Source organism: Durio zibethinus, chromosome 7, assembly GCF_047325235.1.
Source record: "Durio zibethinus cultivar Kanyao isolate XHJ-2024 chromosome 7, ASM4732523v1, whole genome shotgun sequence".
Taxonomy (NCBI): domain Eukaryota; kingdom Viridiplantae; phylum Streptophyta; class Magnoliopsida; order Malvales; family Malvaceae; genus Durio; species Durio zibethinus.
In genome coordinates this window covers 15,382,460-15,454,548 of record NC_143168.1, presented here as the reverse complement: position 1 = coordinate 15,454,548, position 72,089 = coordinate 15,382,460, and the positions used below count along the sequence as shown (strand labels likewise).

At 31.4% G+C, this 72,089-nt stretch overlaps 1 protein-coding gene across 1 annotated transcript; it reads right to left on the bottom strand.

Annotated features, from left to right (window-relative positions):
* Positions 1-22,068: 22,068 nt before the first annotated feature.
* LOC111276820 (beta-glucosidase 42-like) lies at positions 22,069-47,152 on the bottom strand. The gene is made up of 13 exons (XM_022862703.2): positions 47,004-47,152; positions 45,938-46,004; positions 45,728-45,786; positions 44,876-44,951; positions 39,080-39,154; positions 38,918-39,005; positions 25,501-25,726; positions 24,535-24,650; positions 23,474-23,685; positions 23,366-23,400; positions 23,164-23,266; positions 22,709-22,817; positions 22,069-22,476 (listed from the first exon to the last, which is right to left on the bottom strand). The coding sequence occupies exons 1-13, from the start codon at positions 47,109-47,111 to the stop codon at positions 22,281-22,283; spliced, it is 1,470 nt and encodes a 489-aa protein (XP_022718438.1). The 5' UTR covers positions 47,112-47,152; the 3' UTR covers positions 22,069-22,280.
* Between the last annotated feature and the right edge of the window lie 24,937 nt (positions 47,153-72,089).

Here is a 72,089-nt window from a genome sequence, read left to right as displayed (position 1 = left end):
CATCAAATATCATGTCCTAGAATATTGGAACAAAATGGGTTAGCAGAAGGCAAGTATCAGAGTATTATAGAACTTGGTTTAACTATGTTATTTCATGGAGGGTTACCTAAAAGATTTTGGCTTGAAGCTTTTGGCAATGTTGTTTGGCTAATCAGTCGTTCACTGTTACATTATGAAATCTTCTTATGAAAATTTGTTTGGTAAAAACACCAAATTTTGCGTCCTGACTAGTTTTTGGTTGCAGGTGCTTTCCATATCTCCATGCAAAGTCTAAGCTTGATCCTCAATCCATTCCATGTGTCTTTCTTGGATATAGCCATCAATTAATAGGATATTGATGCCTGTATCCTCCTACTGATCGTATAAATATCTCACTGTCATAATGTTTCTTTATGAAGGTGTATTTCCATTTCAAAATCTTGGGATTGTGTTTTATATCTCTAACTTAATCTTAATGTCTCTGTAAGACAATGACAACCTCGACTCAAATAACATTTTTTATGGAGAAAAGGCTAGATAGCAATTTTTCGATGCTTACTGAAGCACCAATATCACAACTTGTTTTTGAATATCCTTCATCTACCACTTATCAAAATACTTGTACTACAAGCCCTTGACTCAAGATCAAATCTTACCTTTAGGCGACACCTTATCACCTCAAAACAAATTACTCCACACTAGCACTACAAGAAAGACCCATAGAATCCACTTCCTTAGTTAATTGCACTCATCTCATTAATGCACATGAATCTCACAACTTTATCTTAAAGCCACTTTAATTGAGGCACCACATCAATCCTAGGAGTTGTCATTCCATGATTACTTGATCTAAGGTTGGGATTGTTAAACCAAATCCAAAATTTTTCATGACAACTGTTAATGTTCCTATTGAGCCCAAAACTATTTGTATGACTACAAAACATCCAAGTTGGTATGCAGCTCTGCAAGAAGAAATTGATGCTCTACATCACACAATGATACCTGGCAGCTAGTTCCTCGAACATCGAGTATGAATGTTGCTGGGTGTAAATGGGTGTTTAAGACTAAATTTCATGCAGATGGAACATTTGAACGTCTAAAAGCTCGTCTAGTTGCAAAAGATTAACTCAAATTCGAGGTACTGATTTTTCAAAAACATTTTCCCCGATGATCAAGCCAGCAACAATCAAGTGGTTTTAACTATTGCGTTAGCCAATAAATGGGATATATACGTCAATTAGATGTGAAGAATGCAGTCCTTCATGGTCATCTCAATGAACTAGTATTCAATGAACAATCATCGAATTTCATAAACCAAGATAATCCAAATCATGTGTGCAAACTCAGGTGAGCCTTATATGGACTTTGTCAAGCTCCTAGAACATGTTTTAATCGATTTACCTCTTATATTTTATCTATGGGATTTATTTGTAATTTTTTAGATTTCTCATTATTTATTCATCGTAGTAATCATGGAATAATTTTATTATTACTCTGTGGATGATAAAACTCTTACTAGTGATCTTTCAAAAAGAAAAAAATCTAAACGGAGATAGCTTGAATTTCTAACATGGTTTATTGGTTGTCTTGGCAAGGAATTTGCAATGAAAGATTTAAGACCACTTCATTATTTTGTTGGTGCCAAAGTTTAAAACAAAATATACCACAATCGCTAGATCGTACTCAAATAACAGGTTGCAAGGCAATCTCAACTCTTATGTTACAAAGTTAACACCACCAACTAATGATAAGCCATTTAAGGATCCATAACTTTATGGTGGTATTGTAGGAGGATTGCAATACTTTTCTTTCACACGCCCAGACATATCCTATAGTATGAATTATGCTTGTCAAGATATGCATCGTCCTACCAATTTCCATTACCTGCTTGTTAAATGAACACTTCTATGTCGCTGGAACAATCACTCTTAATATTAAGTTACTAACAATCAATCGGTGCTATATGCATTTTCTGAAGTAGATTAGGCAGGTTGTCAGCAGCGATCTACCACAGGAATTTGTTCCATTTTAGGAAGAAATTGTATTTCTTGGAGTGCCAAGAAACAATCTACTGTAGCGTTTTCTATTGCTAAAGCAGAATACCGTAACTTAGCTTCCACTGTAGCAAAATTGACTTGGCTGTCTAACTCAATTTTGTGATAATATTTCAGCCTTCCACATGCCCACCAATCCAGTCTTTCATGCTCGCACTAAGTGGAGATGGACTATTATTTTGTTGGAGAAAAAGTTCCTACTAGCTCACTTGTAACACGCTCCATTCCATCCTCCCAGCAAGTAGTAGACATATTCATTAAACTATTATAGTAAGGCCCACCGTTGATGCTATACAAAACAAACTCGGCCTTAAAGAGTTTCACTTAGGCCTCAAGAGGAATGTTGGAGAAAATCAAATAATGAAGAGCCAAGAATAAAGCAATCCAATTGTTGGAATTCAAACCATCCAACGACAGTCCAAATCACTAGAATTATACACAAGAATCAAGTAAAGTTAGCTTAGCGTAGAATATTAACATGTGTTAAATCCATTTGATACAGCCGCCTTTTATATTTGTTAGCCTATACATCTGCAATGTACATTTTTTGCTATATATAGAAACAAGAACAACTCAGGCTTCAGTGAATCTTTTACCAAAATTTTAAATTTCTTCACTTAACCCCTATAGACATAATAAAAGTTTTGGCTAATCAGGTGGATAATGAGTGGTTAGTCCATATTAGATTAATTTCTATTCCAGGAAAGTTGTAAAAGGATGCTGCTTGGATTTGTTTGGTTTCCCTTCGCATTCTGAAAGAAAGAAGAAAGCCTAGAAAGAAGAAAGCCTAGCTTCCAGAGTTAGTGCAAGACTCTACTCCCTTTCATTTTTCATTTTAAATTCCCAATTTAAAAATATAAAATTGTAATGACATGGCAAAAAATACTATAGATTGGGAAATAAGATTAAAAGCATCATATATAGGAAATAAGTTTTTAAATCATAATAAATTGGTAAAAAACTCTATTTATTGGCAATATTTGTAGTATTCATCAAAAGATTCTTACCAAATTATGATAATTCCAAATTTCAAAAAGTTATTCTTACTGAACAAATTAATCCGATAATTCCGATAATTACTTAAATAATTAGAATAAATTTTAAATTAAAGGTATCAGGTTAAAATATTAAAAAAGGAAAGTGGTGTTTTCTTTTATTGAATTCAAGTAACATGTACAATGGAGAAAATCATTAATATCTTGAATGAGCTTGAATGGATGCAATGTAGTTTTTCTACATATATCAAAATGATAACTCTTTAATAAAATGATATCATTATATGTCATAATCTCAGCATACAAAATGGGGAGGTTCTTTTTTTTTTAATAATTAAAATTTTCAGAAATTGGATCATGTTGAAATTAAGAATTTAATACTTTATCAATAAATGATTGGATTTTTTATTAAAATGGTGATATTTACTAGCTATAATAATAATAATAATAATAATAATAATAATAATAATAATAAATTTCATTTGGAAGCGTTAGGGCAGGTGGGCATTTTTTTGCGTACTTGCACCATAAGATGTTGTCAGGGTAGTATATTGTAATGTAGTTAACTACATCATTCCTCCGATCGGAGATTAGGGATCTAATGATCTATTGCGCAATGCCTCAAACAATATCTTTCTTTTTTGGTAAGGATCTATTTACATTGGCCTTTGCCTAGCTCAAGTTCCAATTCAGTTTTGTGATAATATTTCAACCCTCCAAATGCCCATCAATCTAGTCTTTCATGCTCGCACTAAACATGTGAAGATAGACTATCATTTGGTTCGAGAAAAGGTTGCTATTGGCTCACTTGTAACACGCTTTATTCCATCCTCCAAGCAAGTAGCAAACAAGTTCATTAAACTATTGGCAAGGCCCACTTTGACGCTCTACGAATCAAGCTTGGCCTTAGAGTTTCACCTAGGCCTTAATGTGAGTGAAGGAGAAAATCAAATAATGAAGAACTAAGAATCAAGCAATACAACTGTTGGAATTCAAACCATCCAATGACAATCCAAATCAATAGAATTACAAACAAGAAACAAGCAAAGTCAGCTTAGTGTAGAATATTAACATGTGTTAAATCAATTTGATACACCTATTTTTATATCAATCAACCTATACATGCATCTACAATATACATTTTTTGTTATAAATAGAAACAAGAACAAGAACAATTCACGGCTTCATTGAATCTTTTATCAAAATTTTAATTTTTTTTTTCACATAACCTCTATAGACATTGTTATAACGTATGGATTCGTAGACCTATAGCTAGACTTGACTTTAGGAGTTACCACTAATCATTTTTGTTAAGGTGTGATTGGCCATCTAAGTGAATCTATTCCTTTTTAATAGAAATCTCAAGTTTAACTTATGTATTTTTCAAAGGTAGAGTCTATGTCTAAAAAATCAAAACAAGATATGAGAGTACGGTTATGTGTGAGAAAAGTTATAGCACCTTCACAACGCCCATCAAATGATGGTAACAGTTTGATTTTATGTTATCCAATCCTTAAAATATTTTTGAGCTTTTACCAAGTAAATTTAATTATTGAAAATTGATCATAAAATTACTCCAATCGTTGGTAATGATTTAAGATAATTTCTCACTTCAAAAGTATTCATGGAGACTCGTGTCCCACTATGAAGAGGCTCCATCGTCGGATTCATTAACATATTTTCTAAGAAATTACTTTTTGAAAGCAAATAATAAAATCTTTCAATCGTTTAGTAAGATTTTAGATCAATGCATATCTCCCAATTGTTTGGTAGAATTTTTATTTGAAAATCCTAAAAATTTCTTTTGAAAAAAAAAAAAGGTCATTAATTCCTCAAATAGTTTGGTAAGATTTAATAAAAATTTGAATCTTCTAGCTGTTTGGTAGGACTAAAAAATTATTTTTGGAAATTTAATTATGAAATTCTCCAATCATTTGGTAGAATTCATAATTCAATATTTAAATCTTCCAATCATTTGGTAGAAATCATGAATTTATTATAAAAATTTATTTTAAATAGGCATAAAAGAAAAAAGAGAAACAACTAAGTAACATAAATAAATATACAAATAAAGAAGAAAAAAATATAAATTACCTTGTTTTCTTTCTTATTTCTCTTCAAAACAGCTTATGGCTTCGCTAAAGCCCCTCGCTTATGCTAATTGCCTTTCTTTCCAGTTTAAACAAAAATTAAGCAAAAACTTAAAACATATATACCCGAAACTCTAAAAATTTTACTGCAAAAACTTTTTGTTAAATGTCACCCTTTTGTGTTTCATCTCAACTTCTTTCCTCAATACAAAACTTCCAAGAAAAAATCTTAATTATCTAAACCCAAAACATCAGAGAAGAGTATAATAAAACTCTTAATTTTTTTTGCTGTTTTTTTTACTCTTGTTCTCTTGATTTTTTTCTGATTAATTCTTCATTGTATCTAATTGATTCTAATGAGGTCTTTTTATAGGCCTCTAATCCAAATTACAATAGGAAAAGGTTTTTTTTTTTTTTTTGTTTCAATATCCTAATCAAAGTTAATTTTAGATTTTTAACCCAAGTCTACCTCTTAAATCAATGCATTCCCCTTTTCAATTAAAACACTAGACTTCAAATTGAATCAAACTTTTCCTTTTTTCTTTTCTTTTTAAAAATCATAAATCAATTAATTAACAAAATAAATAATCCTAAACTAAACAAAATACAAAAATCCTAAAATACCTCAAACTAAATGGGGTGTCTAGAGGTGCCCCTCTTTGCGTATTTTCTATAAAATAAAAATTGTACAAAGATAAAAAACATCAATTTTGTTCGGGCTTTGAAAAATCAAAAAATAAAATTACAAAAGTTCCTTTTCAATATAGGCTTAACAACTTTGAAATATAAAATGCTTCTCTTATTAAAGGCTTAACAATTTTGAAAAATATAAAAATTTAAACATTATACTCAAAGGACTTACGAATCTTGCTCAAAAGACTTGGGATTATGCTTGGAAGTTTTACAAATCTCAATATGAAAATAGATTCAGCTTATAAGACTTACGAATTTTGCCCAAAGGATTTAAAGACTATTCTTGAAAGTCTTACAAATCTCAACATTTAAATGCTTCTCTAAATAAAGGTTCCACAACTTTGAAAATATAAAAGAGATTTTTATCTAAAGGAGATCATGGGTTCATTCAAATATTCAAATCAAAGATTCAGGATTTTCACCAAAAGATTCTTGAGATTTGCATAAGTCTTCAAGATTCTCATCAATGATTCAAAGATTCACATTTGAAAATCTTAGAGATTTGCATCCAAGATTCAAAGATTCTTATTTGAAAAGTTCAAATCTAAAATTTAATGTCTCAAGGATTCGCATATAAGATTCTTATATTGTGGTAAAAAAAAACACTCCCCTAAATGGAGGCTAAGAAACCTTAAAACTGGAAGAGTTTCTTAACCAAGATTTACCAACTCTTCTTGAAATCATTCTCCTCATCCAAAGGTTTTAAACTTCATCTTGACAATATTTTCCTCATACAAGGATCAAAATCTTATCAAAAGGTCTTATTTTTTCAAATTTAGTTTTAATGAGATTATGCTAGGAGGTTTGCATATAATTATAATATTTTTTTGTTTTAAATTTTTTTGTATTTATATTTAATCTTCATTATATATCTTATATTCACATGTTTAATATTATTATATTAATTCAAATTTATAATATTTATAAGTATTATTTTTTAAATATTAAATATTTTGAATACTTAAAATCCTAATTATTATTTTAATAAGAAATCATTTTCAATATTTTAATTGAAGAAAATCTTCAAAATTTTAAATGTTATATAACATTAAATTTTAAAATAGAGGAAATAAAATAATTGGTACAAAGCCAAATTATAATCATTTTCAAGTATTAAATAACATTAAATTTTAAAATAAAGGAAATAAAATAACATTAAATTATAAAATTTCAAATGTAATTTGGCTTTGCCAGTGATGACAAATTTTGATGGCCAATCACTTTTTCATGCAGCCAATATGGATTGGTGTCTGTTTTGGGTGCAAATTCATGGCCATTCTTTAGGGATGATGAATAAGAAGATTGGATACTTATTTTAGGTGAATCTATATTTTGCCTGTTTTAGGATAGGATTGAGAGATAGGATTAGGTTTAGAATTTAAGATTAAGATTATTTTAGTTAATTATCTTTAAATTATTTTAATTTAAAATTATCATTGGTTTAAGAGTTTATTATTATATTAACTTATGGCTCTTTATATATTGAAAACAAACATCTATTGTAAGGTAGTCAAAAATTAACAAAAGTTTTATTTATTAGTTCCATGTAAAACTCTTTTATCACCAATCTTTGATTTGTATTAACATTAACTCTTTCAACCAAATCTTGAAGCAGAGGTTGAAGCTCATCACATAACAAAGTGGTATTAAAGCTACCTTAAGGTCGAAGCATATCACATAACAAAATAGTATCAAAGCCATGAGCAAGATTATGGTGATGTTTGAAACTATGAACTTAAGGCTAGATCAATTTTTTGTAGTTAATAGTAGGTGCCTAAGGAAAAATCGATTGTCAATGATGAAATGTCTTCAAAACAAGTTTTAATAGGGATGATCATTCTGAAAGTCACAAACCTCAATTTCCCTCGATTTGATGGAAAGTAAGATCTAACTAATTGGATTTGTCAAGTTAAGCAAAATTTTGAATATCAACAAATTGCAAATAAAGATAAGTTGCCTCTTGTAATCTATCACCTTGAAGACAATATTTAACTTTAGTATTAGATCCTTAAGAAAAAGTAAGTTGTCAATTGGGAAGGATTGATAGAAGGTTTGCATGGTCGTTATGGATCTATCTAATTTGAAAACTTTTTTGGTGATATTACGAAATTGAAGCAAACCGCTACACTTCATAATTATACTTAGTTTGAAAAGTTACTAATTAAATCAAGAAAAATGACAATGCATCAACAATTGGTTGTTTTCTACGCAATCTTAAAAATCCCTTTTTATCATATGTGCAAGTAGCACTACCAACTTCTCTCTCCAATACTATGGTTTTGGTGTGATTGTTTGTGTCACAATGTGTAGGTTCATGAACCCAACCGTAAGAATTAAAATTTGTAAATAAATAAAAAAAATGGAGTCACCACCAATATTTTTTTTTAGGTATGATTAGCCATCTAAAGACTTTATCTTTTTTAATAAAGCCAAAATAATGATTTTAAGGTTTATGAAAAAGATATTTTAGGTCTTTAAAAATAAAGCTGAGTTCGAAAGTACGGTTACACATAAAAAAGGATTAGCATCTCTACAACTCCCCATTTAAAAACGATACCAATTAATCATGAGTTATTTTTTTGGTGTTGGATAAAAATGGTTTCAATTTGAGATTTGATGATAATTCCCTTCACTTTTTTGAAAAACAATCAATTTTATTTGATAATAAAACCTTATTTAGAAATATTGTGGAAATCTTTAGGTTAAATAATTACCTTAAAATTTTTCAATATTTAAATAGAATTTAAAGATAACTCATTCCAACTAAGATCCACCATGACAGTCTTTTAAAATGAAAATAACATTTTTCGGAGATGATAATAGCTGACGACTCTCCAACTTCTAAGCAAAGTATCAATAATATTTTTCTCATAATATTATTTTAGTTTTATTTCAAAATCTATATTTTTTATGCAAAAAATTAATGATGCTACAATTAATAAAATAAATAAAAGTAACTAAAAGACATGCATGTGAAATGAAGGCAAACAATAATCTAAAAATAAATATATGCAAAAGAATGTCATGCATAATGATTAAATGAAATTTAAAATCGAGACTTAAATATATAGAGATCACCTAGACTTTCCAACATTTAGGTAGAATTTAGGCACAACTATTTATATTTAAAATTCTACTTTTCTTTTCTTTGTCTAGTTTTATTATCATTTTTGGTTAAGGAATCATACAAAAAACTTAATGAAATAAAATTTCCTAAGTAACCCATCCTCTAGGCGACATTCAGAAACAATTATTTTACTTGAGATTTTCATAAAAATCCCTTGAATTTTGGATTGGTGTTTTGTTTTATTTCAAGGTTTTTGGATTTGATTGGTTTTAGGGTCTGGATAATTTAAAGTTTTGGGTTGGATTTAAGGTTTGAGTTAGACTTGGGATTAGGGGGTAGAGTTTAAGGTTTAGAGTTTGGATTCAGGTTTAAGGCTTAGAGCAAAGTTTAAGGTTTTAACTAAGGTTAAAGCTTTGGTGAGTTTTAGGATTTAAGGTAAGCTTAAGGTTTTGACTAGGGTTAGGGATAAGTTTTAGGTTTCTTTGTTTTAAGGTTTCAATTTTAGGGTTTAGGTTAGGTTTAGGGTTTAGAGTAAGACAATAAGTTTAGGGTTTTTGTTAGGTTTAAGGTTTAGGGTAAGTTTAGAATTTTAGCTAAGTTTAGAGTTTATAGTTTGACCTTAGGTCTATGGTTGACTTTTGGGTTTTAGTTTGACTTTTTAAGTTTTGACTTTGATTTAGGGGTTTGACTTTAGGGTTTAAGATTTGACCTTAAGATTTGGCGTTTTACTTTTAGGTTTTAGGGTTTAAGCTTTGGTTTAGGTTTGGTTATGTTCGACCAAGGTTTAGGGTTTAGGTTAGGATTTGAATTTAAGGCTTGGATTAGGATTAGGTTCAGCCAAGGTCTAGGGTTTAGGTTAAGGTTTGGTTTTAGGGTTAGGTTTTAAAGATTGGTTTTAGAGTTTAGGTTTAGTTTTAGAGTTTACCATGATTTTGTGAACCTCTCCAAAACTTTTCAACATCTAGGTGAATTTTTGAAGTAAGCCAAACAAACATGATTATGAAATTTATTTAGGGTTTTAATGTTTAAGCAAATGATACATGATTAATGCACATGCCAATTAATAAACATGTCATTATGCTAAAATGTATATGATGCATGGAATTAAGCTACTATGCAATTTCAATGATTATTGCAATTCCACAAACACTTGATAAACATGATAAAAAAATCACATTTTTATTTCATGAAACACTTAGAAAATTCCTACAATACTTTTTTTTTTTAAATTTTCATCAAACACTTAGAAAGCATATTTTTAAAAACCATTTTTATTAACAAGAACATTTATCAAACACATAGCAAATTACCAATATAACTAGTTGAAGAAAAATATTTTTTAAAATCACAAAACATGTAGCAAATAAATAATGATAAAGCAAGAAAACATATAATCATAAAATCGTATCACCAAAAACTTATTAACACACATACTAGTAGCCAACAAACTATCATAGGAATGAAAAGAACTACATGGATCAAGATGAAAAATGCAAGAAAAGTAAGAAACCTACATAAAAGAAAGCTTTCTTCCACAAGAGATATTTTCTTTTCAAGAGCATTTTTAATGGTGAAATTTTGGTTTATAAACAAAGAGTATCTGTAGCCCCCATATATGTCAATTTAAAAAGCCAAAGCACCATTCTCAACCACTGAATCAAAATGCATCCAAGGGTAGTAATTCTTTTTTCTTTTTCTTTAAACTTGGTGCCCAAGGCTTGCAATATAGGCCACAAGATCATTATACCTTTAAATCTAATGGCTCAAAAAGGTTATAGCACATAACTTGATGCTAGTGCAATTATCCTTGTGAGAAAAGACAAATTTTCCCTTATTAGTGTTTTTAAGCTTTTTTCATGATTTTCCTAAAATCCCATGATCCAATATTTATTTTCATGATTTTAATGCATCAAAATTTATAAAATAATATTTAATTATGATCTAGAGCTTTTCGTCAAAGATTGATCCCAAAAAGCCATATTTTGAAATTACCCCCAAAGGATATTTTAGTAAGCGAAACCCTTTTGAAGTTCAATTAGGATTTTTAATATATCAAAATTCATAAAATAATATTTAAACATGATTTGAAGTTTTTCACAAAAAACTCACCTAATAAGGGCCAAATCAGAAAAATGCCACCAAAAAATATTTTTATAATTTCAACCTTTTTGAGGTCCAAAAGGATTTTTAAGAGTCCAAATCATAATTTTATTCCTATTGAGCCTCTATAGTCCTAGTTAATTACAAATTCTAAACGTTGGCCTGAGTTTGATCAAGTTTGATCAAATTTAATCGAGGGGCATTTTAGTCATTTCATTCAAATTTTATTTTTTCGAAGGATTTTCTTTCTAAACATTATGCTTTTGCAAAACTTGTCCGATTCCAAGTAATCTTGACCGATCTTAACCAATTTTGACTTGAAACCTTATCAAAGGCATTTTAGTCATTTTGGCCATTTTTGCTCAAAACTAAATATTAGTTTTAAACTCTTTATGAACCTAATGCCTTGGTTTGATTCTACAAAAATGTTCCAAATTTGACTTTTTTTCAATCAAAATCAACTAACCTTGAACAAGTTTGACTAAGTTGACTTTAGATCGACCTTTGACTTTTTCTTGATTTTTGCTATTTTCTTTACATCATCCTAAAAGTTAACTTATTCAAAATTTTTTGTCATAATGAATCGGTCCGAAAATTTGAACATTGAGCATAAAAATTTAAAATCATGAAAAACATAAAGAGTTGCCACCAATCTTTTTTAGGGTGTGATTGGTCACCCAAAAATTTGATTTTTTTAAATAAAATAATGAGTTTATTAAAAATATAATTTTGGTATGTGAAAACAGAATCAAGTTTGGAAGTCAATTATACATGGGGAAGGATTAGCACCCCTACAATGCCTATAGAATTGGTACCAATTAATCATGCACTATTTGTAATTTTGGACAAAAATAGTTTTTATGTGAAATTTAATTACAATTCCCTTTGTTTTTAAAAAATAAAATTATTTTTAAAAATAATTATTTAAGAATATTATAAAAGTCTTCAAATTAAAGAAATAACTTCTAAGTTTTCAACATAAAGGTAGAATTTAAATATAATTTTTTCATTTAAGATTTTTCAGAACATTTCTTTTAAAATAATAAATAACATTCTTTGTAAATAATAATCATTAATGGCTCTCCAACATCTAAGTAAGGTACCAACAATTATATTTAACATAATGCTATTTTAATTTTGCTTGTTCAAAACTAAAAATTTTTTAGAAAACATGAAAATCTAAGCTCAGTAAGGTTAAATTACAAAAATACCCCTAATGGTATTTTGATAATTTCACACCTTTTAGGGTATTGCTATGATTTCAAATGCACCAAAAATCATGAAATGTTATGAAATTAAGATTTGAAAAGTTTCATAAAAATTCGAGCTTAGGAAGGCCAAATTACAAAAATACCTTTAAAGGTATTTTAGTAATTTTGTAATTCCCTAAGTGCCATAAAAATTTTTAGTGTTTTAAAAATCATCAAATTTAACTTTAAACCATATTGATTCCAATTAGGTTATAAATTTTGAGAATAAATCTAGATTCTATTCATTTTGACTAAGTTTTGTGTAATTTTGACTTTGTTTGATTATTTTTAACTTTATTGATAAAGTTTGATTAGATTTGACCTAAATTGATTTTGAGCCTCCAAATGGGCTAATTCATGGGTTCTTTATAGGTTATAAATGGTCCTCCTAAATGGTTTATATAATAATCCTATATTAATGATTTCGGTTTATCTTCGCAAACAAACCCAAGTCAATTATGTTAAAAATATTTCAAACAAAATTCAATATCTACAGCTATCTATCTTTGCATATTTCTAAGAATCATAAATAATACAAAAATATATATGACAATTTTGTCTGGATGATACTTCTAAGTGAGTGAGTGAACATTTTTTCCCCTCTTTCCCTTTTTGTTTTTTTTGTTTGTTTGTTTATTTTATTTTATTTTTTTGGAAAATAAAGAACAAGCAGGACATCACTACAAGTTAAAAAAATAAAGATGACCAGGATAACACCGTAAGTATGAAAAACAAATATGATCGAAATAACACCGCGAATCAAAAATAAAAATGATCCGGGACAATCTGTAAGTCAAAAAAATAAAGATGACTAGGACAACACCAATGATAGGGAAAACAAATATGATTGAGACAACACCACAAGTCAAAAAAATAAAAATAACCAAGATAACATTATAGGTCAAAAAAATAAAGATTATCGAGATAACATCAACGATCAAAAAAATAAATATAATCAAAATAACATGAATAGTTGGGAAGTAAAGATGACTAAAACAACACCAACGGTCGAGAAAGTAAGATGACCAAGCAATACCACAAGTCAAAAAATAAAGATGACCAAAACAATATCGTAAGTCCCAAAAATAAAGATGACTGAGATACCACCAACGGTTAAGAAAACGAATATGATTAGAATAATACTACAAGTCAAAAAATAAAAATAATCAGGATAACATCGTAGGTCAAAAAAATAAAGATGATCAGGTCAGCACCAATGGTTGAAAAAACAAATATGACTGAGACAACATCGTAGGTCAAAAAATAAATGTGACCATGACATCACCATAAGTTAAAAAGTAAAAATGACTACGATAACATCGAAGGTCAAAAAATAAATATGACTGAGACAACCTCGCATGTCAAAAAAATAATGATGATCGGGACAACACTAATAGTCGAAAAAATAATTATGATCGAGATAACATTGCATGTCCAAAAATAAAGATGATCAAGAAAACACCATAGGTCAAAAAAATAAAGATGATCAAGACAACACCAATGGTTGGGAGATAAAGATGATTGGGACAACACCAATGATTGAGAAAATAAAAGTGACTAGGATAATACTAATAGTCGAAAAGATAAGATGATCAAGACAACACCAACGATCAAGAAGATAAGAATAAAGTTTCTTCTCGATGCAAGGAAAACCTGAGAAACAACACTCTAATATCACTTAATATCTTCTTATGAAAAGCTATAACATCATTTATCCGGAGTAATGTATGCAAAATATGTGATTACTAAAATGAGCTTGAATGGTAGAGATGCAATCAATAGTTTATACCATGCATTTCTTGATTATATCAATTTTAAGTACAAGATTAGCTCGGCCCTTTCAAATCTTAGAAGTTGCCTCAATACCTTTCTATCTTGTTTCCTTCTCTTCTTTTTGATGGATTAAATTTTACAACTGCCTTTTATGACCATTATTTATTTAGAAGTTTTTCCTAGAATCTTTCTTTGGCCATCCTTCCTCCAACCAATTAATTCTTTGCCTTTTTGTGCTATTGTCTTGCATTTATGTTTTCTTGAACCATACATAAGTCTAGTATGAGTATTATCAACAATTATCCCACCTTAATGACAAATGCAATGATTTCAAAGCTCGAAATGGATTATGGGTTTGAACCAATAATGAGAAATTTATTTCAATTTGGAAAGAGAAAAAGATAAGATTGTCAAAATACATAGAATTAAAAATTTTTTAAAAAAAGTACTCAAGGAAATTAAATGTCATTTCTTTAAATAATGAACATGTGGCAAGCTAAATTAACTCAAACCAGATCACTTCTTGAAAATTCATTACATAAATGATCTTATTAGATTTGAACTCTTATAACTAATCCTTTGCCCCACCTTCATAACCAATGAAAATTTTCCCAAAAATCATCTCCCTTGACTATGATGCTGATTCGTCTAATTATGTGCCATCTTTTCACTTATTGAAGGGTTTTCTTCTAGCTATGCTTTCATTTAAGTCATCTTTTTATGTTTTCAGCTTAAACAATCCCCATTTTGATTTAAGCTGTCCTTTTTGGGTTTTTAGTATAAATCAACCCTTTTTTTTAGATCTTCTTTTTTTTTTAGTTTTTAGTTTGAATATTTTTTAGACCACCCATTCTGGTTTTCAGTTTGAATCATTTGTTTTCTTTTTTATTTCCTTTTTATAATTGATTTTTTTAGATTGCCCTTTCTAGGTTTTCAATCTAAATCATTTTTTTCTTTTTTTTAGACCACCCTTTTTGGATTATTAGTCTAAATCATTTTGTTTCTTTTTTATTTCTTTTGATTGATTTTTGGATTTGATTTTTTTTTATTTTTTTTAGACCACTTTTTTTGGGTTTTCAGTTTAAATTGTTTCTTTTTCCTTTTTATTTTTTTTTATTTTTGATTTTTTAACTAAGAAAAAATTTTTTTTACAACATTAGAATTTATTGAAGCTGGCATTTATCTCCATCCATTTCTGCAAAGATCAAGGCCCACCCGAAAATGCCTTTTTCACCATCTATGGGACTTCCCAATTAGGTGCCTACTTTCCCTTACTATCTTGTTAATTTGGCAAGATCTTTTTTAGGACCATTTATCCTTCATGAAAGCATTGAAGTTGTAACCTCTTGTCATTCAAAACGTTCCAGTCTACTTCATCCATTTTTACTTCCATCAGTACTATCAGAGAAGAGATTTTTACCTCAATCAACAACACTACTTCTATATTGTAAACTAAAAAAAATAGGGTAGTTCTGGTTAAAGTTTAGATTGATGTCTTATAAGTGAGTAAGGTGAAGGATAATTTCTCATGCCAATCTCTATATGTATCAGTCATCTTTCCTAGTATATTCTTTATGTTTTTATTTGTAACCTCTATCGCATCATTTCTCTTTGAACGATATGGTGCTGAATGATGATATTTTATCTTAAACTGCACACATATTTCTTTCATCATTTTGTTATTCAACTTGGTAATGTTATCAGAGATAATCATTTTGGGAGCCTATATCAATATATTATCTCTTTTTCTAAAAATTTACACACCACTGTCTAGGAAACACTAGCATAAGAAGCTCTTTCTACCTATTTGGTGAAGTAATCAATCACCATGAAGATAAATTGATGCCCATTTAAAGCTTTTAGAGTTATATGCCTAATCGCATCCATTCCCTACATCGAGAATGGCCATGAAGGTGTTAACACATGCAACAAGATTGGAGAAGAATGAATTTTGTCTATATAAATTCGACATTTATGGCACTTCCTAGCATAATTGATGCAATCATTTTCCAATGTTGGCCAGTAATATCTTGCCATTATCTATCTAGCCATTATGTGTCCATTAGCTTACGTCCCATAAATCCCTTTATGGATTTACTTTAGAATCTTTTTAGCTTTCATAACATCTATGCATCTCAATAGTACTTGATCTCGACCCTTTTTGTACAAGATTTTCCTATTAAGCACAAACTTTATTGCTAATCTTTGAATAATCCTTTTATTATTCTCCAAAACATGCTCGGGATATTCACAACACTTAATATAATGTACAATGTCATGATACCAGGGCTAACGATCCATTTCTTCCTCTATATTTGAACAATTGGATGGTGAATCCCACATTTATACTAAAATAGGTTGAGTTCCCATATTGGCATTTATCTTGAACATTGCAGTCAAAGTAGCCAATGCATAAACAATTTGATTCTATTCTCGAAGAACATGTTGAAACAAAATCTCTTTGAACTGTTTAATCAAATAAGCTATGTGCTTTTGGTATAACATCAATTTTGGGTCCCTAGTCTCCCATTCACCTTTCAATTGGTAAATCATCAGGGCTGAGTCCCCATGCAAAAACCAGAGAACACATAAAACTTCAAACTTTCATCAACATACATACCAAAGTCAAAACATGCAAGGAATGAGCATGAACAAACTTTATAGAAAATAAAGTAGTAGGTGCCAAAATAATATAGCAAGAACTAGTAACCATGTGAAGTTTGGAGCTTTAAGCTACCGTATACAAGCCACATGCAATGAAAAGAGACTGCGGACATGATGGAACTTTCATGGTGGTAAAAGAAAGAAACTTTCATGGATAATGTGGTAAGATATAACCAAACATCTTAAAAAAAAAAAAAACTTTTTAAAACCCTAGTTCTTTTCTTGTATCTTGGAAAGTTTTGGTTCTTTTAAGTAACATGATAATGTTTCCATTTTTATAAGAAATCATATGAGCAAAAAAAAAATGTAAAATTTTTTATAGTATTCACATGTATGAGATCAAGCTAGAAAAGAAAAAGGGTCACCTTCTTTTACTAACTTCTCCTAATAAACATGACTTTCCTTCTTACTTGCCTTTTTTTCTACTAGTCCTTCACCTTTTCTTTTCTTTTTTTTTTAAAAAAAAGCTTATTTCCTTTTCTTTTTCTCCATTTTTTCTTCTTTTTTTCAACTCCTTTCCCTTCCTTCTCTTTTTTTGAGCAAACCTCTTTCCTTTGTAAAGAAGAAGACCCTTAAAAAATCTCTCTTTTTTGGTGAATATGAGTCCTTGAATCAAATCTCATCCAAAAGGCCAAAGTTTCTTCTTTTTTTTTTTTTTTCAAAGAGCAATATTTAGCCATTGGGTCAATATTCAATAAGAGATCTAATGGCTCACATTATTCACTACAAAGATTAGATTTTTATAGTCCTTAAACCAAATCAAAAGATCATTTTACCCTTAGTACAAAGTTTTCAGTATTTAAGCCACTTTCTTGGATTTCAATATTCTCATGCTCATTTTTCAGATTTTAAAGCATCGAAAATCATGAAATATTATAAAATTGAGATCTTGAAAGTTTCATGAAAATCTAAGCTCGGGAAGGCCAAATTATGAAAATACCTCTTAGGGGTATTTTGGTAATTTAACATCTCTCAGGGTACTGCTGTGATTTTAAATGCATCAAAAATCATAAAATATTATGAAATTAAGATTTGAAAATTTTCGTAAAAATCAAAGTTCAAGAATGTCAAATTACAATACCCTTAAGGGATATTTTGGTAATTTCACACCTATCGTGGTACTGTTATGATTTGAAATCCACAAAAAATCATGAACTAAGATCTGAAGAGTTTCATGAAAATCCAAGCTCAAAAAAATTGAATTACAAAAATACCCTTAAAAGGTATTTTAGTAATGTTGTAATTCCCTAAGTGTTATAAAATTTTTTATTGTTTTAAAAATTATCAATTTTAACTTTAAACCACATTGAATCCAATTAGGTTAGGAATTTTGAGAATTAATTCAGGTTCTATCCATTTTCACTAAGTTTTGTGTAATTTTGACTTTATTTAACTAATTTAACTTTATTGATAAAGCTTGATCAAATTTGACTCGAGTTTGGGTCTCTAAATGGGCTAATTTGTGGGCTTTATAGGTTATAAATAGTCCTCCTAAATGATTTACGTAATAGATCTATATTAATGGTTTCATTCCATGTTCGTAAATGAGTCTAAGTCAATCATGTTAAAAATATTTCGGATAAAATTCAGTGTCTACAATTTTGAAATATTCAAAAACTCTTTAAAACTTTGTCAAGATCTATGTCTCGACTTTAAAATATCATGATTGACTAGAATGTACCTGAATAATTTATGTCTATAGTATGAACCTAAGTCTTTGACTTAATTTATCGCTCTTACTAAGAAAAAAAAGATTTGATACCTGCAATTAAAAAGTTATCTTTTTTTAAGATGCAATAAATGAGGAAGAAAGGTTTATGTTTTAACTGTGATGAAAAGTTTAAACCTAGGCATAAGTGTAAAAAGCCATCTTTAATTGAAATTGAAAATGATAAGGCTGATGATGAAGGCATTGTAAGAGATGGTGGAACATAAATTAATATTTGCAAAATTTGATCCTTGAGGACAAAAATGTTCTTAGAAGGGAAGAAATGTTACGTACTCTAAGATAGGATTGAAAGATAGGATTCAGACTAGAATTAGAATTGAAGATTATTTCACTTGATTATCTTCAACTTATTTTAACTATAAGAATGTCATGCTTTGTTGTGGGTCAAAATTTTTTTTGTTTTGTCATCTCTATTTACTAAATTTTTTTGTAAAATTTATCTAATTAAAAAAAAAAAGATGAAAGGTAAAAAAAAAATGAGAATGACACATGGATACTTCAATTGGTCTCTTTTTCTCATCAAATTTAGCCAGTAAAAAAAATCAAAAACAAAAAAAAAAATTGACAAAATTGAAAAAACAAAAAATGAAAAAAAAGGCTAATAAAGGTTGTTACATTGACACTCCATATTTAGTTTAAAATATTAATTTTTTAAATTAAGTTAAACAATAACTTTATTAATATAATACATATATGTATAAATTAAATAAATAATAAAATAGATACTTATATATATATATATATATTTCTAAATGAATCAGAACAAAACACCTAAACACAATTCCTACATGATCTTGTTTCTTTTTAAAAAATTTAACTCATTTCAACTTAATCTGAATTTAAAAAAATCTCTCTTTACCAATTCAAGATATATAAAAATCTATCGAATACATATTGTTTTGGCATTTCAATTAATTGGCCATTTTCATAGTAAAATTTATCTAATTAAAAATTAAAAAAAGTGACATGGAACAAAAAAACCAAACAATTTGCCATATAGGCACCTTCAATGGGTTTTTTTCTTCACAAAATTACTCTAGTTTAAAAAAGGAAAAAGAGAAAAATGAAAAATAAAAGAAAAATAAAAATAAAATTTTAAAAAAAGGAAAAGAAAACTCATGGCATGGACATTCCAATTGAGTAAAGACCTTTGAATACGAATTGTTTTGTCATTCTTATCTATTAGTTCTTTCTATTATAAAATTTTTCTGATTAAAAAATTTTTAATTCAAAAGAAAAAAAAATAGTTGCCGCGTGGATGCTTACGTTAGTTTTTTACAAATTGTTACATTAGTTTTTATAACTTAAAAAAATAAAAAAGAATGTTGAAAAAACAAAACAGGAAAGAAAAAAAAAACCAAAAAAGGAAAGAAACATAAGGTAGCTTGTTGAGACTTGAATGATGGTTAAACAAAATAGTCAAATTTATATAATGGATGGATGGACGAATTACATTTTAATTATGTATAAATATAGTATTTTTATTAAATAAATTTGCTTAATAATAACATTATTAAGATAATCATATATATAAATATTAAATTAAATAACTAATTAAGAATATAATTTAATATATAATTAAGGTAAAACAAAACATCATAAACCAATCTTCGACTTGACCTTGATTTTTGTAAAAAACCTCAATTCAATTTTGAATAAAAAAACATAACTAACGAATCTGGATGAATCAAATTTTATCGGATACAGGTTGTTTTGTTATTCATACCTTTATTGAAATTTTTCTTAAAAAATTATTTACCAGTTTCTTGTGTTGTAAATTATTTGATTAAAAAAATAAATTAATAATCGAAAAGCAAAAAGAATAAATAAATAAGGTGTCACATGTACACATCCATTGTTTTGGTTAAAATTATCTAATAAAAAAATTAAAGGAAGGAAACAATAAAGAAAGTAAAAAAGAAAAGATAAAAAAAGCAAAAGAAAAAAAAAAAGAAGATAGTTGTATTGCCATGTGACATTTTGCAATAATGAGCTTTTTTTGCAATTTTTTTCTTTTTATTTTAATTTACTTTTTTTTTCTTTTTTATACTTAATAAATTTTTTTTTTTTAGGGTCAATTTGATATTATTGATTAAAAACTCATGATATAAATTTGTTGTAAAACATATACAATTATAATTTTTTTTTAAAAAAAATTATATCATGAGTTTTTTTAAATAAAAAACTAAAAAATAAAACACAATGTGATGTCAAAAGCTTTATTAATATCCATTTTAAAAAATTATCAATTTAAAGAAGGAAAAAATAACAAAATTTATATTTTTAATAATAATAATAATAATAATAATAATAATAATAATATCAAATAGGTCAAAATTTTAAACAATATTTAAAATGTTTACATAAAAAATAAGGGAAAAATTAAAATAGAAAACAATTTAAAAAAAAAAAGAATCAAATGGCTTGGCACATGATATATCTTTGATACAGAAAGTCTTAAAAAATAAAATTAAAAAATATTTATTAAATAAATTAAAAAATAGTAAAAACTGAAAAAAAAAAGTTTAAAATAATAAAAAAAATATGGCACTCAATAAAAAAGGAAAAAGATAAAAAAAAGGTGATACGTGGCATATCAATAGTGACTGTATACATGTAGGATTTATATATATAAGACTTTTATAGTGCATTTATATATAGGATTTTTTTAGTTTTTCTTTAGGACGGGTCTTAAAAATTAAAATCTAAAAAAAATTTATTAAACGTATAAAAAATAAAAGAAAGGAAAAAGGAAAAAAATACGTGGCATGCTTTTTGTATCAAATAACTCCCACATAAAAAAATAAATCTAAAAGATATTTATAAAATATCTTTTTTTAAGAAAAAAGATTAAATAAAAAAATTTAATATAAGGGGATTTCACGTTAAACAAAAAGTAAAATCTTTAAAAATTATAGTTTTATAATTTTAAAAAATATTTATTAAATATTAAAAGAAAAATTAAAAATAATTAAAAAATTATCATTGGTTTAGAAATTTTTTATGATCTTAAAGTATGATCGCTCTCTATATATTGTGTATTAACATCTATTATAAGACAGAAATTAACAAAAGTTTTGTTTCGCAACTTGGCATAAAACTCCCTTATTACCAATTTTGAGTTTGATTCAACGTAACTCTTTCAATCAGATCTTGGAGGCATAGGCCGAGGCCCATAAGCAACACCATAGGAGATGTAGAGGAAGTGGAATCTACCGAGGATCATGCAACTTGGGAGCGGTATATAGGAGGGTGAGCATCAACGTTACTAAACCTGTAAAAAGCAGTAGTAGAGTTGATGTCAGTGGTGGGAATATACTGTGGTTTTATTTCGCTATGGAAATCTACCAAACTATTGTTTTGTACGTGGGAGACTTCAACAAGAGAAAATAAATGTGATACTGCTATCAAGATGAAACAGTAACGAGGTTGCTTTCGTTGAAAGAGTGGTACTTGGCTGAAAGCAGAAATCCAAAGCAGAGGGCGGAGCATTAGTGTTTAGGGTTCCAAATATGGCTCCCAGATTCTCTAACGCGAGACCTGTGCGGTACCCACCGGCAGGAAAGGGCAGGGAACATGCACGAAGAATGAAATGAAATTACATTGTTTATTTTAAAATACACTAATTATTTTTAATTACATATAATTTCAAATATGTCAATATAAAAGCAAGGTTTATTATGAATGCGTGGTCTATTGAAGTAGCCCATTTATTTGTTTTGTTTGTCACCAACTACAAACGAAAAACAAGCAAAAGAGTCAGGACCTTAACAGAATCTTACGGTTTGAATTTGAAGTCACAAATCAAGTAAGAAAGAAATGCAAGGTAGGCCATGTATGTTGAGTTCTACCCTAATTTAACAATACATGCATAGTTTTAGGCAATTTAGTCGTCTTTGCCACTTTTCTTTTCACCACCTTTCAAGAACCGTGCGAACCAATAAGCAGAAGATTTGGGATGCCTGATCAGACCATTCTTGTAATCTACATAAACCAAACCAAAGCGTTTGGTATATCCTTGACCCCACTCAAAATTGTCAATTAGTGACCATGCAAAATATCCCCTCACATCTGCTCCATCTCTGCAATTGCAAATATAATCAACTTATTAATGCATTTTCTTCCATTCTGTATTAACCACAAGTAATGGTCAACACTGAATACACTTTAATTTACTGTTAGATTACATACTACAATAAATATTTGATGCTTTCTCTTACATTGACCCCATGAAAAGAGATTGAATTTCTAAAAAAGAAGATGCTCAATTAGAAAATTCCATGTGATATGAAGATTAAAAGCGGACCAACTCACTTGATTGCCTGAGCAACTGCGGCAAGGTATCCCTTAAAGTAGCGAACTCTTAATTTGTCATCAAGAATATCCTGAAGTGGCAAACTGTTGTCCTCTTCATCATCCATCCCTGTCAAAATTTTGACAGAAAAAATTTAAGGAATAATGAAGTCAACCGACCTTGCTTAATCCTTGATTGTACAATTGTATGCTGACTACAGAAGGTTCTACAGTAGCCTGTCAACTAGCTGAACCTTAAATATATCTCGCCTATGAGGTAGCCAGACTAGCCCATAAGGAATATCCCTAAGTTGTTAAAATTAAAATGTCTTCCAGAAGTAAAAAATTATTTTTATATGGGTTGTCACCAAAAAACTGACCGTGGACAGCATCTGCATGTATGAAAAATAGATGCAAAAGCAAAACAGAGACCATAAATCGATTATTATCTCGATTCTCAAAGTCAAACCGCATACCATTCTCGGTGATATATATTGGGGGATTGTTGTATGTTTGTGCTATGTAATTGAGAACCTTCCGGATGCCCCAAGGGACAATGTAGAGCCATTCTGATGCTGCCTGCCATGCTTTAAAACTTTTAGCATATCAAAATATAAACCTAAAGAAAAATGTGTTTTTGCATAAAATATACATGCACAACAAAAAGAGAGTCTGCACCTTTTCACCAATCTTCTCGCCTCCTTCCCATTCAACTGGCAAGTACTAAGAACATTAGTGCACAAAACAGAGACAGATGAACACATGTAGAGAAAGAGAGATTATTACCGATTCTCTCCATCTCTTGAGCCTTATAGAAAATAATTTCTTCGGAACTGTTTGTTACATGAGAAATAAACCTTGATGTATAATGATTAACACCAAGAAAGTCCAATGAGTTCATAAGCAATTCTTTTTCTTCCTGTGAGAACTTGGGAAGTTGATCTAATTTTTCACGCATAACTGCAGGATAGTCTCCATAATATAATGGGCACAAGTACCTGTAGCAGTAGTAATAGAATTAGGTGAAAAGGTTCTCAGAATGGAGAGAGAGAGAGAGAGAGAGTATTGAAATTAGGAAGCATTTTAGATCAATAGGGTGGCTTAGGGATAATGTACCTAGAATGTTCTATATAATATTTGAATTTAAAAGACATAAACAACTCTTTTTTTAGCAGAGCCTGCATTTTTAATTGCTTGGTGACCTTGCCATTAAAATGACATTTATATAAGTATCCTTAGCTACCCCACCCACAAGAGATTCCTGTCTCAAAACATCACAAGTCTTTCATATAACATTTCTCACATACACGAAAAGAAAAAGGGAACACTTCCCGTTTACATTAGTGAGGAACAGTTGCATTAGTCTTGAATTGATTTTTATGGAGCTAATAAGTTAGAATGTTCATGAGAGATTGACAAAATGACTATTTACACCTTATCTTTTTAAGGGTTGAAACACTTACATTATATGGCTAAATGAGAAATTTCAATTAAGGATATTTAAAGGTAACAAAGCTCCACGTTAGAGAACAACTTGGTGTACTGTTTAGGTAATGGCTTTAATAAGTACAGATGATGGCAATAATTATAAAGTAGTGTTAACAAGTTTTAACAGGTTAAGTTCTGCATATTATCTTTGATTCTTGAATATTCAGAGAAAACATATATTCAGAATGTGAAATGCACAACTTCCATACATAAATTTGAAATTTCTTCGAGTGAACTTAAGCTAAACCAAAAAAATCCAATTGAAGAGATTTCATGTCACCAACAATAAGCTCTTATCTTTTCTATGTGATTGTGTGATCACTATAATTAACTTGAACACTGAACATAAGCAGAAATACCATCCAAGTTGAAAATCAAGGCGCCTTGCCGCAGCAGATTTGTCTTCAATTTTGTCTGAATTGGCCTCTGCCCATTCACAGTCTAGCACCCACCCAATTTGTCCCCCTTGCTTATCCTAGCACAACAAGAATAACAACAGCAAAGACACAAAGAATTTTACTCTTGTAATTATACAGATAAGAGTTTTATTTCACACAAAACTACAAAATGACAATCACACTGGTGATCACAAAGAAAATCGTATCAAATATGAAATGACCTGTCTGGAAAGTAATTTGTAGAATGTGCTGAATATAAATATTTGCCTTCGTATGGAGAGTCTTAGAGAGTGGACAAGATAACCAAATGAGACGGCAGTAATTACTAAAGTGGTTTTAGCAAGAAACACACTTAAAATTTACATAGATAACTTTAGTTGAGCTGAGTGACAATTAAAGTTGAGAGTTTGAAGCTATGGTATTTACAAATTACAACAGGTTGTATTTCATGCAGAATAATAATCAGTACGGAACCTTAACTTCAATTGCTTAGATGATGTGACCACATTCAAAATTTTATATGCCTTCTAAACCTACATAGGAATAAAAATAAATCCATAACCTAATGCTGACATTCAAACATGTAACCTTTTGGAAATTAAAAAGAAAAAAAAAAGTCAACACCACTAACTCAAAGAGTTTGCTAGATTAGATCCCAAAGTAGCCTTTTCTCTTTTGATGGCCAGAGGTTGATTTTCCAACAAAAGAGAACAAAGAAAGGAAATCAGGAAGAACAAAGGTTGCTAAAAAAAGTTATGTGTCTACTGGATTCCTCTATTGGTCTAGCACCTCTCTTATTTTGGTAGTTTATTTGCAGATAGAGGATTTCAAGATGAACCACAACACATGACCAATTATTTCTATTTATGATGATGAATGTTTATTGGCTGCCTAGATCCTTCTCTAGATCTGTTCATTATCGAGTACCTTGTACTTGCTTCTGTATATTGAAACAGCCCTTGCATGGGCCAAGATCTGATGGTGTGCAGCCAAATATGGTTCTGTTGATGAACCTTCACATCTTCCAGGAGCAAATATCCCAGTACCATACCCATTCACTGCAGTTTGGAGCGGTTCATTTATAGTGATCCAATTCTTTACTCTATCACCAAAGTGTGCAAAGCAAGCATCTGCATAAACAGCAAAGTAGTTTCTGGACAATGGCCAAGCAGAAGCCATATCAGAGTTAGCATACAATATGTTATTAGGTTCATAAATCTTAGAGGGTGACACTCAAATGAAATAATTTAGCAAGAGATTTTCCCAAACTTAAAGAGAGAAACTGGATGCAGATGATACAAATGATTTACAATTACTGTGCTCTTACCCTGAAAGGCCTAAGCAACATCTTTTGATGTTTATGCAGCTTTATCCATGCTATGCTGTGATAAAGTAAAAAAAAAAAAAAAAATCTATATATTGGCAAAGAAAAAAAAAGAAAACAAGAAGTGCCAGTGCCCCATGCATCCCAATCCCTTCCCTGTGCCAAACCAAAAACAAAAAAGGGGGAAATGGGGGGGGGGGGGGGGGGGAGGGGACAGCATATAATATGGATGGATACAAGAACCTTAGGTTTATATACAACTAACTAGGGGTTAAATTAGGAAACTAAATCTTCCAAAAAAACTAATCCTATAATTGAGGGATTGTCTATCTTAATTTTTGTCCTTAATTCTAGGGATACAAATACTTAATTCTAGAGATACAAATATAAATATACAGATTACAAGATTACAACCAGCTGTAAATAAGTGTTTTCCCACACTCCCCCTCAAGCTGGTGAATAGGTGTTTTCCATTCTCAGCTTGGAAATAATTTCTTGAAATGTTACACTGTTGAGACCTTTAGTCAACACATCTGCAAGTTGACCCTTGGTTGATACATAAGGTGTACAAATCAACACACTGTCTAGTTTCTCCTTTATGAAATACCGGTCTACTTCAATGTGTTTTGTTCTGTCATGTTGCGCAGGATTGTGTGCAATGCTTATTGCAGACTTGTTATCATAGTAGAGTCTCATTGGTCCATCCCACTTGATCTTCAAGTCTTCTAGGATAATCTTTAACTATAGTAGTTCACAAATTCCTTGAGCCATTACTCTGAACTCTGCTTCAGCACTTGATCTTGCCATCACATTCTGTTTTTTACTACTCCAAGTCACAAGATTACCGCCTAAGAAAGTGTAGTAGCCTGAGGTGAATCTTCTATCAGTTACTGAACCTGCATAATCAGCATCTGTATATGCTTCTAGAACTAGCCCCGAATTTCTTTTGAATAAGATACCTCTCCCAAGATTAGCCTTCAAATAGTGCAATATACAGTAGACAACCTATAAGTGCACTTCTTTAGGATTATGCATAAATTGACTTATCACACTCACAGCATATGCTATATCAGGTCTAGTATGTGAGAGATAAATGAGTCTTCCCACTAATCTTTGGTACATCTCTCTATTTACAGCAGCATCTTCATTAGCTTCTCCAATTTTATGATTAAGATCTATAGGGGTATTTGCAGGTTTACATGCGAGCTTTCTAATTTCCTTCAGAAGATCTATCACATTTCTGTTGTGAGATGAAGATACCATGTCGTGAGTGAGCTACTTCAATTCCTAGGAAGTACTTCAATCTCCCTAGCTCTTTTATCTCAAATTTTCTAGCCAAACACTGTTTTAGATTCTCTCTTTTTTTCATCATCTCTAGTTACAATTATATCATCAACATACACTAATAAAACTGTGACTCTCCCTGAATCAGAATGCTTGATAAACAATGTGTGATCTCCTTGACTCTGTTTATATCTCATTGCTAGCATCACTTTGGCAAATCTCCCAAACCAAGCCCAAGGAGACTGTTTAAGGCCCTATAAAGCTTTTTTCAGCCTGCATACTTTGTTTGCTTCTAGATGACCTCCAAATCCTAGTGGAACCTTCATATATATTTCTTCTTCCAAATCACCACGTAGAAAAGCATTCTTTACATCAAATTGTTGAAGTTGCCAATTGTAATTTGCAGCCAATGATAACAAAATCCCAACTGTATTCATTTTGGCAATTGGAGTAAAGGTTTCCTGATAATCCACTCCGTAGGTTTGAGTGTAGCCCTTAGCCACTAACCTGGCTTTATACCTTTCAACAGTACCCTCTGCCTTGTATTTTACAGTGAAAACCCATTTACACCCCACTAGATTTTTTCCTTTAGGCAACTCTACCAGTTCCCATGTCTGATTTTTCTCTAAGGCCTCTATTTCTATTTTCATGGCTTGCCTACATTTCTCACTGGATAATGCCTCGGATAATGTAGTTGAAACAGAAATAGTATTTAGGCTCACAAAAAAACTTCTGTGGGATGGTGAGAATTTTTCAAATGACACAAAATTAGAGATTGGGTATAGTGGATGCTTAGTACATTCTCTAGTTCATTTCCTAATGGCAATAGGCAGATCATAATCACTAGTTATAGTTTTAAGAGATTTATGTTCATTTTGAGAAACAGAGTCAAAAACTGTAGTTACCTCATTTCCAGAGTTAGGATCAGGTTCTTGGACTGAAACTAGTTCAAGATCTGGAACTTTCCTTCTTAAGTACACCTGTAATTCCTTCATAGAATCAAGAACAATATTTTCCGTTGTCACATCTTCTGTATTTGGAATGGGTTCAGACTCAAATTCAGTGTTTAACTTGGGTTCAGTAGAAACAGGTTTCGACTCAGAAGAATTAATGGGTTTAAATGTTGAAGAATGAGACAAATCAAGCAAAAAGAAGCCTTTATCTTTATCTTCCATGAATGAAGTCTCCCCCTGAAGATAAGGTTGAGTAAAAAATGATTTACTTTCTTCAAAAGTGACATCTGCAGACATATAGAATTTTTTGGTAGGAGGATGATAGCATTTATATTCTTTTTGAGTTGAGGTATACCCCACAAAAATACACTTAATCGCTCTTGGATCCAACTTTCCCTTGTTATGACTATGAACATGAACAAATGATGTACAACCAAATATCCTAGGTGTGAGATTGTTTATGGTATTGAGGTTGGGATAAAATTGTGAGAGTAGTTCCATAGGAGTTTTAAATCCCAAAACCCTTGAAGGTAACCTATTTATAATGTGTGTGGCAATGAGAACAGCTTCCCTCAATAAGATTTAGGTACATTTGCTTGAAAAAGAAAAGCTAGGGTTGTGGCTAGTAAATGGTTATTTTCCCTCTCTGCCACTCCATTTTGCTGTGGAGTATTGACACAAGATGACTCATGGATAATCCCCTCTTTTTGAAAATAGGTGGATAAACTCTGGTTGAAATAGTCTCTTGCATTATCAGACCTAAATCTCTTGATTCTCACTCCAAATTGATTTTGGATCATGTTTTGGAAGCTTAAAAAAATACTATTCACATCTGATTTGAATTTAAGTAAAAAAACCTAAGAGACCCTAGTACAATCATCTATGAATGAAACAAACCATCTTGCACCAGAAATATTAGGAATTGTAGAAAGACCCCAAATGTTACTATGAATTAAGTAAAAAGGAGTAGAACTTCTTTTGTTACTAATTGGAAAAAACACACGTCTATGCTTTGCAAGTTCGCAAACATCACAATGAAAATCTTCGACATTTAATCCTTTGAACAAAGAAGGAAACATGTTTCTCAAAGTTCCAAAAGAAGGATGTCCAAGACAAAAATGGTAAATCCAAATTTTGTATTTATTGGAAGATTTTACAGAAAGAAATGACAAAGGTAAACTATTCTTGATATTACTTGTGTTATTTGATGTCTCAAGATAGTATAGTCCATCATTCTCCTTAGCAAGTCCAATTATCTTCCCCGAACTCTGGTCTTGAAATTCATAATAAGAGGGATAAAAAGTCACTTTGCAATTCATATCTCTGGTAAGTTTTTGTATAGATATCAAATTAGTAGATAATCCAACATGAAGAACATTTTTTAGAACAAACGAGAGATTAACTTGAACATCTCCTAATCCTGCCACTGTAGTAAATGAACCATCTGCAACAACAATTTTCTTATTACTAGGACACAAGGTATATGTACTAAACTTCTGTAAGGAATGTATCATATGCTTTGTGGCTCCCGAGTCAATGACCCAAGAACTCGTAATAAGTTTAACCGAGACATTTAATCCATGAGAACCAGAAGCTTTACCTGAACTAGAGACCTTACCCAAAGAACATATCACAGTAGGCTTTTCAAGGATTTTCAATAAGTTTCTCAGCTTTTCAATCTCTTCCCTGTCGAACTCTCCTTGTTTCCGAGACATCTGTAGTACTCCAGTGATTTTTCCAATTGACATTTCCTCAAATTGGGTGGTAATGATATCTTTTTTTGAAAGGGTTCGGCAATAAAAGCCTAAACAGGATTTGGCAATGAAAGCCTAAAATAGAAGTCAACAATGAGGGCTGAAAAATTTTGCTTCCCAAGAAGAGCCTAAAGCTCTGATACCATGTGAAAAAACTAAAAAATAAATCAGTGTGAAAACTGAATGTATATTGAAAAACTACTCTACAAAATTATACAAGAACCTTAGGTTTATATACAACTAACTAGGGGTTAAATTAGGAAACTAAATCTTCCAAAAAAACTAATCCTATAATTGAGGGATTGTCTATCTTAATTTTTGTCCTTAATTCTAGGGATACAAATACTTAATTCTAGAGATACAAATACAAATATACAGATTACAATATTACAACCAACTGTAAATAAGTGTTTTCCCACAATTTACAGTGATATCAATGGAACTTTTGAGTCAGGATTGAGCATGAAGCCCTATTAGTATCTTCTACACTCCACATGGACAATACATGAAACTTGTTCCTATGCAAGCTATAAATTACAGCTCCAAAGGCAGGATAAACTGGGTGATCTAAATTTGAATAACATCCATTCAATAGTAAAACCTGCACTACACAAGCAGAAAAAAAAAGTAAAACAAAAAATTATGGTATCATCTATGTGAAGAATTTTACTAGATTATTAATAGAAACTTCAGCTGGATTATCTTGTCACTTGCAGTAAGCCAGTAACCTATTTATGGTCCCACAGGTGGATTAACAACTTAAGACGGACAAATACTAGAGAAACTTGTTTAATCTGAACTCCAATTAGATATCGTTTTTTGACCCATGGAAATGGGTTGATGCTGCAAATTGAAAAAAGCGAAATCATGGCAAAAAGTGATTTCCACAAGGATTATTAAGGGGACAAACAAAGTAACAATGAGATCTGTTATGTAAACGGTATGTTTTAGCCTTCCTATACACAGCAGCATCTAAATTGGGAGTAGGCTGAAGTTTGCAACGTCAAAAGAATTATTTCTAAATGGTATCTTCCCTGAAAATGAAATAAAACAGTTTCTAATTGATCCAATGCCTCATAGTATTTTGTTCCTTGTGAACATAAGAAATGAAAATTATCGGACTTGTGTTACATTAGTCAGCATTGGTAGAGGTGGCAAAATGAGGGGCAGCCTATGACAAGGCACAGCACATTTGCTACAGTAACCATTTCATGCCAGTGTCACGCCCTAGGCGGGACCTGAGGCCCGAGCACCAAGAACAGAAGCAGGGGTTTGCGCAATAAGCATGGGAGAAGTATCCAGACCGCCCGCACAGCACTCAAGCCTATCCACACAACCAAGGCCAGGCCCGCATCATACCCGCACTGCACCTAGGTGGACCCAAAAGAGTGAGACCGACCCAGAACCATCTAGAAGCATCTAGGATCAGCAGCACACAGCTAGAGGATTTGGTCAACCCTGAGAATCAGAAGGGGATCCTTAGAATTAGGGTGTAATCTGTATTTTAATGTGTAATCCCTTAATTCTAGGAATCATGTAATCCCTCGATTTTAGGAGTAGCCATACGAGGCTGGGGCTATAAATAGAGGGCCAACCCTCCCTCAGTTGTATCGATCACACAGTTCAATAATATACAAAGCATATTCTAGCATCCCTTGTGTTTTCTTAGCTTGCGTATTCTGCCTTTCCAATTGGTGTAGTGCTCGCACGCTTGCGTAGTAGGCTGAACTTAGGCATATGGAGTCAATTCCCAGCCTAAAACCGCACGAATTCAAGCTTAAGACCGGAGCCCATGACAATTGGTATCAAAGCAGGTTTTGCTTGTTTGTGTTCAGGTCACACTCAAAGCGTTTGCGAAAATGGCATCCCATAATGATGTTGCTAGCCAACAACCAGAGGCCCAAGAGCAATGCCGCAAAAGGGGGAAGAAAGCTAGTTTGAAGGACATCTGGTCTACTATAGATGGGTGGTTGCCCAAGGTGGAGGTGACAGTGGGTGATGTGAAAGAGAAGATTGACGAGGTGGAGGCTCACTTTGAGGATTTGGACTCCAGGGAGAAGGAGCTCAAAGGTGAGATGCAGGCTGCTCTGAATGAGACCATCAACATGTTCACCCAGCGAAATGAAGCCTTAAAGGCCCTAGTGGAGAGCATACGCAAGGAGATTGAGGAGCTCAGAGGAGAGCTCACTGCTTGCAAAACAACCATTGGGAATAGCGTGATAGCTAAAGTGCCAAAGTCTCGTGTAGAGATCCTAAGCCCAAAGAGTTCAAGGGAACTAGCGCTGCAAAAGAAGTGGACAACTTTCTATGAGGGATAGAGCAATACTTCCGAACCATGGGCATGTCGGACGATGCCACTAAGGTAAGCACTGCTTCAATGTATTTTATTGATGTTGCCTTCTTGTGGTGGAGGCGCAAGTGTGATGATGTGAGGCGCGGTGGTGCCTTGGTTGGAACCTGAGAGGAGTTCCAAAAAGAATTCAAGGAGCAATTCTACCCCGAGTATGCCAATGATAAGGCACGGGCAAAGTTACGCAAGTTTACTCAGCAGGGGGAGGTCAAGGAGTATGACTAGAAGTTCTCTGAATTGATGCTTCAGATTTCATATCTGAGTGAGACTGAGGGTCTGTTTGCCTTCTTGGATGGCCTCAAGCCGTGGGTGAAACACGAGCTGCAAAGGAGAGGAGTTCATGAGCTGGCCAAGGCCATGACCACCGCTGAGTCCTTGGTGGAGTGTAGGCCACAAAACAAGTTCAAGTCTTCCAAGCCTAATGGGAAAGGCAAGGGCAAGAGGGATCGGGAACGACAATCCAAGGAAGAAGACCGTGACCGGCAGTCCAAAGATGGAGACCAAGACCGTTTGGACAACGATGGCCAGGGGAAGCCACCAGTAGGGAAGTAGAAGGCTAGGAGAGACCGAGAGTGGATCTCTTGTTATCTATGTGGAGAACCGCATAAAGTTCGAGACTGCCCCAAAAAGGGCAAGCTGACTACCATAGACAAGGAATCGAATGAGGAGCCAGAGAAGGAGATAGCAAAGCTTGGGTCAATTGTGCTCAATGTTGTCTAAGGTAAGGGAAGCCGCAAGCTAAAAGGACTTAAGTATATGGATCTGTCGGTTGCGGGCAAGAAAGTGAACACTCTAGTGGACACGAGCTTCACATTTGTTCATATTAGGTGATGGAGCCTAGAAACTTGGCCCGAAGGTGCACAAGGGGACTGATAACATCAAGACAGTAAACTCCAAAGAGGCTCCAACCATTGGAGTGGCACATGGGGTAGAGATACAACTTGGAGATTGGAAAAGCAAGGAGACCATTGAGGTAATACCCTTGGATGATTATGAATTTGTGATTGGTTTAGATTTTCTTGTTCGGATTAATGCCCTCCTTGTGCCTTTGCCAATTGCATAGGCATTCTAGACGCACGGTGCCAATGCCTTGTACCATTGAGGCACAGGTCCAGGCTTGGGACCAAGGTGCTATCGGCCATTCAATTTGCCAAGGCGGTGAGCAAGGATAACACCTTCTTAGCTGCCCTGAAGTATGATGAACCGAAGGAGAAAAAGACCAACACCCCCGTGGAAGTGCTAGAGTTGCTAGAGGCCTTTAGCGATATGATTCCCGCACAGTTGCCTAGCAAGCTGCCACCCAAGAGAGAGGTGGACCATAAGATCGAGCTAGTGCCTGAGGCCAAGCCACCAGCCAAGGCCTCCTATCGAATGTCAGCCCCAGAGTTGGAGAAGTTGAGGAAACAGCTCCGGGAACAGATTGATGCTGGCTACATCAGGCCATCGAAGGCCCTAAATGGTGCCCCAATTTTGTTCCAACGCAAGCATGATGGGTCCTTGCGGTTGTGTATTGACTACAGGGCACTGAACAAGCTGACCATCAAGAACAAGTATCTTATCCCCCTCATTGTGAACTTGTTCGACCAACTTGGAGACGCGAGGTGGTTCACCAAGTTGGATTTGAGGTCAAGTTATTACCAGGTCAAGATCGTGGAGGAAGATGAGCCAAAGACCGTGTGTGTCACCCGCTATGGCTCTTATGAGGTTTTGGTCATGCCATTCAGATTCACCAATGCTCCGACAACATTCTGTACGCTCATGAACAAGGTACTGCAATCGTTCTTTGATCATTTTGTTGTGGTTTATCTTGATATTATACTCTATAGCCAGACATTTTGGGAGCATGTAGACCACTTGAGATAGGTGTTCGAGGCGTTGCAGAGGAATGAACTATTCATGAAGAAGGAGAAGTGCTCATTTGCCCAACAAGAGGTACTGTTTCTAGGCCACATAGTGGAAGGTGGCAAGATATGCATGGATGCTAGCAAGGTGTGCCAATTTGGATTGGGAACCGCCAGCCAAGGTCACCGAATTGAGATCATTCCTTGAGCTGGTTAACTACCACCAGTGCTTCATCAAAGGCCCCTTACCCATTGCCACAACATTGACTGATTTGTTCAAGAAGGGGAGAGTGGGAGGGAGCACCGAGTGCCAAGAAGCCTTTGATCAATTGAAGCGGATAGTGACTGAGGAGCCCGTCTTGGCCTTGCCAGACCGTACGAGGTGCATACGAATGCATCGGACTTTGCAATAAGAGGTGTGCTGATGCAGGAGAACCATCTAATTGCACTTGAAAGCCAAAAGCTCAACGAGACCGAGCGCAGATACATAATCCATGAAAAGGAGATGACAATAGTGGTGCATAGCTTGCACACTTTGCGACATTACCTGTTGGTGTCAAGGTTTGTAGTCAGAACCAACAATGTTGCAACCAACATTCCAGACGCAGAAGAAGCTGTCCCCCAAGCAGGCCCACTGGCAGGACTTTCTTGCAGAATTTGATTACAAGTTGGAGTACAAGCCTAGGTGGGTGAATATGGTGGCTAACGCCCTGAACCTAAAGGCATGCCTTGTTGCCATCAGCCAACCAAAGGGGTCTTTGGTGCTGCACATCAGGGAAGGGCTACCCCAAGATCCTACGACACAAACTCCCATCAACCATGCCAAGCAAGGTAAAACTAGACATTTTTGGCTGCATGATGATTTGTTGTACAGCAAGGATAGTAGGTTGTTTGTGCCGCAACGTGGGAAGCTCCGCAGAGAGGTGATGCAAGAGTGCCATGATTCAAAGTGGGCTGGTCACCCAAGCGTGCACCGCACGTTAGCCTTGCTAGAGGATCATTACTATTGGCTGCACAGGGGATGATGTTGAGGCCTAAGTGAAGACTCGTCTTGTGTGCCAGCAAAACAAGGTAGAGTTCAAGCCACCATGCGGTCTCTTAGAGCCTTTGCCCATACCAGAATGACAATGGAAAAGTGTCACTCCGAACTTCATAGTCAATTTACCCAAGGCAGAAAGGTTTGGAAGCATCATAGTAGTGGTGGACAGGTTTTCCATATACGATATTTTCATTCTAGCAACCAAGGAGTGCCCAGCCGAGGAGGCAACCCCTTTGTTCCTGAAGAACATGGTGAAGTATTAGAGAGTATCGAGGACCATTGTTAGTGATCAGGACGTGTGATTCACAAGGCGGTTCTGGACTAAATTGTTCAAGCTATTGGGGTCAGACTTGAACTTTTCCACCAGCATGCATCCGCAGACCGACAGGTAGATTGAACGAGTGAATGGATTGTTGGAGGTTTATCTCGGGCATTATGTGAGTGCTACACAACGAGACTGGCCAAAGCTGCTTGATGTCACCTAGTTCTCTTAAAACCTACAAAAGAGTGAAGCAACGAACCAGAGTCCCTTTGAGATTGTGACAGGGCAGCAACTGTTGATGCCCAGTTGAATTACCGCAGGTTATACAGGGCCTAACCCAGCAACATACAAGTTTGCTAAAGCTTGGGAGGAGCAAGCCGACTTGGCCAGAGTCTGTCTACACAAAGCTGCTAAGAGGTCGAAGAAATGGACAGACCAGAAGAGGAGGAACATGCAGTTCCAAGTGGGGGACTTGGTATTGGTGAAGCTGCAACCTATCTTGCGCCACAAAGGCCTGCATAAGGGTTTAGTCCAAAGGTATGAGGGACCTTTCAGAGTTCGTAAGAGGCTAGGCATGGTTGCTTACAAGCTGGATATGCCACCAAAGCCGAGAGTACACCCAGTCTTCCATGTGAGCATGCTCAAGCCGTTCCATGAGGACCATAGGGATCCAGGACGAGCAAAGTCAAGGCATGCACCATTGAGAACCAAGGCCTCATATGAGAACGAGGTCCAATGCATTTTGACTGACAAGGTTGTAAGGCGATGGAATTATCATCAACCAAGATAAGAGTACTTGGTGCAATGGAAGGGGCTTCCAGACAGTGAAGCTAGTTGGGAACTAACAGAGGACCTATGGCAGTTTCAGAACCAGATCAAGCAGTTCCATGCAAAGGACACGATGAAGGTGTAGCAAGATCAGGTGGGGGAGAATGTCATGCCTTGGGCGGGCGCACCAGGAGCTGAGGACCAAGCACCAGCAGCCAAGGCTCGAGCACTAGGGACAAAAGTAGGGGTTTGTGGGGATAGGTGTCCAGATCACCCGCATAGCACTCAGGCCTGCCCGCACAACCAGGGCCAAGCTCGCATCATGCCCACACCACACCTAGGTGGACCCAAAAGAGTGGGACCGATCCAAAACCATCTAGAAGCATCCAGGATCGACAGCACACAACTAGAGGATCTGGTTAACCCTGGGAATCAGGAGGGGATTCTTAGAATCAAGGTATAATCTGTATTTTAATGTGTAATCCTTTAATTCTGGGAATAAGGTAATCCCTAGATTTTAGGAGTAGCCATACGGTGCTGGGGCTATAAATAGAGGGTTGCCCTTCCCTCAGTTGTATCGATCACACACTTCAGTAATATACAGAGCATATTCCTGCATCCCTTGTGTTTTCTTAGCTTGCATATTCTACCTTTCTAGTTGGCGTAGTGCCCGCACACTTGCATAGTAGGCTAAACTTAGGGATATGGAGTCAATTCCCAGCCTAAGGCCGCACCGATTCAGGCTTAAAACTAGAGCTCGTGACACCAAGCACAACCCTTAATGATCACACCATGCTAGGCTGGGCATTTATTGGCCCATGAGTTGGCAAGGTACAGTCCATGCTAGGCCAAGGGCTGGCCCAAGGCACATGCTCAACACGGCACAGCCCATATTTTGCCTGCAAAGAAAAAGTATAGATCCCTTCCTTGAAGGGATTATTCCTTTTTCAAACAGAACACTCTTTTTTGGCTTAAAACTAAATGAGATCAATCCTCCCTTGATAGGGATCGATCCCTTTGCCTTCTAACAACGAAAAATTTGAGCTGCAGCTGGAATGGGTCGAGCCTCTCATTACAAGGATAGAACTGTATGTCTTCTAACGTTAAAAAAATTTGAATTAATGAAAGAGATGGATATTTGTGTGTGATATGATGTTGGAATGACAAAAAATAAAATTTACAAAAATAGAATTTTAAGTTTTAAAAGAGTTGATTAGGCACATAGTGGAAATGTTTTTCTAGTACAATTTTTTAAATAGTGGAAATACATATAAGATTAGTTTTTGTTTTCCAAAATATAGAAATTATGATATTTTCAAAAATGCTAGTGAGCTTACGGAAATAAAATTTTAAAAATATTGGAAAAATGTTCCTCTTTTAAATTGTTTGGCCACAATTATGAATACTAAATTAAAATTAAAAGATGTATAAATTATACTTGAATCTTATTATTCTAATATGTAAATTGATATTAACCTGAACAAGATAAAAGAATCTATTAAAGAAAGTTTATTTCTATGTATGCTTTATCTTAATTCTAAGAATTTAAATGAAAGAACCTAAGAAGAACAAGAAGCTAGTCTTACTACGGAGTTAGTATGATCTTTAATAAGTCAAAGTAAACAAGAATTAGTATGATCTTTAATAAGTCAAAGAAAACAAGATTCTAATATATCTTCTAATGATGAAACTAATTTTTATTTACAACAAAATGTTAAGTTTTCAAAAGAAGAATTAGTTAAGTTTGATATTTTTATTTACAGCAAAAATGTGCATTCTCATCAAAAATGGCTTAGATGCGGAATATCGCTCACAAGAACTTGTATCTTTTGGAAGAAAATAATGATTTATGATATATGTTATTTATACTTGTAAATTTTATTGTTTTCAAGTTAATTAGTTTTTGTAAAATTTATTTATTCATAGTATAAAACTTCCCCCTTTCCCATGGCATAGGCATTTTAAGCCGAATTATGTAAAATAAATCATGTCACTATTTTTTTATTCTTCTTTTATAAGTGACACTAAAATAAGAATTACATAAGAAAAAACTCACTTTTTTAAAAAAAATTAGTATGAAACATGGAAAAAAAATACTATTGGCCCATGGTCAGCATGACCCAACCTATTATGCACCATACCAGGCACAACCCATGTTATTGTCAGGCCATGAGGCCGTGTTGGGCTAAGGTTTTGAAAATATGGGCCATGCCATATTTTGACCATGCTAGGCCGACACAAGTCACCAACTGGGCCGACATAGGCCACTACAATGCCGTGCCAAATAATAGGTCAGGTCGGGTCGAGTAGGCCCATTTGGCCCATTTTGCCACCTCTAAGCATTGGTGACAAAAGGGTGCTTATAGAATGTAAGTATCGTCTTCTTCAAAGCATTCTTACTTGCTATGTTCATTGTGCATGTCAACTTTTACTGGTTTCTCCATTCAATTGCAAATAAACAAACAGGCATTGATATGTCTTAAAGGATGTTTTGCAGCACCTTTCCTTTGATCATGAGTGTCAAACCACAAAATTCTGCAGCTTCTAAAGGCTTGAGAATGATCAAAGGTAGTAGTGGGTCCATACCCAAGAAACATCAGGAAATCAAAAAAATAATATCATGACGGAATTGTGTATGTACTGTCTAAAACTAAAATAGAGCTTAGTATGCTAGTCTCGTCAACAAACTATAAGTAGGTAAGAAACATATAATTTAATACTCGAGTTAGAAAAGACTATCAAGTAATTCATTAAAGACATAATACTTACACAATTTGCTTATTTAACCACCCTCCAATTGATTCATGAAGATGCAAAGGGAGATCCCAATGGTACAAAGTTGCAAACGGCTGAATACCTGCACAAATGAACATATTTAATACCTATGTTATGATCACAGCTAGGAGGAATCAAGTACAAATGGTTCCTTACCCTTTTCAAGAAGAGCATTAATGAGATTGTTGTAGAAGGCAATTCCTTCATTATTGACTTTGGTTCCCAAACCATCTGTAAAAACAATGTAAAACAATATAACAATTTCATTTGTCACCAAAATCAAGCTCGTCAAATTGATGTAGGACAAGTAGGAAGAAGACAAAAAATTAGAGAGAAACTCAGAAATAGACCAGAACAATTAGGGAGCAATAGAGGAAATTGGGAGAAGAAACTAAAGAACTTGGGGAGAGAACAAGACAGAATCAATAAAGAGAAATCTCAATATCTCAATATTCGATATCCAAAACCTAATTGAAACTAAAATAATAAAGGTATTCATAAATAAACCCAAAACCCCAATAAAATGCAAAATACCATTAATAAGTTAAAGCTCTAATTCTAAGAAAAAGAAGTAAGATAATAATTTATATTAAATAGCTTAAAAAATCTAAAATAGCCTAGATAATTATAAAGATCACACTCAAACCCATAAAATACATAATAAAGTCCTAAATAACTTAATCTCTCAATTAGCACATCTCCAACCTCCATAATTCCCCCCTATTTGGACAAATCTCGATCTCAAGTTTTGAAAAAAACGAAGCAAAAAAATTTCCAATGAATAATAGCATCAAATCTAAACTCATTAGTAAAACAAACATTTTCAACCAAGCAACTTGCACCTCATTTTTAAGCACTTGGAATGAAAAAATCAATGTAAGAACTATCATCCAATGCAATAGTTTGAACTCCAACAATCAGAATTATCAAGTCAAGGGGTAAATGATCTTCAATAGGTATAACTTGATTTTGCTCTTCAACTACTTGTACTTCCAAATCTGTAGATTCAACATTTTCAATATTTAGCCTATGACTAGATTATACTCTTCAACCCCTTGGACAGCCACTTCCAAATCTGTCGATTCAACATTTTCAGTTCCAAAGTTTTTAAAACTTAGCCTATGACTTGATTATGCTCTCCAACTACTTGGACAGCCACTTCCAGATCTATAGATTCAACATTTTCAATTCCGAAATTTTCAATTTGTTGCAAATCATGTTGCACTAACCCAATAGATTCTTCCTCATGCATCTCATCTCTTAAACCCCTTTCAAAAAGATTATTGTTTAAGGCCTCAAAAACAGGAGATGTGCTGACAATTATGACATCTTTAACATGTTTTTCCTCAACAAGATCTTTTTCTACATCCTTAAAAGATTTTTCAATTTGTCCCAATTCATTGCATATCTCATCTTTTACTTTTCAGCAGTCATCAAAGAACTAATCAAATGCATCTTTTATGCCCATAAATTCATCATAAAGAAGCTGTGGTTTCCAGCTTTCAAGCATTTTCTTATTATGACAGATAAAATCTTTAATATCATAATATTTATAAAAAACTGAATAATTCAAATTTTCAAAGCCAAATCTATCTCTCAAATCATTCAAATATTGTAAATGTAGGGTAGCTTCATCAATATCATCTTCCAACCCTTCAATTTGCTCCAATAATCATATTCACCCCAAACTAAAGATTCGCAAGCTGATTAACCAAAATCTGACCTTTAGGGAATGAATCTTTCAAAATAGACCTCAAAATCAGAATCAGGATGTCGCAATTAGCTAGGTCGGAAGTTTGCCAAAATTGCTGATGTGGCAATCAACATTGACGACATGACAGTGACACCAGCAGATCGATAATCAAAAGCCGGAGCATGACGCGCCACACGTGAACTGGATTTTCCATGACCAGACCGGGCACGTGGCAGCACATGTGACAGAGACCAGTGACGAAAATTCAGCGGAGGCACAATCGGAGGTTGTTTTGTATCAGCCGCCAAATGGAGCAAAGCAGATCTAGGACTTAAGTTTCGTTTTCACTTTTTTTTCAAACCTTTTGCCAGTGAACAACACGAAAAAGGGTGGTAAAACATTCAAGGATTAGCAATCTGCGACTGGTGCAAAATTTTGTGACGACAAAATAGAGATTGGATGATTGGACAGTGGAGTGGTGGCAAACAGGATTTTTTCTCCAATCAGTTTTTTCTTTTTCTTTTCAGAACAAACTAACCTGGATTTTTTTCTCACATGAAACAAACGTTTTTTAGGTAAACAAAGAAAAATGATAGATTGATAGCAAAAGCTGAACTTGAGCTCAGATACCAACTAATTGAGGACAAATAGGAAGAAAGATAAAATATTGAAATTTAGGAAGAGACTCAGAAATAGAAAAGAACAATTAGGGAGGAAGAGAGAAAATTAGGGGGAGAAACAGAAGAACTTGGAAGAAAACTAGACATAATCAATAGAGGGAAAAATCTCAATATCTCAATGACTCAATATTCAATATCCATAACCTAATCGATACTAAATTAACATAGGTAAACCCAAAAGCCTAATAAAATGCAAAATACCAATAACAACCATAAATCACTAATTTTAGAAAAAGAAGTAAAATACTAATTAATATTAAATAGGCTAAATAATCTAAAATAGCCTAGATAATTATGAAGATTACAATCAAACCCATAAAATATAAAATAAAGTCATAAATAACTTAATCTCTTAATTAGGATATTTTCGTTCTCCATCACAAATTCTATAAGCGAAAAGCAGAAAGGGCATTGACTCTTCAAATGCAAATGAAGTGGACTAGGGGCCATGATTTGGCCCTAGATCCACTTAGTGGGTGAAAATAAGAAGCTCTCTTGATCATCTGCAATTATATTGCTAAAAGAAGGAATATTTATGATGTCACACCCACTTAGTCATAAAGGAACAAAAATTGGGGGACAAAAGGAGTTTGGAGAAAAGTTAAATGAGGAAAGTAGCCCGGTAGCAAATAAGGAAAGAATTAAAAGGGATAAAGCTAAGCAATAAATGAGTGAACTTGATTTTTCTTAGAAAAAGGATAAAGCACTCAGGCTCTTTAATTCCCTCACTTTTTTAAAGGTATGGAGAACATCAGTTCAATACTACATTCATTGAGCTCTCTTTCATCATCATAACTAAGAGAATACCCACTCAAATTTAGGAACATAAAGATTGTTAAAAGTTTCCTTTCTAAACAAATTTTTTGTTCCTCTTGATATGCTTACATTATTACTAAAGACATGAAAAATTAGTAGACAATGAGGGAGATACATGTTTGATAAGAAAGTAGATGAAAAAAGGGAAAAAAAAGGAGACAGTGACAGAAAAAATATTTCCCCTATGTATCTGACGGAGAATGGAGATACCCTAATTAAGAGACTAAGTTATTTAGGATCTTATTTTATATTTTATGAGTTTGATTGTAATTTTTATAATTATCTGGGCTCTTTTAGATTATTTAGGCTATTTAACATTAACTAGTATTTTACTTATTTTCTTAATGTTAGGGCTTTAGGATTATAGTTGGTATTTTATGTTTTATTAGGGTTGAGGTTCAATTATAAATACCTAAGTTGTAATAGCTTTAGGAGACTTTGATTATTGTAATAGATCCGATCCACATATGTTACACGCTGACTTCTGCTTAGTTGGTCTACTGAAGTCACTATCATATCATCAAATTTGACTGCCAAAATCAGTGTTGACTGCCACATCAGCAAATTTTCCATACTTCCTAGCTAATGTTGACTTTCCAGTTCTTAATTTAAGGTCTTTTTTGCTAGATTAATTCTTTAAAGGTCATAGTTTAATTGTTCAGCTTGTTAAATTCTTATTTTAAGGTGAATATGATTACTTGGGAGCAAGTTGAGATTTTGGAAGATGATTTTTATGAAGCTACCTTGCATTTTCAAGAGTTGATTGGTTTAAGAGATAGATATGGCTTTGAACATCTTCATCCTTCTGTCTTTTATGAATACAATGATTTTAAAGATTATATATGTTAGAGGAAGAAACTATTCGAAAACTGAAATCACAACTTATTTAAGATGAATTGATTGACGCAAAAGGTGCATTCAATAAATTATGCGATGACTGGAGAAAAGGGTCCAATGAGATACATGATGAATTCGGACAACTTGGAAAATCTTTGACCGAAATAAAAAAGATCCCATTGAGGAAAAACATGTTGAAGATGTTACAATTATGAACACATCCTCTGCTTTTGAGGCCTTAAAGAAAAATCTTGTTGAAGAGGGTTTAAAAGATAAGATGCATAAGGAAGAATCTGTTGAGTTACTGTAACATGATTCGCTTGGTTATAATGTTGAATGTACAACTTGTTAAACTAAATTGGTGGCTGTCCAAGAACCTGAAGAGTTTGCTCAAGTGATGCCTAGTGAGAGTCCCTCATATATTGACCTTTATCTCCCAATTAATGAGATTAAACCCATTGTTATTGATTATAGCTCTTCCATTGACTTTGTCATTCCAAGTATGCTACAAAATGAGGTGCAAGTTGCTTTGTTGAAGATGCTTATAATGTTTCTGAATTTCAGATTTGACAGTGCTGTCTGTGGACTTTGCTGCAAATTTTTTCTGCACCAATTTTTCAAAACTCCAAGTTGAGGTTTTACCAAGGGAAAATGATGAAGAATGGAGATATCCAAATTAGGAGACTACGTCATTTAGGAGCTTATTTTATATTTTACAAGTTTGATTGTAGCATTTATAATTATCTAGGCTATTTCAGATTATGTAGGCTATTTAATATTAATTAGTATTTTAGTTATCTTCTTAATGTTATTACTTTAGGGTTACATTTGGTTTTTTCTTTTACTAGGGTTTAGGTTCAATTAGAAATATCTAAGTTGAAATAGCTTTAGGAGACTTTGGTTATTGAATTATTGAGATTTTCTGGATTTTATATATTGAGTTACTTGTCCTACATCAGTATTCTTCAGTTACCCATTTCATAATCGCATGATAACACTAGTTTTATCATCTACTTACCAGAAAACTAATGATTACTTGGTTTTGTCCATGAAAGAAATGAATGTACCAACTTTGTGTGTATTAGATAAACATCTACGTGATCCTTTCCCAATGAATCTGTTTTATACTCACACTTAATGCTTGAGACCACCAGTAGCTGACTTCTTTTACTGAGAAACCAAACTTGGTATTTCCTCTTTATAATATGCAGACATCACAACATTTGCCATGGAAACCCTGATTTTCCTATTTGTCATAATATTAAGAATTATGCATCACAACAACAAAGGTAAAATGTTGATGACAATCAAAGAATTCATTATAGTGAAGGCTTCAGAAACAAACTGGAATAAACCCTCTCTTAAATTGCCTATTGCAAAATTCTGCCCATCAAACTTCCTGGTTCCTACAGGTTTCTACAATTGAAAGCCTACCAGATTGTTTCTACTGTGTGCACAAAGCTAGATTAAAAGAATGAATGAATATTTCGATACTTCTTAAGTTTAGCTAACTGACAATGTTATATAGGCTACTGCCTTAGGGTACCAATACTGAAATTGGGGTCTAGACATGATATGGAAAAATTGAATCTTGCAAACCAGGGATTTTAGTAAAACAAAAAGAAAAGAAAAGCCTAAATAACATATATAAACCTACCCATCAGGTCATTCCAATATCTTAGAATCCAAATTAAGGTACATGCACAAAAATTTCCTATGGCAATCCTTCTAGTTCACCTACAATTAATATCTAGGGAAAACTTAATGAAGTAGAAGAAAGGACTTAATAGACGAGTGCTTTATTCTACAATAAATTGAATATTATAATAAAACACACAGTCATTAACCATGTGGCATGTACAAGAATAAATAAATAAGAAAAAAACCCTGAAAAGTAAAATTAAGGCATTTACTAGAAGGGCATACCTGGGAAAATGCGAGACCATGATATGGAGAACCTATAAGCATCAAATCCAAACTTGTGTATAAGTTCGACATCTTCCTGTATAACATGATAAAATCAGAAAACTGAAATCTGAAAGACCAACGTGAACAATTATACATCTAGGAAGCACAGACATGGATATGTAATACAGGTACAACATGATATGGATACAGCAATACATCAATTTCTAAAAAATGAGAACACAAATACAGCAGGATGCGGCAATAAAAAAGTATTTTTTATATACTATAATCACTAGTTAAAAATATATGATAGATATTGGGCTGATTTTTAAAAGATATTTATCCTTATAAAAAAAAAAATGATGATAGACATAACAATAAAATAGCATATGGTCTAATTATCCACATAAGAATTGTCTTTTTCTTCGTTTTCTACTTCTTTGTTGCATCCAGCCAAGTTCGACAAGTATTTTGGCTTGTTGCAAGCGTCAAAGTTTTGGACACGGATACAACACAAGTATATGAGGGGTTGAGAAGTGTCTGTACTTCATAGATATACATTATACTGTAATGTAGTAAATTTTGATATTCAAATGATAATTGAAAAGAATTTTTGAAACCCACCCCTCCTCCTCTGCTAGTCACTCACATGCATAAACAATTGTCAAACTGATAATGTCTCAGACTAAATTATAATTTCAACACATTAGTTTGGTTAAAAACACCATTACTGATTTTTGCTTAAAGATCATCCACTTCCAAAGATAAAAAGAGTACAAAATCTTGTGAATTCACTTAATAATAAAATTTTAACATCTTAGATTGAGAAAGTAAAAAATACAGCATAGACATCACTAATCCTAGACCCACCTTGTATCGATGATAATGATCAACTGCCACATCACCGCTGCTTCCATCAATAATTTTTCCTAGAAAGACAAACAGAGTTTCCTAATCAAGTTGAAATGTTCAAATAAAAAATTCGCCATATCAACCCAAATAGTGATGGCAAGAATTTTTCAATTTCTTCTTTCCTTTGTTATTAGTAGTAGTTGTTTTAAAAAGAGAAAATCCACATACCCTCAGTGTGTGAAAAAGAATCCCATATGCTAGCACCCCTGCCGCCCTCATTGCAGGCTCCTTCAATCTGAAAACATGCAACAAGTAGCTAACTCAAAATTGTCGAAGTGTTTCGTTATTTATAGTGTGCCAACTGCTAACAGTCCAGTAAGATTTTTTTTTTTTTTTTGTGGTATATAAAAATCCAGGGGCAGATAGATTGCTCCAATCCCCATGCCATGGCAAGATGAGCATCAGAAAGCTTCACTGGCTGCATTCCAGATTAGCACCCACGAGAGTCCACCAGTGAGACTCTAGAAGTGTTATCTGTGCATTTCTGTGTCTTTATTTCATATATTTGCCAAATTGTAGCATTGAATATATTTCTATGAAACCTATTACTATGGAATATGGACCAAAGAAAGTACTCAACATAAATGGGCCTGCTGATTTGTTACAGTAAACTGGCATTAAAAATGGAACCAGAACAGAAAGAAGAGATTGGATTAATGTGAGGGATCACAGCAGACTATTATGATTTTAGATAATTCTTCAGAAGTTTCAATTTCTCTTATCTCTCCATTAAGGAGGTTTAATTTACAATAAGTAACATCTTGCAAAACAATTTACCATCAATAACATCTTGTAAAAAATTTTATAATCGATAACATCTATCTGTAATCGTTAACCAACCCAGATTGCGGATTTAAAAAAAAAAAAAAAGCTGGAAGTTCAAAGAGTAGATTTGAACAGAGGAGTAATAAATTACTGGAAAAAATAAAATTAAAACTTAATTTTCTGAAAAATAAAAGAGAAGAAAAGGGAATAGCGTTTGGTTAAGAAACCGTGAAAATGAAAGGAAACACACGGTAAAGGATGTGAATCTGTTAATGAGAGAGTGAGGAAAACTTGGGTCATCGAATTCATTAAACCCCCAAAATTGGAATGAAATTAACAAAATTAAAAGTTAAAAATGAAGAGAAAAATACATCCACATTCAGATGCGCAAACTCAGACAAATTTGTGCAGAGAAAAGAGAAAGGCGGAAGCAGATCTAATCTGAAACTGAATGCATTTTACAGTATACCTGATATGAAGCAGTGGCAACCCCAAACATAAAGCCGGGAGGGAAATCAGCTCTGCTCACTTCCCCTTCTTCTTCTCCATTTTCCTTGAACCCTTCCTTCTTTGGCATTTTTTTATTATTTTCTTATTTTATCTCAAAATCTCAAACGCAGAAATGAGAATAAAGAAATTGATGCCCTTTATGCACTTGCTACAGTATTGGTAGATACAGCAGTATAAAGGAGATTACCACATTCACATCGCACTTTCCCAATATTTCATATCAACTTCTTGTCGTACTAAATCAAACTATTTGTTTGCTAGCGCAAAAAAAAAATTATATATATATATATATATATATTTGTTTAAAATTAGAAATAACGACAAAAAAATCAATCAAACTATTACATCATTTTTCATTTCCATTTCAACAGTTTATATATATTTTTTTCATATCATATATAATATAATAATACAACATATATAAAAAATTGATAAATTTTTTTAACATAAATATTTAAGTGGATAATTTATTTGAATGACAAATAAGTTAATAATAAATAATTATATTATATATTATTAAAATAATCAAAAAATTTTAAATTAAATCATTAATAATAATAATATTTCAATATTAATTTAAAAATAGATAAAAAGATATATGATTATTTATTTATTTAGTATTATTCAAATCCATTTGAAATATTCAAATTTATTTAAATTAATAAGAACATGTTTGAATTATTGTTTAAAATTTTTGGTTTAATGACTTTAAAAAATCTATCTTAATACATTTTTTAAATTTTTAGTTAAATAAATGGATAAAAATATCCATTTAAATTAATGGTAAAAATATTTTTCATCATATATATTACAATATAAATGGAAAGTTGATAAATTTATTTTTACATAAACGCTTAAGTGTATAGTTTACTTAATGACAAATCAGAAAATAATAAATAATTATATTATATATTTTTGAACTAATCAAAAACTTTTAAATTAAATCATTAAATAATAATCAATATTTCAATATTAATGTTAAAATGGATTAAAAGATATATGATTATTTACTTTATTTAGTGTTATTCAAATCCATTTAAAATATTCAAATTTGTTTAAAGTGATAAGAGCATGTTTGAATTACTATTTAAAAATTTTGATTTAATGACTTTAAAAAATCTATCTTAATACATTTTTTAAATTTTCAGTTAAATAAGCAGATAAAAATATTCATTTAGATAAGCAGATAAAAACATGTTCAATTATTTATACTTTAAAATACTTGGTATAGAATTGAAAATAAAATAGATTTTTGCTATTCTATTGCATCCAAAACTCTTTTCTTTACTCTTTCAATTCCAAATTTCTTCTAATTCTTCATCTAAAAGTATTTTTTATTAATATTTCTTTTTTAAAACTCTATTTCCTCTTTTAAATTTCCTTATTCTTATTTTCTTTTTGTTTTTTACAATGATTTATATAATCAATAAGAATAAATAATGAATTTTTCATAAAGAAAAAAAAAAGCATTTTTTTCATTTCCTTAAGGTATGTGATTTTTTTTTTAAAAGGATTTCATTTCTTGATTTTTATGTAATTTTTAATTAATATCTATGTCAATTCTATTGCTCTATTATACTATAGTGATAAAATTTTTATATTGAAGTTTTCTTATCATTCTTTTTTTTTTTTTAATGATCATGGGTGTATATATGCATGAAGAAGACAAATGTTTAGAAAATTGAAAAATGGTTTAGAATTTGACGAATTTTTCTCTAATCGACTTCCTAAATCACATTTTTGTCTTCAATTTCAAATTTCTCTTGATCAATTTCATTATTAAATTTCAATTACACTTTATCTTTATTATCAATTTTTTTATAACTTCCTAAGATCTATAAATACTTACTATATTTGGATTTTATGTAAACTTTTTTTATATAGCAAATTTCTCTTTTTTACCAATTAAACAACTAAATTTGTGAACCAAATTTAATTAAAAATTTTGATGTCTTAAATACTTACTAATATTCTTTTCTAAATTAAGATAGAGATCAAAAAATTATTTGAAAATTTTATTGATAAATTATATTTTTTATTTTAGAATTTTTATACTTTGAATTTATGACATTAAAAATCAAATCAAAGATTTTAATATTAAATATATAAATTTTGATAAACAAATAAACTGAGAGAATATACAAATATTTAATGATAAAAACAAAATTTTAAATCTACAAAAATTCTATGTCGATTTTTAATGATTAAATTAAATAATATTATAAATACAAAAATCTCCTACTAAAAACCTAGTATTATATAAAGTGTATTATTAGGGAATTTTTGTTAAAAAAAAAACTGCCAGGTTTTTTCTTATTTTCTCAAGAAATTTATTAAAATAATAAAAAAATTAATTATTTTTTATCACATAGTTTGTGTACTAAGAACTAGTATATAAAATGAATAATTTAATTTCGTATTACATGTAAATTTATCTTAATAACAAAATAAAAAATAAAAAATAATAATAACAATAATAATATAATTTATAATAAAATGAAAAATATGTGAATATGCTTTACTTTTTTATAACATAGTTTGTGTACTAAGAACTGATATATAGAATTAATAACTTAATTTTGTATCACTTAATTTTGTATCACATGTAAATTTATTTGAATAAAAGTTTCTTAAATCCTTACTTCAGGATCGTATCAGAGAGCTCGAGATCCAATTGAGTCGAGTCGATACAAAACAGAAGAGAGATCTAATGTAATATATAATAAAATGAAAAATATGTAAATATGCTTTTTATTTGAAATTTTTCAAAGATTGAAAAAATTTATATCTATTTACATTTAAAAAAAAAAAAAAAACTATAAAAACTTTTTTCTTCCAAGAACATATTTTTATCTTCAAATCATAAACATAATAATTGTACCAAAAATATAAGTAAGATATTTTTATTTTATTTTATTATTTTTAACTAGTATGTAGAGCTGTTGTAATTTTTTGTGCCGACAGCGATAGAGAAAAATCGAGAGCTAGGATCCTCACATGTCATGTCATGTTGTCTAAATTTTCTTTTAAAGGTGAAAGCGACAATGGAACAACCATAACAAGACGGGAACAAGCATGCATGTGAGAATGTAAGGATGACGAGGGATGATTTCATTTGATATTGATTATTTTGATTAACATAGAATTTTATATTTATAAAAATTGATTTGTATTTGAATTAGATTTTTTTTTCGTTAATTGAATCAAATTTTATTAGTTTGAGTTGATTTATTAAATTTTGAAAATTAAATTTTATTTTATTATTATTTGAGTATTATTTTTAATATTTTAAAATAAATTTACATATAAATTTGCATTTTATTTTATAAAAATTTAAATTTTACAAAAATTAATAAAACTATAAAATTTAGTTCATATCAAATATTTTTATTTTTTTTATTTTTTGATCTAATAAATTAAACCAAATTAAAAAATAAAATATTTGATCTAGATCGAATTGCATTAGAAAAAACAAAACTAAACAAAGTACTATAATTTTAAATTAATTTTTTATTTTTTTAGATTTTTTTTCTTAACTCTAATTGTAAGTCCGATGTGCCAATTGTCATTGAAGAAATTACAAAATTGTTTAGTCTATCAAAAATATTTATTATTGGGTACCACAATCACAAATAACTGATGAAAAAGAAATGCCATTATGGAAAATTAGTAAAAAATAATAAAAATTACTTTTTTCCCCTAATATCTAATGGGTGTGAAATCACAATTTTATGTGATTTTCATATATACAAACCAGACATAATATATGTATATTTTAGTCAAAAAAATGTATAATTATCTTACATTATATGTATATTATTTTGGCTAGTAACAATATATGTATTAGTAACTATAAAAAAAAATTAATTGAACATAAAAGACAAGCCCACCAATTTTGTGATCTTCAAATCCTTTCATTTTTATGATGTTTTTAGTGTGGACAACTCTATGGGAGTTAAAGATGCGAATGTGAGTTCTACTCTTGAGGTCTTGGTTATTAGGACTCATGATAACTCCCATTTGGTGGAGATGCAAAATGTCTAATCTTTGTTTAAGGAATTCTCTTATCTATTTAGTTTTGTATACGTCGGTTCTTTTTGCAATTGTTGTAGAGCTCAGAACTCTTAGATTTTTTATCATGCTAAATGTTAGTGTCGACCTTTGAGCTAAAGGTCAAAACTCTAAATTTATAATCAAAGAAAGAGAGCGGTTAAGGGTAAAGCCAAGGAATGTTCCTTACATTTATACTTCAACGCTCATGTTAGAGGTCAACTATAAGAAGTCAAAAAGAGTGAAAAATAAGGAAAGTAGAAGAGAATAAGATTAGACAAATGGTACTTGGATTACCCTATTTATAGAAGAAAGGTGAGGGGTATGTAGGGTAGAATAGTGATGTAACCAAGCTAATGTAACACTATATATCAGGTCAGCATGACATGTTAGCTCGATCAAAAAGTCAAAAATACCCTTGGCTATTTGTTGATAGTCTCTAATGAGAGAAAAGAATAATTTGTCCTTTAGACCTAAAAATACTCATAATATTTTGTTTTGCCATCGAGTAGTCTGAATATCAAACTATAGAATACGAACTTTGCTAATCTAGAATGTGCCAACTTGATATGTGATCAAAGTTGTCGAGTTTGACCTTGAGCATGGGTTTCGGATTATACATTTAACTGATCCATTTTGAAGATACTAAGGTGAGTGACCTTGTGTCAAGGTAAGCTAAGGTTGGACCAAGCAAGCTTATGAGTAATTACTAACGTGACTTATGTGTCTGATGTGAGACTTGTATTTTTTTCTTAGTGTTGAAATTTGATTTTTTTGGTTTAATACAGGGTTGACCTAGCATTTGGCTTGTTTGCTCAGTTTGGCTTGGGTTTTATGATTGGTCTAACCGGTTTGAAAAGGTGGAATGATCAATTTACCCTCTACTATCTGAAAATCATATTTAATAAATAGTGAGGTATTTAGAGGATAAAAATTGAAGGCAAAGGGTCATCCCCTTTAAACGTTTAGAACACATGGCATGATTTGGAGTGTTCACCTAATCTTTACGTTGCCTATATAAATAGCCTTTTAGGGCCTTCATTTTTTGCTTTTACAACCTTCTTGCTCTTAACCTGACCTAATTCCTAAAACTTTCTAGCTTTGTCCAACCAATCTTCCTTATCTTTTTCTCGATAAGTTTTTTTTCGCTTTTTTTTTTATAATGCCTTTTTCTAATTCTAGAGAGAATGGTGTTAGGAACTATAAAGTGGAACCAAGGGGAGGTAACCTCAGAGGTTGGACAGCTGATGATTTAATCCCTTCTTTTATTGTAAAAAGAAACTATTTTAGGTCTACTTTTTAGTTGAACTTATTGATGAAAAAAGAGCAAAAAAGTGTCAAAGATAGTGCTTACACTAAAAGAGAGTGAGTGTATTATAGGATAGATAAACTCATAGCTACAATTGACTTTGATCTCAAAAATCCACTAGCTTTTATGTCTAAGGTTAATCCAGCTCCTTTGGCTAACTTTTCTTCTTTCTTTGTTATTTTTTTTCTTTTAAACCTCTTTCAATGCCCTCTACTTCTTCCCTAAAGCCTACCAAACCGATCTCCTTTCTTATCCCTAATTTTTATTTTTTATTTGAGGAATCTTTTTTCTTTTCTTCTCATTCTTTCGATGTCATGGTGTTCTTAATTATTGCTTGGTTATGTAATCCTATTCCTCCATAATTTGAGTTTTCTAAATATGAAGATTTTGGGGATGAAGAGGATTCAGATGAGAAATAGAAAAAGTGGTTTGACCAAGTTGAGAAGAAAAGTGAAAAGAAGGAAGAACCCTCTTCAAATTTAGAGGACTTAGCTCAAATTTCTTTTTACACCTCCTGTTGTTTAGGTTCAATCCCTAAGGACATAATTAAAAGCTTAACAAGTAGGGTTAATCTTGAGGATTGCCCTAACATGTGCTCTGTTCATCAAACTCAATCTTTATAAGTAAACTTTGACTTTTCAAAAAAAAGGTACAAAATGTTACCATCGACCATAGAGGATAGGGTCATTTCTCCCTTACAAGATCACCAGATCTGGGTGTATTGGGACTCTGTAATGGCTAGTCTGAATTTTTTTACATTTTTTCATTATTGAATTTTTTAATTTTTAACTTTAACTATCACTCAGTTTATCTCAAATTCATTTTGGTATATAATCATTTTTATTTTTTTTGTAAAAACTTAGATATTCTTCCAACTATCCCTTTATTTAGGGAGTGTTTGTAGTTAAAAAAATCCTCATGATAAGAGCTGGTTATATGTCACAACTCGACCAACCAAGAAAATCTTTTTGGATCTTTTAAGTTTAATAAAGAGTTGAAAACTACTTTTCTTCTATGTCAAGAAGAGCAATCATTAGGGGAATCTCAGGGTGTGGAAGATAATAAATAAGCTTAAAGTTTTTGGAAATGATCTGGCTCTTTTAACACCAATCGACCTAAATGCTTAGGATAAAATTTTAGAGTTCACTTATAAAGAAGAGCTAGTTATCGATGCCTATAAACTGAACTCCCCTACAGTAGTGAAGAAGACCAAGTATTTTGGTAAGTTTAAGGTCACCTCGTAAAGTATTCACTATTGGAAATTTTTTTCTAAGACATAGCTAATCTTATAGATATGTCTTCCTCAAAAAAGTTTAACTTTTCCCAATTCTTACATGTACTAAGGTCGAATAAGGGCAAAAAGTAGCTCGTTTAACTTGGGGCTCCTTTTAAAAGAGGGATAAAAATAGTTGACCCATTTATTCTTTAACCACTAAGCTCCACAACTCAAGCTTCTACTACTGCTAAGGGTAAGCAAAAGTAAAAGGTAATAGTGGGTCGAGAGGTTCTTCTCCAAAAAGACTGAAACCTTTCCTTCTTCAGTAGCTTTTATTTGTCAACTTGGAGTATGACTCCAATGAAAACTCTTTCAAAAACCTCGAGTTGACAAGAAAATTCATGAAGGCTGCATCCCTAAAAAATGTACATTTTTTAGCTTAGTTTTTGCCTTGAATTGCATAATTCATTATTTGTCAGAGTCTAAGCTTGATTTTTCTTTTTTGTAGCGTTTAATAGTTTCTAACCTACCTTTTTCAATCAACCAGCCAAGGTTTGCCAGCATGTATTGAGTTCTAGTCTACTACTATAAGACCAAGCAAGACTTAAAAATATATGCTTGAGACCTCTACGAGAATAATGGCATCATTTTCAAACTTGAAGCCTAAAAGGCTAAGCTCAAGTATGAGAAGGAAAAGCTTAAAAGAAAATGTGATGACTTCATTGCTCTTTTGGATGAGGCATAAGTTCAAAAGGCCTAAGCTAAGTCTCTTTAGCATAAGTTCGACTAGAAGCTCGATAAGGCCCAAGCTAAAATAACAAGGCAAAGGTCAAAGTTTGAAGCTAAAAGAAAGACCAAAAATAAGATCAAAAAGTAAGCAATAAAGGATTTCATGGCATCTAAAACCTATTATAACCTGTAAATAGCTTTTACCATTAAAAATGTTCACGAGGCATTTGACTTGCCCTTATATGAGGTGAGGTTCTTTTATCCAAAGATTGATATCTATAACATCAACATGGACAACATTAGGTTTAAGTCACTAACGAGGTCGACAAATGAGGATGATAAAAAGTGTGGTGACAATGGAGATGAAGACACCATGTTGATGCTGAGCTTATTGTTGTTTTTCTGGATGTGGTCGAGGAATAAGAAGAGAGGAAATATTGTTACTACTATTAAAGAGGGAAATGAATAATGAAGAAATTACTTTTTTTTATCTCTTTTTTATTGATTTTTGTTCAAATGAGAGGTCAGATTTTTTGTAATGAAATATGATCAAATCACTCTAAAAATTTTTGTCATGTCATAGCATGTAAAAGGTCACTCAATGAAACTTCTGTCAGCTCAATTTTTGTAATCACTCAACTGTAATTCTATAATGAATGCAAATATTTTTTGCACAACATTTCAGCTTTATTGTTGCATTTTTTTTATCTTATAGTTTAGTTTAAACATATAATCAAAATTTTAGCTTGAATAAAACAATGAGATCGATTTATTAAATTTAATGAACTGACTTGAGGATATTAAATTAATTTGAGAATCCAATCTAATAAAATGGACTTAATTATTCAAGTATCAACTCAATACTAATAAAAATTTAGCCAAAGTACTAGGTTGGAACACCCATTAGCTCGGATGACACTAGATATAGTTAATGATTGAAACTTTTTATTCAACAAGTACTCTTCAAAATTACAAGTGTGAGCCCGACTCTACATCTTTCATTGGTAACAAATTTTAAAGTTGTCCACATTACATGTCCTTGGAATGGGATTGCCATTCACGTCTTACAATCTATAGGTCGTATTGTGGATAACTTCTTCAATAATGTAAGGGCCCTTCCAATTTAGGGCCAGTTTTCCACCTCAATCGTTGACTCCTAAAGCTTCTACTTTTCTAAATACTGGGTCATTCTTTTTTATATTTTATGTCAAACTTTTTTATTGTAAAAGTTAGCTACTTTTTGTTGATAAGCTACTATTTTAGTCAGAGCTATTTGTTCTTTGGTCAAACCTAAATTGGTCTCAGGGCTTCCTAGTTTTTTTTTTTCTGATCTAAGCTCGACTTGTAAGCTTAGGAGCTTAATCTTAACATGCACTACAGCCTCTTTGCAAAATGCTAGATGGACTAGCATCTCTCTACTAGGGACTTTGGTAGTAGTTTTAAGGGCTTACAATTTATTAGGCAACTCTTCAACCCATTTACCTTAGGTTTCATCTAGCTTCTTTTTTAGGGCTTCCAATACGATTTTGTTAGCTGCCTTGCCTTACCTATTAGATTGGAGGTACGTGACCTAAGTGAATCTCAAATCGATGTAAAGATTGGCACACCATTCCTTAAACCTTAAGTTGTCAAATTACTTTCCATTGTCTGTTATTATGGATCAAGGTGGACAAAATCTACATATTATGTTTTTCTAGACAATTTTTTTAACCTAGACTTCTATAGTTGTAACTAAAGCCTTAACTTCAAGCCATCTTGTAAAATAGTCAACTACTACTATTACAAACTTTTTTGGCCTTGTAGTCAATGTGAATGGGATAAGGATGTTCATTTTCCATTACATGAAAGGTCAAAGGTTGATGATAAGGATTAGTTTAGTGAAAGGGAAATGTTGTACGTATGCAAACCTCTAGCATTTGTCACATTTTTTAACTAGGTCAATTGCATCCTTTGTAATAGTTAGCCAATAATAGCCTTGTTTTAGTACCTTATAATAAGTGGCCAAGGTCCGTGATAGTCGACACAAAAACCCTTATATATTTCTCTAAATACATAGTTTGTCTCTTTTTCGTTCACACATCTCAAGTAAAGTAAACTAAAATAACTTTTGTATAGTTTTTCATTGATCAAGTATATCGAAAAACTTTTCTCATCAAGGTTTTAGCTCAAACTTTATCCTCAGGTAATTCTTCTCTTATCAAATACGTTTTAATCGAAGTCAACCATAATTCTTTCTTATTAATTTGGCCGACCAATTTTTCTTTAATACCTTTTTTTGTTAGCTTTTCTACCAAAACCTTAGCTGACTTTTTTATTGTCATCCCTAAGACTAGTTTAGATAACGAATCAACCATTGTGTTTTTTGACCTTGATATTTTTCTTACCTTAGCCTTAAAAAATATAGCCGAGTGGCTTAGTGCTTTTTTAAGTATTTTTTTTATCTTTTTTTCTCTAGCTCTAAACTCACCATTTATTTAGGCCGACAACTAGCTATGAGTCACTGTGTACAATAATATTTTTTACATTTAGCTTGACTGCCAATCTCAAGCTAACTAAAAGGCCTTATATTCAACTCTGTTATTCGAAGTTTTGAATTCGAACTTCAAGGCATATTGGAACTATAGATTTTTTAGACTAATCAAAATTAATGGCTAAATCGTCAATAAAACGTTTTCACATTTCTTTCTTTTTAATTTCATCAACCTTTTTAGGCCATTCATAAGCTTGAGTTGAGGTGCATTCGATGGTAAAATCTACTAACACTTGTAATTTTTAGGCTAACCTAGGAAGTATGTACAGATCATTTTCATTGAGTTCAACTATCCACTTAATTAGTTTTCCTGATAATTATGATTTTTGTAGAATTTAGTTAAGCGGTTGGTTGATCAAAGCATTGATTGTGTAAGCTTAAAAGTACAATTTGAGTTTTCTAGTTGATATTACTATATAAGCCAATTTCTCTATTTTGGCATAGTTTATTTTTGACCTTATCAACACTTTACTTACAAAATGCATTGGCCTCTACCTTTTGTCTTTTTTTTTTTTACCAAAACTAGCTAATTGCCTAGTTGATTATGGCAAGGTATAGATAAAGTAGTTTGTTCAATCCAAGCTTTGATAAAATAAAAGGAAAGGAGAAAAATTATTTAAGCTTTTCAAAAGCTTTCTGAAACTATGATGTTCATCTAAAATCTGAGATACTTCTAAAAATTTTAAAGAATGGTAGGCACCACTCTATCAACTTGGACATAAATCTACTCAAAGCAGCAATTTTTCTTCTTAACTTTTACACTTTATTGATTGAGATTGGTGCTTTCATATCCAGAATGGCTTGGACCTTTTCAGGATTTACCTTTATCTCCTTTTGTTGATCATATAGTCGAGGAATTTGCCTGACGTGACACTAAAAGCCCATTTGCTAAGATTGAGTCTTACGTTGTATTTTTTTAGGGTATTGAATGTTTACTTCAAATATTTTAGGTGTTCAGTTAGGTTCTTATTTTTTACTATCATGTCATCAATATATAACTTTATATTTTTGTTGACTAATCTTTAAAAGGATCTTACCTTTGATAGGTTACTCTTATATTCTTTAGGCCAAAAGGAATGACCTTGTAATAATAAAGGCTTTTTTTCTATGAAGACTATTTTTTCCTTGTCTTCTTTGAACATCTTAATCCAATTGTAGCTTGAGTAAGTGTCTATGAAACTAAGTAGGTTATGCTCGGCACTATCATCAACCAATCGATCTATGCTGGGAAGAGAAAAGCTATCTTTTAGATAGGCTCTATTGAGGTCAGTGAAATCCACACACATTCTTCATTTTTCACTATACTTTTTCACCATGACTACATTGGTAATTTATTTAAGGTAGTATGCTTCCCTGATAAACCTACTTTTAATAATTTGTCGATCGCTTACTCTATTTTTTTTACTTTTTTGGGGTGAAGGTCTTTTTTTTTTGTTGAATTGGTTTTATGTTTGTATCAATGTGTAGTCGGTAGACCATTACTTTAGGATCTATATCCGACATATCAAACGAGGCCCATGTAAATAGGTCAACATTATTTCTTAATAATTGGATTAGGTATTCTTTTTTATGAAACTTTGCCCCAATTTGTATACATTTTTCAAAATTATTCTCCCAAAACGGTATAAAGATAAGGTTTTTTGTCGATTTAAGTTTGTTGTCATCAATTTCTGGTCTTTGATCAATGATTTATTTTTGCTAGATTAGGTTTCAATTATTCCTGCAAGAAGCATAAATCCCGATGTGATAGTTAGTTGGTTATTAATAAAATAATTTAGCAAAAATGTAGAACTTGATCAAAATGTATAATCTCATTTCAAATTTCCCTTAACTGACTTAAGAGCTCGATTTTGTTTTGTAAATATATAGGTTTGTCGGCTTAATAGCTTGGTTACAATTTGCCATAAATGTGTATTTGTCAGCTTTTGAGCGCAGCCTTGTAGTTTTACTCAAAAATTGTAAAAGTTTATAGTATATATAGTTTTAGCCCTTAAGAGTTTAAAGTGACTTAAGAGTGCACTTCTTTTTATTTCTTTATTTTATGCTACTTCTTACCAATGCTGTTTTGCTTTATTTTTTTCATTTCTCTAACCTTTTTATCAATCACATCTACTTTCTCTAGCTCTTCTACTTTGGCTAAACTATTAGTCTACTTCTTAGTCCTACCTTTCATTGCTATCACATAACATAATCATGCCATGGAGTAGTCTCTTTTGACCTCTTTGATCCTATTCGATGTCAAAATTTTGATATTTAAATGAAGAGTTGAGTCAATTAGCTACATCATATATTGGCTAGATCGGCCTAAAATCATGTTAAAAGGCCAAATGCACATCCATCACCATAAATTCAATGACCGAGGTGATGCTTTTCGACTTAATGCCCAATGTGATCAGCAACCTAATTGTCCCCTTCACTAGCACTTACTTATTCCTAAACTCGATTAACGTGGTGGTAAATGGCTTCAACCTATCTTCACTTATACCCATTTTCAACATGGTGGCAAAGTATAGTATAGCAGTTAAACTTTTGCTATCAAATAGGATCTTTTTTACCACATGATTATACACTACTGCTGTGATCACTATTGCACCATCATGAGGGAATTGGATCCCTTCCAAATCTTTTATACTAAAGAAAATTGGCTCATTTTTTTAGTTTTTTTCTTTCTTGGTTAAGGACCCAATGGCCATAATCATCCCTTGATTAAATTTTCTTTTGGCTAAGGTAAAGCTTCCACCAATTATCACATTAATGATGCCTGTAATGGGTTGATTATCTATAGCTCAAATTTCCTTCTTCTAATCATTCCTCTGGTTTTTTTTATCTTGGTTTCCCTCTGGTCTTCCCCTTGAATTTTTTCTTTACTCTTCTCTTTAATTTTTCCTCATATACTTTAGCCTATCTAGACTTTATCTTGGTCGGTCCATAAATCTACCAACCGACCTCTTTTGATTAGACTTTCTATTTCAATTTTAGGTCTACACAATTTTTAATGTTGTGGCCAAAATCCTTATGGAATGCATATATTTTGTTAGGGTTTTGTTGGGTGTTTTGCCTTAATGGCTTTGCCATCTAAACTCAAGGTCCCTTTCTATTTTATTAGAATCTTCTCTCTATAATTATTTAGTGTTGTGCAGTTATGTTGCCTGCTTAGGTTCTTAGTCTAGGGTATCCTTGTTGTCTCCCTCTTAGGGAATGATTATAAACTTTTTTAACTTTTTTCAGGCTAAAATGAGGGGATAAGTCTTTCTCACCTTAATTTTTCATTGTAGCTTTAGTGTTAATGTATTTTTTTATAACAAGTAGCACATCGACTAATATTTTTGGCAATTTAAGGGAAAGAGTAAACTTTAAATGGTATTTTCTTTCATTGAGTCCACTGGTGATGGTGGCCACTACAACCATTTGCCCTAGATCTCATTTGTAGAGCTTGCATGTTAAAATGCATAACATAGTATTTTAAAGATTTATTTCTACCTTGATGGATGCACATCAAGCTCAGGATAGTTTTCTTAATTCTTTTATTGCCTATGAATCTAGACAAAAATGAGTGGCTGAGCTTCTTAAAAGTAGTAATGGACTTTGGTTTCAAATTATAATACCAAGACTGAGCTACCCTTTTAAGCATTATTGCTAGGCTTTTACAAATAAGGCCTTGCTTGCTCCCTACATCATCATGTTAGTTATATAGAGTTTCAAATGAAGAAAGTGATCAATAGTACCATCATAAGCTTTCAAGGTCAGCATTTTGAATCCCTTTGGGGGCATCGTCCTATCGATCTCCACAGTAAAAGATGAGGTCTCTAGGAATTCAACTCATCCTTAAAGGTCACAGCTTTCCCTTTTACCTCTTTCTCCATGGTTTGCATCTAAGCTTCAAAATTCTTGTTCTATTAGAGTTTGGGGAAGGTTTGTTTTATTTTTTAGATGGTGGTTGGTGTAGAAGTGTGAGACTAGTAGAGGTCAATTGGTGGTATAGGCTCTTATTCTAGAGAGGTTGACGAGGCCTTAATGTCTTCATGCTCGATTGTATTTCTACTTATTACTTTTTAAAGGTGACTAGGTTGGGTACTTTAAAAGTTTATGGTGGGTTATAGCTTAAAGCATTTGCTTAAGGGCTTATATCTGTTTGATTAAGGCTAGGAATTGTTCCATCATTGGGCTTGCTAAAAGTTCAGGTTAGTCTGTAGGTTGGCAAGTGTAGGTTTCTATTCTAAATAAAACAACTAGCTTTCCTTCCTTGAGGACTTTTCTTTTAAGTGACATATTATTTAGCTCGGTTAAGGAATATATGCCGCCTACTTGGTATGCCAAATGTTGGTGTCAAGCTTCAAGCTGAGGGTCAAAATCCTAAAATCATAATAAAAGAAAAAGAGCGGTTAAGGGTTAAGGCAAGAAATGTTCTTTGCGTTTACAATCCAACGCTCAAGTCAGAGGTCAGCTATAAGAGGTCAGAATAAATGAAAAATAGGAAAAGTATAAGAGAATGAGATTAAATAGATAATACTTGGATAACCTTATTTATAGGCAGAAAATGAGAGGTATGTGGGATAGAATAGTGACGTAGCTGAGCTGATGTGATCTGAACATGTCAAGTGGCCTAAAAATTGAAAATGCCCTTAACTATCTACTGACAATCTCTAATGAATAAAAAGACCAATTTACCCTTTGGACCCAACATACCCCTAACACTAAAGAACTTGTTGCTACTTATCATCATAATATTATTATTTTTTTGAAGTCTAGAATAGGTGATAATAAGGCAAATAAAGTTATATACAGGTTTTATTTTGATTACTTTATAAAAAGTTGATGAGATTTTTTGGTTATTGATAAGAAGCAATGTGGCATTCAAGAATGCACTAAATGGATGAGTGAGTTAGTAAATGCTATATAGTGTAAAAGTCTTTTTTTTCTTATGAGCATATGGAGTAAATTACATACTCAATGGACAACCCATTCCAATATTAATTAAGAAACGCTTGGATAGAGTTGTTTTTGATGTGCTTTGGTAATATCTTTTTTTTTAAGCCTTTTTTCATAATCTCCCTCGAGCACATGGTGATAACTTTCCTTTGTTATGAAGATTGGAAGGTTTGCCCATTCCTAATAGTCATTAAAGACCTTTTAGGTTTGAAGTTGCATGGCAAATTTATGCTGATATTCATGATTTTCTTAATGGCGATGAGTTGCATGAAAAATATTTCCTAGTTTGCTACAATAATGAAAACATGGAATAAAGAGGTTTTTAGGAACATCTTTCAGAGGAAACAACACCTAATGGATTGAATTAGTGGTGTGTAGAAAGCTTTAGATAGTAAGCCAAATCCTCTTTGTATATATCATAATGTATAAATTTGTGGACTTATTGCTAGACATATATTTAAGAGTCGTCACCAATCTTTTTTATTTAAGTGTGATTGGTAACCTAACTAAATCTGTTTCATTTTAAAGATGAGTTCCAAACTTAATTTAGGTATTTTTAAAAGGTAGATTCTACTCTAGGAAACCAAATTTTAGTTTTGGGAATGTGGTTACGCCTGATGAAAGTTATAGCTCCCTCACAGTGCCCATCCCAAATATGGTACTGGTTTGATTTCAAATTATCCAAGTCATAAAGTCTTTTTGTAATTTTATCAAATAATTTAATTATTAAAAATTGATCTTAAAATTACTCCAACAGTTTAGTAGCAATTTAAGATAATTTTCTAACCTCAAAAGTATTTAAGGGGATTAGTGTTCTACTTTGAAGAGGCTCCATGGTCGAATTCATTTAATTTTTTTTTGTTGTAAAAATTTTTATTTGTAAAAATAATTTATTTTCAAAAATATCTTCCAATATATTGGTAAGAATTTCTGTCAAAGATTATCCTCTAATATATTGGTAGGATTGAAATTTTATTTATTTGTGAAACAATTTAATTTTAAAAATATCTTACAATGTGTTGGTAAGATTTTTTGTCAAGAATTATTTTTCAATATATTGGTAGGATTTAAAAAAAATATTCTTTTAAGAAAATTCATTAAGTCTTCTAATAGCTTGGTAAAACTTAATTCAAGATTTAAATTATTCAATAGCTTGGTAGGATTGAAAAACTTTTTCTTTTAAAAATCTTTTTTTAAATTTGAAAAAAAAATTAAAATAAAAAAATATCATACAAAAATTATCATGCAAATAATATCATGCAATAATAATATAATATTATGCAATTATTTTCATATAATTCAGAAAACATATCATGCAATTAATTAACAATCATAAATATATATATAAAAATAAAAACATTATAAATAATTTTACCTAATTGTCTTTTTCTTTTTCTTATCCTTTCCAATTTAATGAATTAATAATTAATTAATTAATAATAATAATAATATAGTAAAAAATCAAAAAATGGAAAATAATAATTAAAGAGAAGAAAAAAATCCAATAAAAATAAAATGAAAATAGAAAAGGGAAAACTAGTGGTTGAGTCAGGTCACCAATCGGGTTTGCGCTTGGGTCAACCGAGTCAATAGGCAAGTCTAAACTTCTCCAAAATGACGTCGTTTCACTCATGTATAAAAGTAAAAAAGATTTCAATTTCTTCATATAGCTTTGGTTCTCTCTCTTTAGTTGAACTTTTCTCTAGCTTCTCTTTAGTAATTTAACCAAAAAATTCAACAACACTAGAAACCGGCCAAGAAACCTAGTTTTTAGCATCAAAAAATTCAATCAGCTACAAAAAACGTCAAATCTTTCCAAAAAACTAGTTGCCATAAAGTTCTTTTGGCCACCAGGAACTCAATCAGTTGTTAGGTTTTTTAGTTGGAAACTAGGTTTTTTGCAAAAAATTCATCGAAAAATTCAAAATTCATCGAAAACTTTAATCGAAATTTGGAAATTTTATAAAATTTTTAGAAAATATCCTCTAAAAAAACCTAATCAACCCTTTTGCTTTCTAAAATAAACCTTTACAACTTTTCCTAAATTCTAAAAACCTATATTACCATAAATGACTTTTTCTCAATTATTCTCTTATGATTTTTTTTTGGTATCCATCCCTTCCCCATTTTCTATATGCTGGTAGAGCCAAGCAAAATTTTGTTAAAACCAAAAAGATTGAAAAAAAAAAACCAAAATTTTAGGCCAATTTGGGTCGGATAATTCAGGTTAATAGGTATATTGATTATTTTTTTGGTTTAAATGGTTGAAACGGTCAATTTTTGGTTTTAAAATACCTAAACCAAATAAACCAAAATACCTAACTTAATATAAAATAAATAATTAAAAATATATATGATATAGGTATACCCATTAATATGATATAGGCATATTTAATGTAGGAAATAAAAACTAGAATCAACTACCCTAAGAAAATTGATCAAAATTGATCACCTTAATTTGATTCAATTTTTTCGATTTTTCTTATATATATCGGTCAGTTTAGTTTTATAGTAGATTAAGTCAGTTAAGTTTGTTATTCAATTTTTATGACTGAATTAGCTGAACCAACCGTTTGCTAAACTCTATATACTAGAATAGAATTATATATGGGCTCAACCCCTTTAATTTGGGTAGAATTAATTCAACCAAATCCTTAACTTTGATTATCTGTAATTTTTTATAATTTTATTTCCTATGACTTCCTATTCATGCAAATTAGGAACAAAAATCCCAAAAATCGTTCAATCTAGTACTCTGCCATTATGTCTTTTTACCAAATTCATAATTCTGTCCGATTGATTTATGGGATGGGATCTCAAAAAAAAATTTAATTTTTTTCCTTTTATTACTTTATTAATTTTTTATCAAAATTTTTTTATTAAAATGGAAAAGCAAAAAAGAAAATGAGCTGTTGGGCTTAAAGCCTAAAAAAAAAATCATAAACTGGGCTTAAAGCCCAAACACTAATTCAAAACCCAATGGTTATCAAAAAATCATCTCTAAAGCCTAACGAGCTCAAACCTGAACCAACTAAACATTTGGATAATTTGATTTAAAGCCCTAGATGGAATGTGATGTCTATAGTTGCTCATCTTTACACATTTCTATTTAACATGAATTGTTCAAAAACATAGATACCTATTATGTCTGGAATCAGTCAACTTTTTTTTTTTAAAAAAAATCCTCTAAATAGAGGCTGGCAACTTTCTGAAACTTAAAAAAAAAAAACTTCTCTAAACAAAGGCTTAACAACTTTAAATGAAGAAATGGGCTCATTTATTAGATAACAACTTTAAAAACTTTAATTAGGAAATGTTAAAAGACATTTATTTTGCTCAAGTTTAGAAAAATTAAGAAGTCAAAATTTTTAGCTTGAAATCCAAAGATTCACAATTTGAAATTTCAAAGGTTCATCTTTAAATTTAAAGGTTCATAAAACTTCAAAGATTTGTGAGGTTTCAAGATTCACAAGGAGTTCGAGTTTCACAGAGGTTCAAGATTCGCAAAGGCTTTAAGTTTCGTAAAGATTTAGATTTGCAAGATACTAAGTTTGGCAAAGGTTCTAGATTCGCAAAGATTTCAAGTTTCACAAAGATTCACAAAATTTTTAGATCCACAAGATTTTCAAGTTCACATGAACTTTAGGTTTGTAAAAGTTTCAAATTCTCAAAAATTTCAGGTTTGCAAGAACTTTAAATTTGTAAGAACTTCAGGTTCGTAAGAACTTTAGATTTGCAATAATTTCATATTCACAAAAGTTTTAGTTTCACAAAAATTTCAAATTTGTAAGAATTTTAGATTTGAAAAAAATACAGTTTCACAAGAATTTTAGATTCATGAGGATGAAAGATTTTTAAGCTTTTCAGATTCTCAAGAACTCGAAGTTTCGTAAGAATTTGAATTTTATCATTTCAAAAATTCGTAGATTCGAAGATTTGCACTTAAAAGATTTTTTATGAGTGGTTCACATCCAAAATTCAAAGTTTCATATTTGAAAAATTTATGAATTCACATCAAAGGTTTCAAGGCTCATATCCAGAATTCAAAAATTCTCATTCAAAAAATTTAAAGATTCACACCCAAAAGTTAAAGATTTTCTTTCGAAAAACTTAGAGATTCACATTGAAAATTTTAAAAATTCACATTTAAAAACTTTAATATTTCATAATCAAAATTTTAAAGATTCTCATCTGAAAAATTTTAGGGTTTCACGTCCAAATTTTCGAAGATTCACATTCAAAACTTTAATTTTTCATGACTAAAATTTTAAAAATTCTTTTTTGAAAATTTTCAGGTTTCATATCCAACATTTTAAAGATTCACATTTGAAAAGTTTTTGATATTCATATCAAAGTTTCAAAGGTTCTTTTTCAAAAACTTTATGGCTTCACATCTAAAGATTCTCATTTGAAAAAAAAAATTTAGGGTTTCACATCTAAAATTTCAAAGATTTTCATTGGAATGAAAGCCTTATAACTTTAAAAGTTTGGAAAGTTTTCCTTGTAAAAAAATCTTATCATGAAAGATCTTCCTCATTTGAGGATTTAAAAGCAAAAAACTTTCTCCAACCAAAGTTAAATTTTGTATATGATAAGTGTTAATGCAAATATCTTCTACATGTTGCAAATGTAACAATCTAGATTCTCACTAAATGATGTACATGCATAAGTCAAATATTCTCTACATGCATAATCAACAGTGCAAATGCCATACCATAATTCAAATATTCTCTATATGATGCAAATGCATGCCTTAATCATGAAGCAAATGCAATTATCAAGGATTCAAATATTTATCAAATTATATATGTACAATGTAAACACAATATATGTAATGTAAATGTCACTAAATCAATGTAATGAAATTCCAATTGTGGTAACAAGGTTCTTAAGACTCCACCATCTCATATATTCCTTCTTAGTTTCTTAGCATTAATGATCCCAAAACAAATTCCATCATTCTCTCAATTAATCCATGTTATTTTCTTAGTCCAGTCATAACTCACAAGTTATGTTGACCAATCTATTATTGTATTAAGTCATCTCATTTATCCATTTCAAATAATCTTTTAGGTTTCTTTTACTTTGGTCATTTTGGATTTCTTTCAAAATAATGAAAATATCTTTTATTGGCATTGTAATTCATTTATTTATTATAATTCTAATCCATGATAAATATGATACATTTTTTCACTTCATTTAGAGGATGCATCTCTAGTAAAAAAAAAAAAGAGTATTCATTATCAAAAGGCAGTCTGGTCAAGAACAAATAAAGGTGAATAAAAGCAAAATAATATGATGTTTAAATGGGGCATTAACATTTAGAATAATGACTATTTAGACAATTTTGAACTCTAACTTAGAATTTTTTTCTCAAAAACACATTCTATTGATATTCTCGATCTATGAACCAATCATCATCTATATTCCTAGGATTCTCAAATAAAGCAGTTTTTCAAGTATCTATTTTTTTACTTAAACTACCCTTTCGGGTTTTTAGTTTAAGTCTTACTTTTTCTCTTTTTTTATTTTTATTTTTTTGTACTTTTTTTTGCATGTTTTCTTCTTATTTCTCATTTCCATGGATCCATCAGTAATACTTTGATTAAGATCCTAAATAATCCAATAGCAAATATGTCTTAGTTTAATTCATAATTCTCTAATTCGAGTATTCACATTCGATCAAAATAGACTTTTAAAGGACATAACGTAGAGAGGTTATGAAAAAAATGGATAAAAGAGGCCTAAAATGTATTTGAAGGGTAATCAAACCAAAGATCATTTCTTTCTAAGTAGAACATTTTAATATTTTGTCCCATCAATTTCTTTTTCTTTTTCTTTTTTTTTTTTATTTTTTATCTTTTTTTAAAAAAATTTGAACACAAAAGGGCTTTACCCTAAAATCACTAAGGATCTTTACTTTTTTAAGCTTCTCAAACTTTGCCCCCAATATAAAGATGATCTTTGATCAGGGTTTCTTGAAGAAATTTTCAATTGGCTCAAACGGGGTAGCAAAAAATAATTTTATTCTTTTTATGAAGGATAGAAGAAATATGGTCATTTTCACTTTAAACATGTATACTCTCAATAAAGAACATTCATCGACCAAAATAAAAATCAAGTTCTACATCAACTTCATTTTTAAGTAAGCAAAATTCTTTGCCAAATTTATCTTATTTTATTTAGTAATCCCAATGAATCAACAATCTCAATTTACCAATGTGAATGATGTTTTCAAAATTAAATCCTAAATTGTTGACTGTTTGAACATTTATTATTTGAAATTTGAGAATGGATATAGGAAAAGATGTGAAAAGGTAAAAGTATATGATGGTGATTCACACAAAAGAGAAAATATTATGAAAATGCATCATATCTGCCACTTTTATCTAAATAAAATGAAATTCAAGTACATAAAAGATATTTATATTGTAAAGAAATCCTAATATGAGTAGTTCCAATCAACCTTATGAAAATTATGCCCTTAGATGATTAGGCAAAAGGTTTTTATTGACATTCAACTCTTTTGATTTGTTAAAGCTCACCGAACCTGCTTAAATCAAACTTTGCACCTTATGCTTGAAAGCATGACAAGTTTTTATAGAGTGACCCATATTTCTATTATGGTAATTATATGTAGCATTAATATTATACCATCTGAGATAATGTGACATCAATGGTTCCAAAAGAATTTGAGAAACCAAGTCGTTTTTAACCAATTTTGAGAATAACTCAGTGTATGTTATAGGGATAAGATTAATGTGAGCTCTTTCTTTGTTACCTCTAAATCTTTTCAAATCACTCACTTGATTGTTAGGCTTTGAAATTGATGTACTAACAAAACTAGGCCCATTTGCTGATACTTGAAAAGTTGGTTGATAAAGACTTGGGAAGATGTTATTCATTGTTAGGTAATAAGGTTGGTAAGGGACTTGTGCAATATTATTAACTACATGGTAGTAAGCTGGATGAGTAGGTGATGGATATGGAATATAACTTCTAAATTGTTGCCTCTCAAAACTCATAGCTTCGGCCTTAACTTTTTATTTTTTTGGGCATCCACCTTTTTTAGTATTGTTGACCTTTTTTTCCTCAAGCTTGTCACTATTGATGGCATTTTCAGTAATCTTTTCTGAGATCACTATATCAATAAAGTTTTTTATTATGTTTCCTATCATCTTCTTATAATATGGTGCTTTCAAAATGTTAATGAACAATACTATTATTTTTTTTTCAGTTAAAGAATGTTGAACTTGGAAAGCCATATCCGTCCACTATTAGGTATATTCTTTGAAGGATTCTATTGCCTTATTCCCTATGTTCTGCAAAGAAAAGCAATCAAGAGCTAGATCTATGATATGGCAATATTGATTGATGAAAAAATGAATCAAATCCTTTCATGATTGGGTGCGAGTTCTATCAAACTGGATATACCACTTTGTAGCTAAATCAGTCAAACTATCTTGAAATATATACATAAGCAGTTTCTCATAACTAGTGTAAGCTACCATCTTATGATAGCATATTATAACATGTGCAATGAAACATTTCATACCGTTATATTTCTTGAACTTCGGTGCCTTAAATTTTAGAGGTATAACCATATCTAGAACTAGGCAAAGCCAGTGGCATCCATGGAGCCATCAAAATCAAACCTTTCATAGCTTACAATCTTTCCTCAAGCATGCTTATCTTGTAATCAACTTTAGAGTCCTCTAAACATTCAACCACCTTTAATTTCAGTTTTTTTTTGGGTAATTCAAATTAAGAACTTGGATTGATTCAACTGTCTTTTCAGTAAAAGCAGGGTTGATGTAGCTTTAGACGTTCTTTTAGCTTGGTGCAAGTGGCATTCCTGAATGAGTATATCATGTAGGAAATGTGAATTATTGTGATAAAGTGCCTTAAGTAGACTAGGCTTGATATGGGCCATAACTAAAAGGATATAAAAAGTTAACAATATCCTGCCATGAATAGCTTTTAGATCAAGTATCTTCTTTTACAATTTTTTTTATTCAATTTGCCTAATGCTTTAAAGATTTTGTTCAACTCCCCTTTAATCTCCTCTTGAGCTCTTTCCAATTTCTCAACGTAGCTTGCATTATTGTGATCCATTCTTCTAGCTTGGGCTTAGGTGCTATACTTAGGGTGAGTTGGTCTAGTTATCCTTAAACCTTGATTTACCATGATTATGGTGCATGTCTAGAATGATGTCCATAAAACCATCCAATTATACATGAGAATAAATGCAGGAATGCATGAATGCATGAATGCAATAAGAAAAATTTACCATATAACAATTGTTAACAAAGAAAATCTTTATTGAATTAAAAATGATTCCTAACCAAATCCAAAATTACATCCATGAAAAATCTAGAATTTATTCAGGAAAGAATTTCTAATTTGTTGATACTAGCTTTGCATTTCATTATGGAAATCTTGCAGTTCTTGACCATGTGCTCTCACTAGTGGTACCTTTGTCTTCCATTCTTTAACCTTTTCTACTATGTTTTTGGCTTTGTAAGTAGCCACAATAATTTGGTCATATAAGGACACCAACTAGTCATGCTTTCTCATATATGCCTTTTTTCCTTGCTTACATTCTTCATTCATAGCCTCCATTTATGTTTCAATTTCAACCACCACTTTATTTAGCATTTGGATATGTCTTTGTGCTTCAGAGAGTGCCTCTTCATATTCTTGTAGCTTTACTTGTAACTGTCCATTTTCTTTTAAGAGTTAGGCCTACTCTCAAGTAGTGGATGATCACGTTATGTTAGGGTCAGTGAACAAACTCTTCCATTAATCATTTTCTTGTTCAAGTGCTTAAGCTTTTCTTTTTAACCTTTTGTTTGCAAGCTTTAACTCTTTAGACTCTTTTCTTAGGCCAGTAGAGAACTTTGTTAGGCTTTCCATAAATGTTACTAATATTCTTTTTTTTTAAAATTATTTTGTGGCAATTACTTCTTATATAAACCTAATGATATGAATGTATGCATAGTAAAAGAAAAGGGTTAGCAGGCATATAATATAAACAAAAAACAATATATAAATATAAAGAACAACATAAAGGGTTAGTATGCAAATAATATATACAAAAAGAATAATACATAAATTTACAAGTAGAATAAATTTTTCATCATATGTCCTATTTAGAAATTTCTAAATTAAGAGAAGGCATGACTCTAACTTAGATTTAAACCCTTAAGGTTTATTTACATGCTAGGTTCAAAGGTTAGATAGTCCCAAATTGGTCTTTATATCCTTGTCCATTATAGACTAATAAGGCACCCCAATCATTACCTATCATTATGATATAAGCGGAGGGTTCAATTTGAGTGGGAGTGTTTTGCTAGCCTATGCACAGACGTGAAATCTCACAAAAATGTAAGTACTTTACTATCTTTTAAGGGATAGAACTTAGGTATAGTGTTTATGTTATATATATGCAAATAAATAATAGATATGAACAAAATAAATAAAAGAATAAGAGAAGAACTCTTAAATTTATTAAGTTAAGTTTGGATAACAAGAAATCATTTATCGATCTAACTCTCGATGTCCCCAGTGAAGTTGTCGAACTATCATAATATATAGATCCATAGACCTACCACTAATCATAGATTTATGAGTCGCTACCAATCTTTTTTGTTTATGTGTGATTAGTCACCTAACTAAATCTATCTCATTTTAAAAAAGAGTCTTAAACTTGATTTGGATATCTTTAAAAAGTAGATTTTAGTCTACAAAACTAGATTTTAGGTTTAAGAGTGCGATTGTACGTGAGAAAGGTTTTAACACCCTCATAACCCTTATCCCAATGATGATACCAGTTTGATTTCATATTATCCAAACCTTAAAGTCTCTTTGTAATTTTACTAAATAATTTAATTATTAAAAATTGATCTTAAAATTACTCTAATAATTTAGCAGTAATTTAAGATAATTTTCTCACCCCAAGAATAGTCATAAGGACTAATGTTCTACTTTAAAGATGTTTCATCATTGGATTCATTTGATCTTTATTTGTTATAAAAAATTTTTATTTATGAAAATAATTCATTCTCAAAAATATCTTCCAATATGTTAATAAGGTTTTCTGTCAAAAATTATTCTCCAATATGTTGGTAGGATTAAAAATTTATTTGTTTCTAAAAACGATTTGTTTTCATTAATATCTTCCAACATGTTAGTAAAATTTTTCGTTAAGAATTATTCTCCAATATGTTGATAGGATTTTTAAAAATATATATTTTTTTAAAAATTTATTAAGTCTTGTAAT

Coding starts and splice junctions, on each gene's coding strand:
- LOC111276820 (XM_022862703.2), bottom strand. CDS start 47,111: ATGCCAAAGAAGGAAGGGTTCAAGGAAAATGGAGAAGAAGAAGGGGAA. Junction 44,952..45,727: donor ATCATTATCATCGATACAAG/GTGGGTCTAGGA, acceptor CATGTTATACAG/GAAGATGTCGAACTTATACA. Junction 22,818..23,163: donor AATATATATCACCGAGAATG/GTATGCGGTTTG, acceptor AAATTTTGACAG/GGATGGATGATGAAGAGGAC.